The sequence below is a fragment of the Triticum urartu genome, chromosome 3A (genome assembly GCF_056163025.1).
Source record: "Triticum urartu cultivar PI428250 chromosome 3A, HENAU_Tu73, whole genome shotgun sequence".
Taxonomy (NCBI): domain Eukaryota; kingdom Viridiplantae; phylum Streptophyta; class Magnoliopsida; order Poales; family Poaceae; genus Triticum; species Triticum urartu.
The window spans coordinates 690,883,616-690,947,931 of record NC_141875.1 but is presented as its reverse complement, the minus strand read 5'-3'; the positions used below and the strand labels follow the sequence as shown (position 1 = coordinate 690,947,931).

At 42.7% G+C, this 64,316-nt stretch overlaps 1 protein-coding gene and 1 long non-coding RNA gene across 4 annotated transcripts; one reads left to right on the top strand and one right to left on the bottom strand.

Moving 5' to 3' along the window:
* Window positions 1-53,666: 53,666 nt before the first annotated feature.
* LOC125546008 (uncharacterized) lies at window positions 53,667-59,495 on the top strand. The gene is made up of 3 exons (XR_007300417.2): window positions 53,667-54,077; window positions 58,912-59,025; window positions 59,360-59,495. It is a non-coding gene; the product is annotated as an uncharacterized LOC125546008 (long non-coding RNA).
* On the bottom strand, window positions 54,090-61,767 carry LOC125547217 (ABC transporter G family member 53-like). 3 transcript variants are annotated; one of them, XM_087514038.1, is made up of 23 exons: window positions 61,233-61,767; window positions 60,787-60,875; window positions 60,609-60,693; window positions 60,330-60,489; window positions 60,168-60,244; window positions 59,982-60,035; window positions 59,772-59,862; window positions 59,392-59,693; window positions 58,798-59,079; window positions 58,362-58,678; window positions 58,122-58,282; window positions 57,868-57,971; window positions 57,621-57,777; window positions 57,414-57,530; window positions 57,184-57,326; window positions 56,731-57,063; window positions 56,267-56,557; window positions 56,072-56,155; window positions 55,842-55,975; window positions 55,489-55,716; window positions 55,205-55,409; window positions 54,768-55,073; window positions 54,090-54,671 (listed from the first exon to the last, which is right to left on the bottom strand). In XM_087514038.1, the coding sequence occupies exons 1-23, from the start codon at window positions 61,674-61,676 to the stop codon at window positions 54,414-54,416; spliced, it is 4,422 nt and encodes a 1,473-aa protein (XP_087370164.1). In that variant the 5' UTR covers window positions 61,677-61,767; the 3' UTR covers window positions 54,090-54,413. The 3 variants fall into 3 exon arrangements, with proteins under 3 accessions (XP_087370164.1, XP_087370163.1, XP_087370162.1); XM_087514037.1 differs by having other exon boundaries at window positions 54,768-55,022; window positions 55,238-55,409; XM_087514036.1 differs by having other exon boundaries at window positions 54,768-55,022; window positions 55,238-55,409; window positions 56,731-57,326.
* Window positions 61,768-64,316: the final 2,549 nt, after the last annotated feature.

Genomic DNA, 64,316 nt, shown 5'->3' with positions numbered 1-64,316 from the left:
ACGGCGTGGTGACGATCTTGATGTACTACAGCAGCAGGGCTTCGCCTAAACTCCGCTACAGTATTATCAAGGACTATGGTGGCTGGGGGCGCCGCACACGGCTAAGGAATAGATCACGTGGATCAACTTGTGTGTTCTAGGGTGCCTCTGCCTCAGTATATAAAGGACTAGAGGGGGGAGGCTGGCCGGCCAAGTGTGGTGCGCCAGGAGAGTCCTACTCCCTCTGGGAGTAGGATACCCCCCCCCCCCAATCCTAGTTGGAATAGGATTCACGGAGGGGGAAAAGAGAGAGAGGGGGCCGGCTACCTCTCCTAGTCCTAATAGGACTAGGGGAAGGGGGAGGCGCGCAGCCCATGTAGGGCTGCCTCTTCTCTTTTCCACTAAGGCCCATCATGGCCCATTAAGCTCCCGGGGGGTTCCGGTAACCTTCCCGGTACTCCGGTAAAATCCCGATTTCACCCGGAACACTTCCGATATCCAAACATAGGCTTCCAATATATCAATCTTTACGTCTCGACCATTTCGAGACTCCTCGTCATGTCCGTGATCACATCCGGGACTCCGAACAACCTTCGGTACATCAAAATGCATAAACTCATAATATAACTGTCATCGTAACCTTAAGCGTGCGGACCCTACGGGTTCGAGAACAATGTAGACATGACCGAGACACGTCTCCGGTCAATAACCAATAGCGGGACCTGGATGCCCATATTGGCTCCTACATATTCTACGAAGATCTTTATCGGTCAGACCGCATAACAACATACGTTGTTCCCTTTGTCATCGGTATGTTACTTGCCCGAGATTCGATCGTCGGTATCCAATACCTAGTTCAATCTCGTTACCGGCAAGTCTCTTTACTCGTTCTGTAATACATCATCCCGCAACTAACTCATTAGTTGCAATGCTTGCAAGGCTTATGTGATGTGCATTACCGAGAGGGCCCAGAGATACCTCTCCGACAATCGGAGTGACAAAACCTAATCTCGAAATACGCCAACCCAACATGTACCTTTGGAGACACCTGTAGTACTCCTTTACAATCACCCAGTTACGTTGTGACGTTTGGTAGTACCCAAAGTGCTCCTCCGGTAAACGGGAGTTGCATAATCTCATAGTTATAGGAACATGTATAAGTCATGAAGAAAGCAATAGCAACATACTAAACGATCGGGTGCTAAGCTAATGGAATGGGTCATGTCAATCAGATCATTCTCTTAATGATGTGATCCCGTTAATCAAATAACAACTCATTGTTCATGGTTAGGAAACATAACCATCTTTGATTAACGAGCTAGTCAAGTAGAGGCATACTAGTGACACTTTGTTTGTCTATGTATTCACACATGTATTATGTTTCCGGTTAATACAATTCTAGCATGAATAATAAACCTTTATCATGATTATAAGGAAATAAATAATAACTTTATTATTGCCTCTAGGGCATATTTCCTCCAGTCTCCCACTTGCACTAGAGTCAATAATCTAGATTACACTGTAATGATTCTAACACCCATGGAGTCTTGGTGCTGATCATGTTTTGCTCGTGGAAGAGGCTTAGTCAACGGGTCTGCAATATTTAGATTCGTATGTATCTTGCAAATCTCTATGTCTCCCACCTGTACTAGATCCCGGATGGAATTGAAGCGTCTCTTGATGTGCTTGGTCCTTTTGTGAAATCTGGATTCCTTTGCCAAGGCAATTGCACCAGTATTGTCACAAAAGATTTTCATTGGACCCGATGCACTAGGTATGACACCTAGATCGGATATGAACTCCTTCATCTAGACTCCTTCGTTCGCTGCTTCCGAAGCAGCTATGTACTCCGCTTCACATGTAGATCCAGTAAAAAAATGTAAAATCGTGCACTACAGCCAAAGTAAGAGTGTCGAAAAAGGTCTTGATAACCCACAAGTATAGGGGATCAATTGTAGCCTCTTTCGATAAGTAAGAGTGTCAAACCCAACGAGGAGCTAAAGGTAGAACAAATATTCCCTCAAGTTTTATCGACCACCGATACAACTCTACGCACGCTTGATGTTCACTTTACCTAGAACAAGTATAAAACTAGAAATACTTTGTAGGTGTAACAGTATAGGTTTGCAAGAATATAAAGAGCACATGAATAAAAACTAGGGGCTGTTTTAGGTAAAGAAGCAATAAAGTTAGTATAGAGAGTGTGGAAAAGTGGTGGCAGGAGTTGCGAAATTGTCCCTAAGCAATTGACTACGTTACTAGACCAATAGCAAGTTTTATGTGGGAGAGGCCACTGCTAGCATGTCATCCCTGACTTGGAATTCTATGCACTTATGATTGGAACTATTAGCAAGCATCCGCAACTACTAACGTTCATTAAGGTAAAACCCAACCATAGCATTAAGATATATTGGTCCCCCTTCAATCTCGTATGCATCAATTTCTATGCTAGGTTGAAGATTCTGCCACTCTTGCCCTTGAATACATAGTCCTATCAACATACAACTAACCCTATGGTGTGATCCACGCGCGCGCTCATATGATGGGCACCAAAGAACAACAACATAACCACAAGAAAATTAAACCAATCATACCAATTCACCAATTACCGATAGGACAACGAAAATCTACTCAGACATCATAGGATGGCAACACGTCATTGGATAATAATATGAAGCATAAAGCACCATGTTCAAGTACAGGGTACAATGGGTTGCGGGAGAGTGGACCATTGTAGATAGATGGGGGAATGTGATGAAGATTTTGGTGGAGATGACGGAGGTGTTGGTGTAGATTGCGATGACGATGATGGCCCTGGCGGCGTTCCGGCGCCACCGGGAGAGAGGGGGAGAGAGCTCCCCTTCTTCTTCTTCTTCTTCCTTGACCTTCTCCCTAGATGGGAGAAGGGTTTACCCTCTAGTCCTTGGCTTCCATGGCATGGGAGGGGCGAGAGCCCCTCCGAGATTGGATCTGTCTCTCTCTGTTACTGCGTTCCAGATTCTGGCCTTTCACCGTTTTTTATATTCCCGGAGATCCGTAACTCTGGTTGGGCTGAAATTTTAACACGATTTGTATCCGGATATTGGCTTTCTTGCTGCGAAAGAAGGGCACTAACCGCCTTACGGGGTGGCCACGAGGTTTAGGGGCGCGCCCCCTCGGGCATCGTCTCGCGTTGATTCTGCTTCTCCAAAATCACATATATTCCAAAAAAAATCTCCGTAAGTTTTTATCCCATTTGGAATCCGTTTGATATGGATTTTCTATGGAAAAAAAAACATGCAACAAACACGAACTGGCACTGGGCACTGGATCAATATGTTAGTCCCAAAAATAGTATAAAACATTGCCAAAAGTATATGAAAGTTGTATAATATTGGCATGGAACAATCAAAAATTATAGATACCACCGAGACGTATCAGCATATAGAGGATTTTTCTAGAATTTTCCAATATTGAGCATTCTTCTGTTAAGCGAGCAGCTACAATCTTTTTAGCTCATGAGTTCAGATTTGTAATAAAAGAGGCCAACGAAATTTTTGCACATTATAGGGTGGATGTTGGCCTTCCTCCCATAGAAGCAGTCCTTTTTTATCAAGAAGACATAATGCGCTTATGATCTTTAGATCATGTTGCTTTTAATGAAAACCTTAGAAAAAGGCTCCTACCGATGTTCTAGTTGACAGGATTTCTGAACTTAATGATAACTTTGCAATCTAGAACAATGGGTTATAGGTTTTTCCCTTGAACAAAGTCTCATGACTTTTTGCCAAAAGAATGCTTATAATGATGAATTGGTTGTGCAATATGAGGGGCCAAAGGAGGAACCAATACCTCTCGAGCTTGATCTTGGGGACTTTTGTCCCATTAAATTTAGCCCTTTGATTACTTTTGATTGCCAAAAAGAAAACTTGCTGCTGAAGGTAGGGAGTATGAGATGAGTTTTCACGATTTTCCTTATCATTATCATGGCAATACCTAGATCTATTCTTGTTTTTTTGCCTAGCTAGGGGCATTAAACGATAGCGCTTGTTGGGAGGCAACCCAATTTTAGTTTTGTTCTTTACTTTTTGTTCATGTTTAGTAATAAACAATTTATCTAGCCTCTGTTATGATTGTGTTTTTATTTTTTAATTAGTGTTTGTGCCAAGTAAAGCCTTTAGGATCTTCTTGGGTGATTGTTGTTTGATCTTGCTGAAAAAAAACAGAAAGTATGCGCTCACGAGAATAATTTTCGTTTTTTACCAGAGAACGACAAAATACCAATTCCAACTGCAGTAGATAAATATACAAATTATTTAGGTCATCCTAAGTTTTCAGAATTTTTGGAGTTATAGAAGTATTCGAAACCTCCAGATTGCTACAAATTGTTCTGTTTTGACAGATTCTATTTTTCATGTGTTGTTTGCTTATTTTTATGAATCTATGGCTAGTATCGGGGGTATGAAACATAGAGAAGTTGGAATATAGTAGGTTTTACACCAATATAAATAAATAATGAGTTAATTATGGTACATTAAAGTGGTGGTTTGTTTTCTTATACTAACGGAGCTCATGAGATTTTCTGTTGAGTTTTGTATTGTGAAGTTTTCAAGTTTTTGGGTAAAGATTTGATGGATTTTGGAACAAGAGTGGCAAGAGCCTAAGCTTGGGGATGCCGAAGGCACCCCAAGGTAAAATTCAAGGACAACCAAAAGCCTAGGCTTGGGGATGCCCCGGAAGGCATCCTCTCTTTCGTCTTCGTCTATCGATAACTTTACTTGAGGCTATATTTTTATTCACCACATGATATGTGTTTTTCTTGGAGCGTCTTGTATGATTTGAGTCTTTGATTTTTAGTTTACCACAATCATCCTTACTGTACACACCTTTTGGAGAGACACACATGAATTAGAATTTATTAGAATACTCTATTTGCTTCACTTATATCTTTTGAGCTAGATAATTTTGCTCTAGTGCTTCACTTATATCTTTTAGAGCACGGTGGTGGTTTTATTCTATAGAAATTATTGATCTCTCATGCTTCACTTATATTATTTTGAGAGTCCTTTAGAACAGCATGGTAATTTGCTTTGGCTTTAAAATTAGTCCTAATATGATAGGCATCCAAGATGGGTATAATAAAAACTTTCATATGGAGTGCATTAAATACTATGAGAAGTTGGATACTTGATAATTGTTTTGAGATATAAAGATGGTAATATTAGAGTCGTGCTAGTTGAGTAATTGTGAAATTGAGAAATACTTGTGTTGAGGTTTGCAGGTCCCGTAGCATGCACGTATGGTAACCGTTGTGTGACAAATATGAAGCATGAGGTGTTCTTTGATTGCTTTCCTTATGAGTGGCGGTCGGGGACGAGCGATGGTCTTTCCCTAGCAATCTATCCCCCTAGGAGCATGCACGTAGTGCTTTGGATTTGATGACTTGTAGATTTTTGCAATAAGTATGTGAGTTCTTTATGACTAATGTTGAGTCCATGGATTATACGCACTCTCACCCTTCCATCATTGATAGCCTCTTCGGTACCGTGCATTGCCCTTTATCACCTCAAGAATTGGTGCAAACTTCGCCGGTGCATCCAAAACCCATGATATGATACGCTCTATCACACATAAGCCTCCTTATATCTTCCTCAAAACAGCCACCATTCCGATATATATTGCCATGCAACTTTCCACCGTTCCGTTTATTATGACATGCTCCATCATTGTCATATTGCCTTGCATGATCATGTAGTTGACATCGTATTTGTGGCAAGGCCACCATTCATTTTTCATACATGTCACTCTTGATTTATTACATATCCCAGTACACCGCCGGAGGCATTCATATAGAGTCATATTTTGTTCTAAGTATCGAGTTGTAATCCTTGAGTTGTAAGTAAATAAAAGTGTGATGATCTTCATTATTAGAGCATTGTCCCATGTGAGGAAAGGATGATGGAGACTAGGATTCCCCCATAAGTCGGGATGAGACTCCGAACGAAAAAAGAGAGGCCAAAGAAGCCCAAATAAAAAAAGAGGCCAAAGAAGTCCACCAAAAAAATGAGAGAAAAAGAGAGAAGGTACAATGTTACTATCCTTTTTCCACACTTGTGCTTCAAAGTAGCACCATGATCTTCATAATAGAGAGTCTCTTATTTTGTCACTTTCATATACTAGTGGGAATTTTTCACTATAGAACTTGGCTTGTATATTCCAATGGTGGGCTTCCTCAAAATGCCCTAGGTCTTCATGAGAAAGCGAGTTGGATGCACACCCGCTTAGTTTATTTTGTTGAGTTTTCATACATTTATAGTTCTAGTGCATCCGTTGCATGGCAATCCCTACTCCTTGCATTGACATCAATTGATGGGCACCTCCATGGCCCGTTGATTAGCCGCGTCAATGTGAGACTTTCTCCTTTTTTGTCTTCTCCACACAACCTCCATCATCATATTCTATTCCACCCATAGTGTTATGTCCATGGCTCGCGCTCATATATTGCGTGAAAGTTGAAAAAGTTTTAGAATACTAAAGTATGAAACAATTGTTTGGCTTGTCATCGGGTTGTGCATGATGAGAGCATTTTGTGTGACGAAAATGAAGCATGGCCAAACTATATGATTTTGTAGGGATGAGCATTCTTTGACTATGTTATTTTGAGAAGACATAATTCCTTGCTTAGTGTGCTTGAAGTATTATTATTTTTATGTCAATATTAAACTTTTGTCTTGAATCTCTCGGATCTGACCATTCATGCCACAATAAAGAAAATTACATTGAAAATTATGTTAGGTAGCATTCCACATCAAAAATTCTGTTTTTTATCATTTACCTACTCGAGGACGAGCAAGAATTAAGCTTGGTGATGCTGATACGTCTCCAACGTATCTATAATTTTTGATTGTTCCATGCTATTATATTATCTGTTTTGGGTGTTTAATGGGATTTAATATGCACTTTTATATTATTTTTGGGACTAACCTATTAACCGAAGGCCCAGTGCAAATTGTTGTTTTTTGCCTATTTCAGTATTTCGCACAAAAGGAATATCAAACAGAATCCAAACGGAATGAAACCTTCGCGAGGATCTTTCTTGGAACAAACGTCATCCAAGAGACTTGGAGTGGAAGTAAGAGATGCAACGAGGCGGCCATGAGGTAGGAGGGCGCGCCCAGGGGGGTAGGCGCGCCCCCACCCTCGTGGGCCCCTTGTAGCTCCACCGACCTACTTCTTTCGCCTATATATACTCTTATACCCTGAAAACATCCAAGGGAGCCACGAAACCACTTTTGCACGGCCGCAACCTTCTGTACCCGTGAGATCCCATCTTGGGGCCTTTTCCAGCGATCTACCGGAGGGGGATTCGATCACGGAGGGCTTCTAGTCAACAACATAGCCTCTCCGGTGATGTGTGATTAGTTTACCACAGACCTTCGGGTCCATAGTTATTAGCTAGATGGCTTCTTCTCTCTCTTTGGTTCTCAATATAAAGTTCTCCTCGATGTTCTTGGAGATCTATTCAATGTAATACTTTTTGCGGTGTGTTTGTCGAGATCCGATGAATTGTGGGTTTATGATCAAGACTATCTATGAACAATATTTGGTTCTTCTCTGAATTCTTATATGCATGATTTTATATCTTTGCAAGTCTCTTCGAATTATCGATTTAGTTTGGCCTACTAGATTGATCTTTCTTGCAATGGGAGAAGTGCTTAGCTTTGGGTTCAATCTTGTGGTGTCCTTTCCCAGTGACAGCAGGGGCAGCAAGGCACGTACTGTATTGTTGCCATCAAGGATAAAAAGATGCGGTTTTATATCATATTGCTTGAGTTTACCCCTCTACATCATGTCATCTTGCCTAATGCGTTACTATGTTCTTGTGAACTTAATACTCTAGATGCATGCTGGATAGCGGTCGATGTGTGGAGTAATAATAGTAGATGCAGAATCATTTCGGTCTACTTGACACGGTTGTGATGCCTATGTTCATGATCATGCCTAGATATTCTCATAACTATGCGCTTTTTATCAATTGCTCGGCAGTAATCTGTTCACCCACCATAATATATGCTATCATGAGAGAAGCCACTAGTGAAACCTATGGCCCCGGGTCTATTTACATCATATTAGTTTCCCGTCAACTTGCCGCTGCTTATTTTTCAATCTTTACTTTCCAATCTATACAACAAAAATACAAAAAATATTTATCTTATTATCTCTATCAGATCTCACTTTTGCAAGTGGCTGTAAAGGGATTGACAACCCCTTTATCGCGTTGGTTGCAACGTTCTTAATTGTTTGTGCAGGTACTAGGCGATTTGCGTGTAGTCTCCTACTGGATTGATACCTTGATTCTCAAAAACTAAGGGAAATACTTACGTTACTTTGCTGCATCACCCTTTCCTCTACAAGGGAAAACCAACGCATGCTCAAGAGGTAGTGATACGTCCATTTTGCATCATGCTTTTATATCGATATTTATTGCATTATGGGCTGTTATTACACATAATGTCACAATACTTATGCCTATTATCTCTTATTTTACAAGGTTTACATGAAGAGGGAGAATGCCGGCAGCTGGAATTCTGGGCTGGAAAAGGACCAAATATTAGAGACCTATTCTGCACAACTCCAAAAGTCATGAAACTTCATGGGAGCACATTTTGGAATATATAAAAATATTGGTGAAAGAATTAACCAGAGGGGGCCCACACCCTGGCCACAAGGGTGGGGGCGCGCCCTACCCCACTGGGCGCGCCCCCTGTCTCGTGGGCCCCCTGGCAGGCCTCCGGTGCCTATCTTCTGCTATATGAAGTCTTTCGTCCGAGAAAAAAATCATAGGCAAGCTCACGGGACGAAACTCCGCCGCCACGAGGCGGAACCTTGGCAAGACCAATCTAGGGCTCCGGCGGAGCTGTTCTGCCGGGGAAACATCCCTCCGGGAGGGGGAAATCATCACAATCGTCATCACCATCGATCCTCTCATCGGGAGGGGGTCAATCTCCATCAACATCTTCACCAGCACCATCTCATCTCAAACCCTAGTTCATCTCTTGTATCCAATCTTTGTCTCAAAACCTCAGATTGGTACCTGTGGGTTGCTAGTAGTGTTGATTACCCCTTGTAGTTGATGCTAGTTGGTTTATTTGGTGGAAGATCATATGTTCAGATCCTTTATGCATATTAATACCCCTCTGATTATGAACATGAATATGATTTGTGAGTAGTTACGTTTGTTCATGAGGACATGGGAGAAGTCTTGCTATAAGTAGTCATGTGAATTTGGTATTCGTTCAATATTTTGATGAGATGTATGTTGTCTTTCCTAGTAGGCCTTTTCCTAGTAGTGGGTGTCATGTGAACGTCGACTACATGGAACTTCACCATTGTTTGGGCCTAGGGGAAGGCATTGGGAAGTAATAAGTAGATGATGGGTTGCTAGACTGACAGAAGCTTAAGCCCTAGTTTATGAGTTGCTTCGTAAGGGGATGATTTGGATCCATATGTTTCATGCTATGGTTAGGTTTACCTTAATACTTCTTTTGTAGTTGCGGATGCTTGCAAGAGGGGTTAATCATAAGTGAGATGCTTATCCAAGGAAGGGTAGTACCCAAGCACCGGTCCACCCACATATCAAATTATCAAAGTATCGAACACGAATCACTTGAACATGATGAAAACTAGCTTGATGATAATTACCATGTGTCCTCGGGAGCGCTTTCCTTTATATAAGAGTTTGTCCAGGCTTGTCCTTTGCTACAAAAAGGATTGGGCCATCTTGCTGCACCTTATTTACTTTTATTACTTGTTACCGGTTACAAATTACCTTATCACAAAACTATATGTTACCGATAATTTCAATGCTTGCAGAGAATACCTTACTGAAAATTGCTTATCATTTCCTTCTGCTCCTCGTTGGGTTCGATACTCTTACTTATCGAAAGTACTACGATAGATCCCCTATACTTGTGGGTCATTAGGTAGCAGGGAACATATTGTCTAGAAATACAAGGCCCAAAACGACAATCTCGTCGACTAGATGAACTAGGACGTGCGTCATGATATTGAAGAAGGATGGTGGGAACACCAGCTCGAAACTGACAAGACATTGCGCCACATCATTCCTTAACCTTGGTAGGATTCCTGGATCGATCACCTTCTCTGAGAGATTGCATTGAGGAATGCACATAGCTTCACAATGGCTAATCAAACGTTTTCCGATAGAAGCCCTCTCAATGCAACCGGAAGCAGTTGCGTCATAATCACGTGGCAGTCATGAGACTTTAGGTTCTGAAACTTTTTATCTGTCATATTTATTATTCCCTTTATATTCGATGAGAAGCCAGACAGGACCTTCATACTGAGCAGGCATTCAAAGAAGATTTCCTTCTCTTCTTTGGTAAGAGTGTAGCTAGCAGGACCTTCATACAACTTTGGAGGCATGCCGTCTTTTTCGTGCACATGTTGATGGTCCTCCTGTACCTCTAGTGTATCTTTTGTCTTCCCATACACGCCCAAGAAGCCTATCAAGTTCATGCAAAGATTCTTTGTCACGTGCATCACGTCGATTGAAGAGCGGACCTCTGGGAATTTCTAGTAGGGTTGGTCCCAAAATATAGATTTCTTCTTCCACATGGGTGCGCGTCCCTCAGCATCATTTGGAACAGATAGGCCGCCGGGACCATTTCCAAAGATTACTTGTAAATAATTGACCATAGCAATTATGTCATCACCAGTACGGATGGCGGGCTTCTTCCGGTGATCTACCTCGCCTTTAAAATGCTTGCCTTTCTTTCGACATTGATGGTTGGTCGGAAGAAATCAACAATGCCCCAGGTACACATTCTTCCTGCATTTGTCCTGGTATATACTTTCGGTGTCATCTAAACAGTGCGTGCATGCATGATATCCCTTGTTTGTCTGTCCTGAAAGGTTACTGAGAGTAGGCCAATCATTGATGGTTACAAACAGCAACACATGCAGGTCGAATTCCTGTTGTTTGTGCTCATCCCTGATGTCTACTACACAACCTTCTGCTTGTAGACATTGTTGGGCCTCCAAGTGCAGAGGTTTGTAGGACAGTAGCAAATTTCCCTCAAGTGGATGACCTAAGGTTTATCAATCCGTAGGAGGCGTAGGATGAAGATGGTCTCTCTCAAGCAACCCTATAACCAAATAACAAAGAGTCTCTTGTGTCCCCAACACACCCAATACAATGGTAAATTGTATAGGTGCACTAGTTCGGCGAAGAGATGGTGATACAAGTGGTATATGGATAGTAGATAAAGGTTTTTGTAATCTGAAAATATAAAAACAGCAAGGTAACGAATGATAAAAGTGAGCGTAAACGGTATTGCAATGCGTTGAAACAAGGCCTAGGGTTCATACTTTCACTAGTGCAAGTCCTCTCAACAATAATAACATAATTGGATCACATAAGTATCCCTTAACATGCAACAAAGAGTCACTCCAAAGTCACTAATAGCGGAGAACGAACGAAGAGATTATGGTAGGGTACGAAACCACCTCAAAGTTATTCTTTCCAATCAATCCATTAGGCTATTCCTATAAGTGTCACAAACAGCCCTAGAGTTCGTACTAGAATAACACCTTAAGACACAAATCAACCAAAACCCTAATGTCACCTAGATACTCCAATGTCACCTCAAGTATCCGTGGGTATGATTATACGATATGCGTCACACAATCTCAGATTCATCTATTCAACCAACACATAGGACCTCAAAGAGTGCCCCAAAGTTTCTACCGGAGAATCACGACGAAAACGTGTTCCAACCCCTATGCATAGGTTCATGGGCGGAACCCGCAAGTTGATCACCAAAACATACATCAAGTGAATCACGTGATATCCCATTGTCACCACAGATATCCACGGCAAGACATACATCAAGTGTTCTCAAATCTTTAAAGACTCAATCCGATAATATAACTTCAAAGGGGAAACTCAATCCATTACAAGAGAGTAGAGGGGGGAAGAAACATCATAGGATCCAAATATAATAGCAAAGCTCGCGATACATCAAGATCGTATCATCTCAAGAACACAAGAGCGAGAGAGATCAAACACACAGCTACTGGTACATACCCTCAGCCCCGAGGGAGAACTACTCACTCCTCGTCATGGAGAGCACCGGGATGATGAAGATGGCCACCGGAGAAGGATTGCCCCCTCCGGCAGGGTGCCGGAACGGGTCTAGATTGGTTTTCGGTGGCTACGGAGGCTTCTGGCGGCAGAACTCCCGATCTATTGTGCTCACGGATGTTTTTAGGGTATATGGGGATATATAGGTGGAAGAAGTACGTCAGGGGGCCACGAGGGGCTCACGAGGGTGGAGGGCGCGCCCCCCTGCCTCGAGACCTCCTCGCAGATCCCCCGACATGCACTCCAAGTCTTCTGGGCTTCTTTCCTTCCAAAAATGAGTTCCGTGAAGTTTCAGGTCAATTGGACTCCGTTTGGTTTTCCTTTTCTTCGAAACCCTAAAACAGGGTAAAAACAGAAACTGGCACTGGGCTCTGGGTTAATAGGTTAGTCCCAAAAATGATATAAAAGTGTATAATAAAGCCCATAAACATTCAAAACAGTAAATAATATAGCATGGAGCAATCAAAAAATATAGATACGTTGGAGACGTACCAGCATCCCCAAGCTTAATTCCTGCTCGTCCTCAAGTAGGTAAATGATAAAAACAGAATTTTTGATGCGGAGTGTTACGTGGCATAATTTCAATGTAATTCTTCTTCATTGTGGCATGAATATTCAGATCCGAAAGATTCAAGACAAAAGTTCATATTGACATAAAAATGATAATACTTCAAGCATACCAACTAAGCAATTATGTCTTCACAAAATAACATGGCCAAAGAAAGCTATCCCTACAAAATCATATAGTCTGGCTATGCTCTATCTTCACCACACAAAATATTTAAATCATGCACAACCCCGATGACAAGCCAAGCAATTGTTTCATACTTTTGATGTTCTGAAACTTTTTCAATCTTCACGCAATACATGAGCGTGAGCCATGGATATAGCACTGTAGGTGGAATAGAGTGGTGGTTGTGGAGAAGACAAAAAGGAGAAGATAGTCTCACATCAACTAGGCGTATCAACGGGCTATGGAGATGCCCATCAATAGATATCAATGTGAGTGAGTAGGGATTGCTATGCAACGGATGCACTAGAGCTATAAGTGTATGAAAGCTCAAAAAGAAACTAAGTGGGTGTGCATCCAACTTGCTTGCTCACGAAGACCTAGGACATTTTGAGGAAGCCCATCATTGGAATATACAAGCCAAGTTCTATAATGAAAGATTCCCACTAGTATATGAAAGTGACAACATAGGGGACTCTCTATCATGAAGATCATGGTGCTACTTTGAAGCACAAGTGTGGTAAAAAGGATAGTAGCATTGCCCCTTCTCTCTTTTTCTCTCATTTTTTTATTTTTTTAGGCCTTCTCTTTTTTTATGGCCTCTTTTCTATTTTTTTTATTTGGGCTTCTTTGGCCTCTTTTATTTATTTATTTTCGTCCGGAGTCTCATCCCGACTTATGGGGGAATCATCGTCTCCATCATCCTTTCCTCACTGGGACAATGCTCTAAAAATGATGATCATCACACTTTTATTTACTTACAACTCAAGAATTACAACTCGATACTTAGAACAAGATATGACTCTATATGAATGCCTCCGGCGGTGTACCAGGATGTGCAATGATGCATGAGTGACATGTATGAAAGAATTATGAACGGTGGCTTTTCCACAAATACAATGTCAACTACATGATCATGCTAAGCAATATGACAATGATGAAGCGTGTCATAATAAACGGAACGGTGGAAAGTTGCATGGGAATATATCTCAAAATGGCTATGGAAATGCCATAATAGGTAGGTATGGTGGCTGTTTTGAGGAAGGTATATGGTGGGTGTATGATACCGGTGAAAGATGCACGGTATTAGAGAGGCTAGCAATGGTGGAAGGGTGAGAGTGCGTATAATCCATGAACTCAACATTAGTCATAAAGAACTCACATAATTATTGCAAAAATATATTAGTTATCGAAGCTAAGTACTATGCGCATGCTCCTAGGGGGATAGATTGGTAGGAAAAGACCATCGCTCGTCCCTGACCGCCACTCATGAGGAGGACAATAAATAAATAAATCATGCTCCGACTTCATCACATAACGGTTCACCATACGTGCATGCTACAGGAATCACAAACTTCAACACAAGTATTTCTCAAAGTCATAACTACTCAATTAGCATGACTTTAATATCACCATCTCCATATCTCAAAACAATCATCAAGCATCAAACTTCTCTTAGTATTCAATACTCTGTATGAAAGTTTTTACTATTCTTGGATGCCTAGCATATTAGGATTATTTAAGCAAATTACCATGCTATTTAAAACTCTCAAAATGATATAAGTGAATCATGCGAGTTCATCTATTTCTATAATACCACCACCGTGCTCTAAAAAGATATGAGTGAAGCACTAGAGCAAACGACAAACTACTCCGAAAGATATAAGTGAAGATCAATGAGTAGTCGAATAATTATGCAACTATGTAAAGACTCTCTAACATTTAATAATTTCAGATCTTGGTATTCTATTCAAACAGCAAGCAAATCTAAATAAAATGACATCTAAAAATAGCAAACATCATGTGAAGAAGCAAAAACTTAGGATCAACCGAAACTAACCGATAATTGTTGAAAAAGAAAGGTGGGATGCCAACCGGGGCATCCCCAAGCTTAGATGCTTGAGACTTCTTGAAATATTATCTTGGGATGCCTTCGGAATCCCCAAGCTTGAGCTTTTTTGTCTCCTTAATTCCTCTCATATCACGGTCTCCCTAAATATCAAAAGCTTCATCCACACAAAACTCAACAAGGACTCGTGAGATAAGTTAGTATAAACCATTGCAAAAACCTTATCATACTCTACTGTAGCAAATCACTAAAATTATTATCCAACATTTCATACTAAATTCCCCTGCATATTTAATAGTCCTATCCTCAAATAGAATCATTAAAGAAGCAAACATATGCAAACAATGCAAACATAACAGCAATCTTCCTAAACAGGATAGTCTGTAAAGAATGTTGCAACATCCATACTTCCCTAGCTCCAAAAAATATGAAAGAAAATTCCCACTGTAGTAAATTTATCAGAGATTAATATGCAAAATGTTTCAACATTTTATCACATTCTGACTTTTCTAGGGAATTATTGCAACAGCGGTACACTTTCTGTTTTCAAACAGCAACATGTGGGCTTCTAAAATAGGCATAGTAAAGGCTATCAATGCCATTTTTATTGAAATAAAAGATGCAAAACATTGTTCTAAATAACATCAAGCAAATCCTAACAAAATAAATTGACGCTCCAAGCAAAACACATATCATGTGGCGAATAAAAATATAGCTCCAAGTAAAGTTACCGATGAACGAAAACGAAAGAGGGGATGCCTTCCGGGGCATCCCTAAGCTTAGGCTCTTGGTTGTCCTTGAATATTACCTTCGGGTGCCTTAGGCATCCCCAATCTTAGGCTCTTGCCACTCCTTATTCCATAGTCCATCAAATCCTTACCCAAAACTTGAAAACTTCACAACACAAAACTTGAAGTAGAAAACCCGTGAGCTCCTTTAGTATAAGAAAATAAATCACCACTTCAACATACTGTAATGAACTCATTATTTATTTATATTGGTGTTAAACCTATTGTATTCCAACTTCTCTATGGTTTATAAACTCTTTTACTAGCCATAGATTTATCGAAATAAGCAAACAACACACGAAAACAGAATCTATCAAAAACAGAACAATCTGTAGTAATCTGGATCAAACGTATACTTTTGGAACACATAAAATTCTCAAATAAATTTCTGGACGTGAGGAATTTATCTATTAATCATCTTCAAAAAGAATTAACTAAATAGCACTCTCCAAATAAAAATGGCAGCAGTTCTCGTGAGCGCTAAAGTTTCTGTTTTTGACAGCATGATCAACAAGACTTTCCCCAAGTCTTCCCAACGGTTCTACTTGGCACAAACACTAATTAAAAGCATAAAACCACATCTAAACAGAGGCTAGATGAATTATTTATTACTAAATAGGAAAAAAATCAAGGAACAAAAATAAAATTGGGTTGCCTCCCAACAAGCGCTATCGTTTAACGCCCCTAGCTAGGCATGATGATTTCAATGATGCTCACATAAAAGATAAGAATTGTAACATAAAAAGAGCATCATAAAGAATATTACTAGCACATTTAAGTCTAACATACTTCCTATACATAGGAATTTTGTGAGCAAATAACTTGTGGGAACAAGAATCAACTTGCATAGGAAGGTAAAAGAAGCATAACTTTGAAACTTTAAGCACATAGAGAGGAAACTTGATATTATTGCAATTCCTACAAGCATATATTCCTCCCTCATAATAATTTTCAGTAGCATCATGAATGAGTTCAAAAATATAACTATCACATAAAGCATTCTTTTCATGACCTACAAGCATAGAAAATTTACTACTCTCCACACAAGCAAAATTCTTTTCATGAATAATAGTAGGAGCTAACTCAACAAAATAACTATCATGTGATTGAAAATTAAGATCAAGATGACAAGTTTCATGGTTATCATTATTCTTTAAAGCATACGTGTCATCACAATAATCAACATAGATAGGAGGCATGCTTTCATCATAATAAATTTTCTCATCAAAACTTGGGGGACAAAAAATATCATCTTCATCAAACATAGCTTCCCCAAGCTTGTGGCTTTGCATATCATTAGCATCATGGATATTCAAGGAATTCATACTAACAACGTTGCAATCATGCTCATCATTCAAATATTTAGTGCCAAACATTTTATAGATTTCTTCTTCTAGCACTTGAGCACAATTATCCTTTCCATCATACTCACGAAAGATATTAAAAAGGTGAAGAATATGAGGTAACCTTAATTCCATTTTTTTGTAATTTTCTTTTATAAACTAAACTATTGATAAAACAAGAAACTAAAAGACTCGATTGCAAGATCTAAAGATATACCTTCAAGCACTCACCTCCCCGGCAACGGCGCCAGAAAAGAGCTTGATGTCTACTACACAACCTTCTTCTTGTAGACGTTGTTGGGCCTCCAAGTGCAGACGTTTGTAGGACAGTAGCAAATTTCCCTCAAGTGGATGACCTAAGGTTTATCAATCCATAGGAGGCGTAGGATGAAGATGGTCTCTCTCAAGCAACTCTGCAACCAAATAACAAAGAGTCTCTTGTGTCCTCAACACACCCAATACAATGGTAAATTGTATAGGTGCACTAGTTCGGCGAAGAGATGGCGATACAAGTGGTATATGGATAGTAGATAAAGGTTTTTGTAATCTGAAAATATAAAAATAGCAAGGTAACAAATGATAAAAGTGAGCGTAAACGGTATTCCAATGCGTTGAAACAAGGCCTAGGGTTCATACTTTCACTAGTGCAAGTCCTCTCAACAATAATAACATAATTGGATCACAAAACTATCCCTTAACATGCAACAAAGAGTCACTCCAAAGTCACTAATAGCGGAGAACGAACGAAGAGATTATGGTAGGGTACGAAACCACCTCAAAGTTATTCTTTCCAATCAATCCGTTGGGCTATTCCTATAAGTGTCACAAACAGCCCTAGAGTTTGTACTAGAATAACACCTTAAGACACAAATCAACCAAAACCCTAATGTCACCTAGATATTCCAATGTCACCTCAAGTATCCGTGGGTATAATTATACTATATGCATCACACAATCTCATATTCATCTATTCAACCAACACATAGGACCTCAAAGAGTGCCCCAAAGTTTCTACCGGAGAATCACAACGAAAACGTGTGCCAACCCCTATGCACAGGTTCATGGGTGGAACCCGCAAGTTGATCACCCAAACATACATCAAGTGAATCACGTGATATCCCATTGTCACCACAGATATCCACGGCAAGACATACATCAAGTGTTCTCAAATCTTTAAAGACTCAATCCAATAATATAACTTCAAACGGGAAACTCAATCCATTACAACAGAGTAGAGGGGAGAAGGAACATCATAGGATCGAAATATAATAGCAAAGCTCGCGATACATCAAGATCGTATCATCTCAAGAACACGGGAGAGAGAGAGAGAGATCAAACACATAGCTATTGGTACATACCCTCAGCCCCGAGGGAGAACTACTCCCTCCTCGTCATGGAGAGCACCGGGATGATGAAGATGGCCACCGGAGAAGGATTTCCCCCTCTGGCAGGGTGTCGGAACGGGTCTAGATTGGTTTTCGGTGGCTACGGAGGCTTCTGGCGGCGGAACTCCCGATCTATTGTGCTCACGGATGTTTTTAGGGTATATGGGGATATATAGGCGGAAGAAGTACGTCAGGGGGGCCACGAGGGGCTCACGAGGGTGGAGGGCGCGCCCAGGGGGGTGGGCACGCCCCCTTGCCTCGTGACCTCCTCGCAGATCCCCCGACGTGCACTCCAAGTCTTTTGGGCTTCTTTCCTTCCAAAAATGAGTTCCGTGATGTTTCAGGTCAATTGGACTCCGTTTGGTTTTCATTTTCTTCAAAACCCTAAAGCAGGGTAAAAACAGAAACTGGCACCGGGCTCTGGGTTAATAGGTTAGTCCCAAAAATGATATAAAAGTGATAATAAAGCCCATAAACATTCAAAACAGTAAATAATATAGCATGGAGCAATCAAAAATTATAGATACGTTGGAGACGTATCAATCCCACACACATACACCGTTTCCATTCCATAGCTGTAAAAGTTCTTCAACTAATGGCCTTAGGTACACATCAATGTCGTTGTCGGGTGCTACCTCTTGAGCACTGCGTTGGTTTTCCCTTGAAGAGGAAAGGGTGATGCAGTAAAGTAGCATAAGTATTTCCCTCAGTTTTTGAGAACCAAGGTATCAATCCAGTAGGAGATCACGCTCGAGTCCCACACACCTACACAAACAAATAAGAACCTCGCAACCAACGCGATAAAGGGGTTGTCAATCCCTTCACGGTCACTTACGAGAGTGAGATCTGATAGATATGATAAGATAATATTTTTTGTATTTTTATGATAAAGATGCAAAGTAAAATAAACGGCCATAGAAATAGCTAAGTGTTGGAAGATTAATATGATGGAAGATAGACTCGGGGGCCATAGGTTTCACTAGTGGCTTCTCTCAAGAGCATAAGTATTACGGTGGGTAAACGAATTACTGTCAAGCAATTGATAGAAAAGGGAATAATTATGAGAATATCTAGGTATGATCATGTATATAGAGGCATCACGTCCGTGACAAGTAGACCAAAACGATTATGCATCTACTACTATTACTCCACACATCGACCGCTATCTAGCATGCATCTAGAGTATTAAGTTCATAAGAACAGAGTAATGCTTTAAGTAAGATGACATGATGTAGAGAGATAAACTCATGCAATATGATATAAACCCCATCTTTTTATCCTCGATGGCAACAATACAATACGTGTCGTTTCCCTTTCTGTCACTGGGATCAAGCACCACAAGATTGAACCCAAAGCTAAGCACTTCTCCCATTGCAAGAAAGATCAATCTAGTAGGCCAAACCAAACTAATAATTCGAAGAGACTTGCAAAGATAAACCAATCATACATAAAAGAATTCAGAGAAGAATCAAATATTGTTCATAGATAAACTTGATCATAAACCCACAATTCATCGGATCTCGACAAACACACCGCAAAAGAAGATTACATCGAATAGATCTCCAAGAAGATCGAGGAGAACTTTGTATTGAGATCCAAAGAGAGAGAAGAAGCCATCTAGCTAATAACTATGGACCCGAAGGTCTGAAGTAAACTACTCACACGTCATCGGAGAGGCCATGGAGTTGATGTAGAGGCCCTCCGCGATCAATGCCCCATCCGGCGGAGCTCCGGAAAAGGCCCCAAGATGGGATCTCTCGGGTACAGAAGGTTGCGGCGGTGGAATTAGGTTTTCGTGGTGCTCCTGGATGTTTGGGGGGTACGTGGATATATATAGGAGGAAGAAGTACGTTGGTGGAGCAACGAGGGGCCCACGAGGGTGGAGGGCGCGCCCAGGGGGGTAGACGCGCCCCCCTGCCTCGTGGCCTCCTCGATTGTTTCTTGATGCCCACTCCAAGTCTCCTGGATCACCTTCATTGAGAAAATCATGTTCCCGAAGGTTTCATTCCATTTGGACTCCGTTTGATATTCCTTTTCGGCAAAACTCTAAAATAGGCAAAAAAACAACAATTTGGGCTGGGCCTCCAGTTAGTAGGTTAGTCCCAAAAATGATATAAAACTGTAAAATAAAGCCCATTAACATCCAAAATAGATAATATAATAGCATGGAGCAATCAAAAATTATAGATACGTTGGAGACGTATCAAGCATCCCCAAGCTTAATTCCTGCTCGTCCTCGAGTAGGTAAATGATAAAAAAGAATTTTTGATGTGGGATGCTTCCTAACATATTTCTCAATGTAATTTTTCTTTATTGTGGCATGAATGTTCAGATCCGAAAGATTCAAGATAAAAGTTTAATATTGACATAAAAATAATAATACTTCAAGCATACTAACTAAGAAATCATGTCTTCTCAAAATAACATGGCCAAAGAAAGTTCATCCCTACAAAATCATATAGTTTGGTCATGCTCCATTTTCGTCACACAAGAATGCTCTCATCATGCACAACCCCGATGACAAGCCAAGCAATTGTTTCACACTTTAGTAATCTTTCAACTTTCAGGCAATACATGAGCATGAGCCATGGATATAGCACTATGGGTGGAATAGAATATAATGAAGGGGGTAACTCTGGAGGGGGGCACTATCGGAGTCAAAACCGGCAGATCTCGGGTAGGGGGTCCTGAACTTTGCGTCTAGGATTGATGGTAACAGGAGATGGGGGACACAATGTTTACCCAGGTTCGGGCCCTCTCTATGGAGGTAATACCCTACTTCCTGCTTGATTGATCTTGATGAATACGAGTATTACAAGAGTTGATCTACCACGAGATCGTAATGGCTAAACCCTAAAAGTCTAGCCTAGCTATGATTATTCGGGGGTATCTACGGACCTAGCCCTTCGGTTTACATAGACACAGGAGGGATCTAGGGTTACACAAGGTCGGTTACAGAGAAATGAATCTTCATAGTTGATGCCAAGCTTACCTTCCACACAAAGGAGAATCATATCCGTACATGGGTAGAGTCTTCAGTCTTTGTATCCTTACGGCCCATCAGTCCGGCCCATATCCAATAGATCGGACACCCGAGGACCCCTTAGTCCAGGACTCCCTCAGGCTCCGCACACTACTAAGAGAATGCTTGGTGTATCTTTGGGGGTGCCCCTGATGTCTACTACACAACCTTCTTCTTGTAGATGTTGTTGGGCCTCCAAGTGCAGAGGTTTGTAGGACAGTAGCAAATTTCCCTCAAGTGGATGACCTAAGGTTTATCAATTCGTAGGAGGCGTAGAATGAAGATGGTCTCTCTCGAGCAACCCTGCAACCAAATAACAAAAGTCTCTTGTGTCCCCAACACACCCAATACAATGGTAAATTGTATAGGTGCACTAGTTTGGTGAAGAGATGGTGATACAGGTGGTATATGGATAGTAGATAAAGGTTTTTGTAATCTGAAATTATAAAAACAGCAAGGTAACTAATGATAAAAGTGAGCATAAACGGTATTGCAATGCGTTGAAACAAGGCCTAGGGTTCATACTTTCACTAGTGCAAGTTCCCTCAGCAATACTAACATAATTGGATCACATAACTATCCCTCAACATGCAACAAAGAGTCACTCCAAAGTCACTAATAGCGGAGAACAAACGAAGATATTATGGTAGGGTACGAAACCACCTCAAAGTTATTCTTTCCAATCAATCTGTTGGGCTATTCCTATAGGTGTCACAAACAGCCCTGGAGTTCGTACTAGAATAACACCTTAAGACACAAATCAACCAAAACCCTAATGTCACCTAGATACTCCAATGTCACCTCAAGTATCCGTGGGTATGATTATACGATATGCATCACACAATCTCAGATTCATCTACTCAACCAACACATAGAACCTCAAAGAGTGCCCCAAAGTTTCTACCGGAGAATCACGACGAAAACATGTGCCAACCCCTATGCATAGGTTCATGGGCGGAACCCGCAAGTTGATCACCAAAACATACATCAAGTGAATCACGTGATATCCCATTGTCACCACGGATACGCACGGCAAGACATACATCAAGTGTTCTCAAATCTTTAAAGACTCAATCCGATAAGATAACTTCAAAGGGGAAACTTAATTCATTACAAGAGAGTAGAGGGGGGAAGAAACATCATAGGATCCAAATATAATAGCAAAGCTCGCGATTCATCAAGATCGTATCACCTCAAGAACACGAGAGAGGGAGAGATCAAACACATAGCTACTGGTACATACCCTCAGCCCCGAGGGAGAACTACTCCCTCCTTGTCATGCAGAGCACCGGGATGATGAAGATGGCCATCGGAGAGGGATTGCCCCCTCGGGCAGGGTGCCAGAACGGGTCTAGATTGGCTTTCGGTGGCTACGGAGGCTTCTGGTGGTGGAACTCCCGATCTATTGTGCTCCCCGGAAGTTTTAGGGTATATGGAGATATATAGGCGGAAGAAGTACGTCAGGGGGGCCACGAGGGCCCACGAGGATGGAGGGCGCTCCCTAGGGGGGTGGGCGCGCCCCCCTACATCGTGGCCTCCTCGAAGCTTCCCTTACGTGCACTTCAGGTCTTCTGGGCTTCTTTCCTTCCAAAAATGAGTTCCGTGAAGTTTCAGGTCAATTGGACTCCGTTTGATTTTCCTTTTCTTCGAAACCCTAAAACAAGGTAAAAACAGAAACTGGCACTGGGCTCTGGGTTAATAGGTCAGTCCCAAAAATGAAATAAAAGTGTATAATAAAGCCCATAAACATCCAAAACAGATAATATAATAGCATGGAACAATAAAAAATTATAGATACATTGGAGACGTATCAGCATCCCCAAGCTTAATTCCTGCTCGTCCTCGAGTAGGTAAATGATAAAAACAGAATTTTTGATGTGGAATGCTACCTAAAATATTTATCCATGTAGTTCTCTTTATTGTGGCAAGAATATTCAGATCCATAAGATTCAAGACAAAAGTTTAATATTGACATAAAAATAATAATACTTCAAGCATACTAACCAAGCAACCATGTCTTCTCAAAATAACATGGCCAAAGAAAGTTATCCCTACAAAATCATATAGTCTGGCTATGCTCTATCTTCACCACACAAAATATTTAAATCATGCACAACCCCGATGACAAGCCAAGCAATTGTTTCATACTTTTGATGTTCTCAAACTTTTTGAATCTTCACGCAATACATGAGCGTGAGCCATGGATATAGCACTATAGGTGGAATAGAATGGTGGTTGTGGAGAAGACAAAAAGGAGAAGATAGTCTCACATCAACTAGGCGTATCAACGGGCTATGGAGATGCCCATCAATAGATATCAATGTGAGTGAGTAGGGATTGCCATGCAACGGATGCACTAGAGCTATAAATGTATGAAAGCTCAACAAAAGAAACTAGTGGGTGTGCATCCAACTCGCTTGCTCACGAAGACCTAGGGCATTTTGAGGAAGCACATCATTGGAATATACAAGCCAAGTTCTATAATGAAAGATTCCCACTAGTATATGAAAGTGACAACATAGGAGACTCTCTATCATGAAGATCATGGTGCTACTTTGGAGCACAAGTGTGGTAAAAGGATAGTAGCATTGCCCCTTCTCTCTTTTTCTCTCATTTTTTTTATTTGGGCCTTCTCTTTTTTTATGGCCTCTTTTCTCTTTTTTTTGGGCTTCTTTGGCCTCTTTTATTTATTTATTTTCGTCCGGAGTCTCATCCCGACTTGTGGGGGAATCATAGTCTCCATCATCCTTTCCTCACTGGGACAATGCTCTAATAATGATGATCATCACACTTTTATTTTCTTACAAGTCAAGAATTACAACTCGGTACTTAGAACAAGATAAGACTCTATATGAATGCCTTCGGCGGTGTACCGGGATGTGCAATGACTCATGAGTGACATGTATGAAAGAATTATGAATGGTGGCTTTGCCACAAATACAATGTCAACTTCATGATCATGCATAGCAATATGGCAATGATGGAGCGTGTCATAATAAACGGAACGGTGGAAAGTTGCATGGCAATATATCTCGGAATGGCTATGGAAATGCCATAATAGGTAGGTATGGTGGCTGTTTTGAAGAAGATATATGGTGGGTTTATGGTACCGGCGAAAGTTGTGCGGTATTAGAGAGGCTAGCAATGGTGGAAGGGTGAGAGTGTGTATAATCCATGGACTCAACATTAGTCATAAAGAACTCACATACTTATTGCAAAAATTTATTAGTTATCGAAACAAAGTATTACGCGCATTCACCTAGGGGGATAGATTGGTAGTAAAAGACCATCGCTCGTCCCCGACCGCCACTCGGAAGGCAATCAGTAAATAAATCATGCTCCGCCTTCATCACATAACGGTTCACCATACGTGCATGCTACGGGAATCACAAACTTCAACACAAGTATCTCTCAAATTCACAACTACTCGACTAGCATGACTCTAATATCACCATCTTCATATCTCAAAACAATTATCAAGTATCAAATTTCTCATAGTATTCAATGCACCCTATATGAAAGTTTTTATTATATCCCTCTTGGATGCCCATCATATTAGGACTAAATTCATAACCAAAGCAAATTACCATGCTGTTCTAGATACTCTCAAAATGATATAAGTGACGCATGAGAGTTCATCTATTTCTATAAAATAAAACCACCACCGTGCTCTAAAAAGATATAAGTGAAGCACTAGACCAACATCAAACTACTCCGAAAGATATAAGTGAAGATTAATGAGTGGCCGAATAATTATTTAGCTATGTGAAGACTCTATAACATTTAATAATTTCAGATCTTGGTATTTTATTCAAAAAGAAAGCAAAGCAAAATAAAATGACATCTAAGAATAGCAAACATCATGTGAAGAAGCAAAAACTTAGGATCAATAGTTGTTGAAGAAGAAAGGTGGGATGCCAACGGGGGCATCCCCAAGCTTAGACGCTTGAGACTTCTTGAAATATTATCTCGGGGTGCCTTGTGTTGGAAATATGCCCTAGAGGCAATAATAAATTGATTATTATTATATTTCCTTGTTCATGATAATCGTTTATTATCCATGCTATAATTGTATTGATAGGAAACTCAGATACATGTGTGGATACATAGACAACACCATGTCCCTAGTAAGCCTCTAGTTGACTAGCTCGTTGATCAATACATGGTTACGGTTTCCTAACCATGGACATTGGATGTCGTTGATAACGGGATCACATCATTAGGAGAATGATATGATGGACAAGACCCAATCCTAAGCCTAGCACAAAGATCGTGTAGTTCGTATGCTAAAGCTTTTCTAATGTCAAGTATCATTTCCTTAGACCATGAGATTGTGCAACTCCCGGATACCGTAGGAATGCTTTGGGTGTATCAAACGTCACAACGTAACTGGGTGACTATAAAGGTGCATTACAGGTATCTCTGAAAGTGTCTGTTGGGTTGGCACGAATCGAGACTGGGATTTGTCACTCCGTGTAAGCGGAGAGGTATCTCTGGGCCCACTCGGTAGGACATCATCATATGCGCAATGTGACCAAGGAGTTGATCACGGGATGATGTGTTACGGAACCAGTAAAGAGACTTGCCGGTAACGAGATTGAACAAGGTATAAGGATACCGACGATCGAATCTCGGGCAAGTAACATACCGCTAGACAAAGGGAATTGTATACGGGATTGATTAAGTCCTTGACATCGTGGTTCATCCGATGAGATCATCGTGGAACATGTGGGAGCCAACATGGGTATCCAGATCCTGCTGTTGGTTATTGACCGGAGAACGTCTCGGTCATGTCTGCATGTCTCCCGAACCCGTAGGGTCTACACACTTAAGGTTCGGTGACGCTAGGGTTATGAAGATATATGTGTATGCAGTAACCCGAATGTTGTTCGGAGTCCCGGATGAGATCCCGGACGTCACGAGGAGTTCCGGAATGGTCCAGAGGTAAAGAATTATATATAGGAAGTGATGTTTCGGCCATCGGGACAAGTTTCGGGGTCACCGGTATTGTACCGGGACCACCGGAAGGGTCCCGGGGGTCCACCGGGTGGGGCCACCTGCCCCAGGGGGCCACATGGGCTGTAAGGGGTGCGCCTTGGCCTATATGGGCCAAGGGCACCAGCCCCTATAGGCCCATGCGCCTAGGGTTTCCATATGGGAGGAGTCCCACTAGTGGAAGGCACCTCTAGGTGCCTTGGGGGGGAGGGAAACCTCCCTTGGGCAGCCGCACCTAGGAGATTGGATCCCCTAGGCTGGCGCACCACCCCCCTTGGCCCTCCTATATATAGTGGGGGAGAGGAGGAACTTGATACACCAGCCCCTGGCGCCTCCCTCTCTCCCCGTTACGTCTCTCTCTCGTAGTATAGGCGAAGCCCTACTACTGTGACGCCCTGCATCCACCACCACGCCGTCGTGTTGCTGGATCTTCATCAACCTCTCCCTCTCCCCTTGCTGGATCAAGGCATGGGAGACGTCTCCGGGCTGTACGTGTGTTGAACGCGGAGGTGCCGTGCGTTCGGCACTTGATCATCGGTGATTTGAATCACGACGAGTACGACTTCATCAACCCCGTTCACTTGAACGCTTCCGCATAGCGATCTACAAGGGTATGTAGATGCACTCTCCTTCCCTTCGTTGCTAGTTTCTCCATAGATAGATCTTGGTGACACGTAGGAAATTTTTGAATTTCTGCTACGTTCCCCAACAGTGGCATCATGAGCTAGGTCTATGCGTAGTTTCTATGCACGAGTAGAACACAAAGTAGTTGTGGGCGTTGATTTTGTTCAATATGCTTGCCGTTACTAGTCTTATCTTGATTCGGCGGCATCGTGGGATGAAGCGGCCCAGGCCAACCTTACACGTACTCTTACGTGAGACCGGTTCCACCGACAAACATGCACTAGTTGCATAAGGTGGCTAGCGGGTGTCTGTCTCTCCCACTTTAGTTGGATCGGATTCGATGAAAAGGGTCCTTATGAAGGGTAAATAGCAATTGGCATATCACGTTGTGATTTTGCGTAGGTAAGAAACGTTCTTGCTAGAAACCCATAGCAGCCACGTAAAACATGCAAACAACAATTAGAGGACGTCTAACTTGTTTTTGCAGGGTATGCTATGTGATGTGATATGGCCAAAAGGATGTGATGAATGATATATGTAATGTATGAGATTAATCATGTTCTTGTAATAGATGATCATGGAGCCCCAAGATGGAGACCAAAGGAGCTACATGATATTGGCCATATCATGTCACTATTTGATTGCATATGATGTTTATCATGTTATTCATCTTGTTTACTTAGTACGACGGTAGTAAATAAGATGATCCCTCATTAAAATTTCAAGAAGTGTTCTCCCCTAACTGTGCACCGTTGCTACAGTTCGTCGCTTCGAAGCATCACGTGTTAATCGGGTGTGATAGATCCTTTCGTTCACATACAACGGGTGTAAGCAAGATTTACACATGCAAAAACACTTAGGGTTAACTTGACGAGCCTAGCATGTGAAGACATGGCCTCGGAACACAGAGACCGAAAGGTCGAACACGAGTCGTATAGAAGATACGATCAACATGAAGATGTTCACCGACGTTGACTAGTCCGTCTCACGTGTTAATCGGACATGGGCTAGTCGACTCAGATCGTGTAATACTTAGATGACTAGAGGGATGTCTAATCTAAGTGGGAGTTCATAAGATGAACTTAATTATTCTGAACATAGTCAAAAGGATTTTGCAAATTATGTCGTAGCTCACGCTATAGTTCTACTGTTTAGTTATGTTCCTAGAGAAAAAATTAGTTGAAAGTTGATAGTAGCAATTATGCGGACTAGGTCCGTAAACTGAGGATTGTCCTCATTGCTTCATAGAAGGCTTATGTCCTTAATGCACCGCTCGGTGTGTTGAACGTCGAACGTCGTCTATGGATGTTGCGAACATCTGACATACACGTTTTGATAACTACATGATAGTTCAGTTAAATGGTTTAGAATTGAGGCACCAAAGATGTTTTGAAACTTCACGAAACATATGAGATGTTTCGAGGGCTGAAATTGGGATTTCATGCTCGTGCCCACGTCAAGAGGTATAAGACCTCCGACGATTTTCTTAACCTGTAAACTAAGGAGAAAAGCTCAATTGTTGAGCTTGTGCTCGGATTGTCTGAGTACAACAATCATTTGAATCAAGTGGGAGTTGATCTTCCAGATAAGATAGTGATGTTTCTCCAAAGTCATTACCACCAAGCTGCTAGAGCTTCGTGATGAACTATGATATATCAGGGACATATATGATGATCCTTGAGATATTCGCGATGTTTGACACCGCGAAAGTAGAAATCAAGAAGGAGCATCAATTGTTGATGGTTGGTGAAACCACTAGTTTCAAGAAGGGCAAGGGAACAAAGGGATACTTCATAAAACGGCAATTTAGCTGCTGCTCTAGTGAAGAAACCCAAGGTTGAACCCAAACCCGAGACTGAGTGCTTCTGTAATAAAGGGAACAGCCACTGGAGCAGAATTACCCTAGGTACTTGGTAGATGAGAAGGCTGGCAAGGTCGATAGAAGTATATTGGATATACATTATGTTAATGTGTACTTTACTAGTGCTCCTAGTAGCACCAGGGTATTAGATACCGGTTCGGTTGCTAAGTGTTAGTAACTCGAAATAAAAGCTACGGAATAAACGGAGACTAGCTAAAGGTGAGCTGACGATATGTGTTGGAAGTGTTTCCAATGTTGATATGATCAAGCATCGCATGCTCCCTCTACCATCGAGATTGGTGTTTTGCGTTGAGCATAGACATGATTGGATTATGTCTATCGCAATACGGTTATTCATTTAAGGAGAATAATCGTTACTCTGTTTATTTGAATAATACCTTCAAATGGTCTTACACCTAAAATGAATGGTTTATTGAATCTCGATCATAGTGATACACATGTTCATGCCAAAAGATAGCAATGATAGTACCACCTACTTGTGGCACTGCCACGTAAGTCATATCGGTATAAAACGCATGAAGAAGCTCCATATTGATGGATCTTTGGGCTCACTCATTTTTGAAAAGTTTGAGACATGCGAACCATGTCTATTGGTGTATATGCATGAAGAAACTCCATGCAAATGGACCGTTAGAACTCGCTTGATTTTGAATCACTTGAGACATGCAAATCATACCACATGGGCAAGATGACTGAAAGCCTCGGTTTCAGTAAAGTGGAACTAGAAAGCAACTTGTTGGAAGTAATACATTTTTTATGTGTGCAGTCCAATGAGTGCTGAGGCATGTAGTGGATATCGTTATGTTCTTACTTCACAGATGATTTGAGTAGATGTTGAGTACATTTACTTGATGAATCACGAGTCTGAATTATTGAAAGGTTCAAGTAATTTCAGTGTGAAGTTGAAAGATCGTCGTGACAAGAGGGTAAAAGATCTATGATATGATCATAGAGATGAATATCTGAATTACGAGTTTGGCACAGAATTAAGACATTGTGGAAATTGTTTCACAACTGATACAGCCTGGAACACCATAGTGTGATGGTGTGTCCGAACATCATAACTGCACCCTATTGGATATGATGCATACCATGATGTCTCTTATCGAATTACCACGATAGTTTATGGGTTAGGCATTAGAGACAACCGCATTCACTTTAAAAGGGGGCACCACGTAATTCCGATGAGGTGACACCGTATGAACTATGGTTTAGAGAAACCTAAGCTGTCATTTCTTAAAAGTTTGGGACTGCGACGCTTATATGAAAAAGTTTTAGGCTGATAAGCTCGAACCCAAAGCGGATAAATGCATCTTCATAGGACACCCAAAACAGTTGGGTATACCTCCTGTCTCAGATCCGAAAGCAATAAGGGATTGTCTCTAGAATCGGGTCCTTTCTCGAGGAAAAGTTTCTCTCGAAAGAATTGAGTGGGAGGATGGTGGAGACTTGATGAGGTTATTGAACCGTCTCTTCAACTAGTGTGTGGCAGGGCATAGGAAGTTGTTCCTGTGGCACCTACACCAATTGAAGTGGAAGCTTATGATGGTGATCATGAAACTTCAGATCAAGTCACTATCAAACCTCATAGGATGACAAGGATGCGTACTACTTCAGAGTGGTACATAATCCTGTCTTAGAAGTCATGTTGCTAGACAACAATGAACCTACGAGCTATGGAGAAGCGATGGTGGGCCTGGATTCCGATAAATGGCTCAAGGCCATAAAATCTGAGAGAGGATCCATGTATGAAAACAAAGTGTAGACTTTGGCAGAACGGCTCGATGGTCGTAAGGCTATTGAGCACAGATGGATTTTAAAAGGAAGACGGACAATGATGGTAAATGTCACCATTAAGAAAGCTTGACTTGTCGTTAAGATGTTTTCTGACAAGTTCAAGGAGTTGGCTACGGTGAGATTTTCTCACTCATAGCGATGCTAAGAGTCTGTTGGAATTATGTTAGCGATCACTGCATTATTTATGAAATCTTGCAGATAGGATGTCAAAACATTGTTTCCTCGACGATTTTTGAGGAAAGGTTGTATGTGATACAACCGGAAGGTTTTGTCAATCCTGAAAGATGCTAATAAGTATGCAAAGCTCCAGCAATCCTTCTGAGGACTGGAGTAAGCATCTCGGAGTTGGAATGTACGCTTTGATGAGATGATCAAAGATTTTGGGTTTATATAAAGTTTATGAGAAACTTGTATTTCCAAAGAAGTGAGTGGGAGCACTATAGAATTTCTGATGAGTATATGTTTTAACATATTGTTGATCAGAAATGACGTAGAATTTCTGGAAAGCATATAGGGTTATTTGGAAAGTGTTTTTCAATGGAAAGCCTGGATTAAGCTACTTGAGCATTGAGCATCAAGATCTATAAGGATAGATCAAAACGCTTAATAGTACTTTCAAATGAGCACATGCCTTGACATGATCTTGAAGGTGTTCAAGATGGATCAGTCAAAGAAGGAGTTCTTGCCTGAGTTATAAGGTATGAAGTTAAGACTTAAAGCTCGACCGCGGCAGAATAGAGAGAAAGGACGAAGGTCGTCCCCTATGCTTAAGACATAGGCTCTACAGTATGCTATGCTGTGTACCACACCTGAAGTGTGCCTTGCCATGAGTCAGTCAAGGGGTACAAGTGTGATCCAAGAATGGATCACAGGACAGCGGTCAAAGTTATCCTTAGTAACTAGTGGACTAAGGAAGTTTCTCGGTTATGGAGATGGTAAAAAGGAGTTCGTCGTAAAGGGTTACGTCGATGCAAGCTTAACACCTATCCGGATAGCTCTGAGTAGAGATACCGGATGCATATAATGGAGCAACAATTTGGAATAGCTCCAAGTAGAACAGTTATTTGGAATAGCTCCAAATAGAGCGTGATAGCTGCATCTAGGAGATGACATAGAGATTTGTAAAGCGCACACGGATCTGAAAGGTTCAGACCCATTGACTAAAACCTCTCTCACAAGCAACATGATCAAACCTAGAACTCATTGAGTGTTAATCACATAGTGATGTGAGCTAGACTACTGACTCTAGTAAACTCTTGGGTGTTAATCACATGGCGATGTGACCTGTGAATGTTAATCACATGGCGATGTGAACTAGATTATTGACTCTAGTGCAAGTGGGAGACTATTGGAAATATGCCCTAGAGGCAATAATAAATTGATTATTATTATATTTCCTTGTTCATGATAATCGTTTATTATCCATGCTATAATTGTATTGATAGGAAACTCAGATACATGTGTGGATACATAGACAACACCATGTCCCTAGTAAGCCTCTAGTTGACTAGCTCGTTGATCAATAGATGGTTACGGTTTCCTAACCATGGACATTGGATGTCGTTGATAATGGGATCACATCATTAGGAGAATGATGTGATGGACAAGACCCAATCCTAAGCCTAGCACAAAGATCGTGTAGTTCGTATGCTAAAGCTTTTCTAATGTCAAGTATCATTTCCTTAGACCATGAGATTGTGCAACTCCCGGATACCGTAGGAATGCTTTGGGTGTATCAAACGTCACAACGTAACTGGGTGACTATAAAGGTGCATTACAGGTATCTCTGAAAGTGTCTGTTGGGTTGGCACGAATCGAGACTGGGATTTGTCACTCCGTGTAAGCGGAGAGGTATCTCTGGGCCCACTCGGTAGGACATCATCATATGCGCAATGTGACCAAGGAGTTGATCACGGGATGATGTGTTACGGAACCAGTAAAGAGACTTGCCGGTAACGAGATTGAACAAGGTATAAGGATACCGACGATCGAATCTCGGGCAAGTAACATACCGCTAGACAAAGGGAATTGTATACGGGATTGATTAAGTCCTTGACATCGTGGTTCATCCGATGAGATCATCGTGGAACATGTGGGGGCCAACATGGGTATCCAGATCCCGCTGTTGGTTATTGACCGGAGAATGTCTCGGTCATGTCTGCATGTCTCCCGAACCCGTAGGGTCTACACACTTAAGGTTCGGTGACGCTAGGGTTATGAAGATATATGTGTATGCAGTAACCCGAATGTTGTTCGGAGTCCCGGATGAGATCCCGGACGTCACGAGGAGTTCCGGAATGGTCCGGAGGTAAAGAATTATATATAGGAAGTGCTGTTTCGGCCATCGGGACAAGTTTCGGGGTCACCGGTATTGTACCGGGACCACCGGAAGGGTCCCGGGGGTCCACCGGGTGGGGCCACCTGCCCCGGGGGGCCACATGGGCTGTAAGGGGTGCGCCTTGGCCTATATGGGCCAAGGGCACCAGCCCCTATAGGCCCATGCGCCTAGGGTTTCCATATGGGAGGAGTCCCACTAGTGGAAGGCACCTCTAGGTGCCTTGGGGGGGAGGGAAACCTCCCTTGGGCAGCCGCACCTAGGAGATTGGATCTCCTAGGCTGGCACACCACCCTCCTTGGCCCTCCTATATATAGTGGGGGAGAGGAGGAACTTGATACACCAGCCCCTGGCGCCTCCCTCTCTCCCCGTTACGTCTCTCTCGTAGTATAGGCGAAGCCCTGCTACTGTGACGCCCTGCATCCACCACCACGCCGTCGTGTTGCTGGATCTTCATCAACCTCTCCCTCTCCCCTTGCTGGATCAAGGCATGGGAGACGTCTCCGGGCTGTACGTGTGTTGAACGCGGAGGTGCCGTGCATTCGGCACTTGATCATCGGTGATTTGAATCACGACGAGTACGACTTCATCAACCCCGTTCACTTGAACGCTTCCGCATAGCGATCTATAAGGGTATGTAGATGCACTCTCCTTCCATTCGTTGCTAGTTTCTCCATAGATAGATCTTGGTGACACGTAGGAAATTTTTGAATTTCTGCTACGTTCCCCAACACCTTGGGCATCCCCAAGCTTGAGCTTTTGTGTCTCCTTAATTCCTCTCATATCACGGTCTCCCTAAATCTCAAAAGCTTCATCCGCACAAAACTCAACAAGGACTCATGAGATAAGTTAGTATAAACCATTGCCAAAACCTTAGCATACACTACTGTAGAAAATCACTAAAATTATTATTCAACATTGCATACTAAATGCCTCTGCATATTTAATAGTCCTATCCTCAAATAGAATCATTAAAGAAGCAAACATATGCAAACAATGCAAACATAACAGCAATCTGCCTAAACAGGACAGCCTGTAAAGAGTGAAGCAAGGTCCATACTTCCCTAACTCCAAAAATTATGAAATAAAATTCCCACTGTATTAAATTTATCAGAGCTTAATATGCAAAAGGTTTCAACATTTTATCACATTCTGAATTTTCTAGGGAATTATTGCAACAGCGGTAAACTTTCTGTTTTCAAACAGCAACATGTGGACTTCTAAAATAGGCATAGTAAAGGCTATCAATGCCACTTTTATTGAAATAAAAGATGCAAAACATTGTTCTAAATAACAGCAAGAAAATCTTAACAAAATAAATTGACGCTCCAAGCAAAACACATACAATGTGGTGAATAAAAATATAGCTCCAAGTGAAGTTACCGATGAACGAAGACGAAAGAGGGGATGCCTTCCGGGGCATCCCCAAGCTTAGGCTCTTCGCTATCCTTTAATATTACCTTGGGGTGCCTTGGTCATCCCCAAGCTTAGGCTCTTGCCACTCCTTATTCCATAGTCCATCGAATCCTTACCCAAAACTTGAAAACTTCACAACACAAAACTTAACAGAAAACTCGTAAGCTCCGCTAGTATAAGAAAATAAATCACCACTTCAAGGTACTGTAATTAACTCATTCTTTATTTATATTGGTGTTAAACTTGCTGTATTACAACTTCTCTATGGTTTATAAACTATTTTACTAGCCATAGATTCATCAAAATAAGTAAACAACACATGAAAAACAGAATCTGTCAAAAACAGAACAGTCTGTAGTAATCTGGATCAAACGTATACTTATGGAACTCATAAAATTCTCAAATAAATTTCTGGACCTGCGGAATTTATCTATTAATCATATTTAAAACGAATTAACTAAATAGCACTCTCCAAATAAAAATGGCAGCAATTCTTGTGAGTGCTAAAGTTTCTGTTTTTTACAGCATGATCAACAAGACTTTCCCCAAGTCTTCCCAAAGGTTCTACTTGGCACAAACACTAATTAAAAGCATAAAACCACATCTAAACAGAGGATAGATGAATTATTTATTACTAAACAGGAACAAAAAAAAGTTGGGTTGCCTCCCAACAAGCGCTATCGTTTAACGCCCCTAGCTAGGCATGATGATTTCAATGATGCTCACATAAAAGATAAGAATTGAAACATAAAGAGACCATCATGAAGAATATGACTAGCACATTTAAGTCTAACCCTCTTCCTATGCATAGGGATTTTGTGAGCAAACAACTTGTGGGAACAATAATCAACTAGCATAGGAGGGCAAAACAAGCATAACTTCAAAACTTTAAGCACATAGGGAGGAAACTTGATATTATTGCAATTCCTACAAGCATATATTCCTCCCTCATAATAATTTTCAGTATATCATGAATGAATTCAACAATATAACCAGCACCTAAAGCATTCTTTTCATGATCTACAAGCATAGAATTTTTATTACTCTCCACACAAGCAAAATTCTTCTCATGAATAATAGTGGGAGCAAACTCAACAAAGTAACTATCATGGGATTGAAAATTGAAATCAAGATGACAAGTTTCATCATTATTATTTAAAGCATACGTGTCATCACAATAATCATCATAGATAGGAGGCATGCTTTCATCATAATAAATTTGCTCATCAAAACTTGGGGGACAAAAAATATCATCTTCATCAAACATAGCTTCCCCAAGCTTGTGGCTTTGCATATCATTAGCATCATGGATATTCAAGGAATTCATACTAACAACATTGCAATCATGCTCATCATTCAAACATTTAGTGCCAAACATTTTATATATTTCTTCTTCTAGCACTTGAGCACAATTATCCTTTCCATCATACTTACGAAAGATATTAAAAAGGTGAAGCGTATGAGACAAACTCAATTCCATTTTTTTATAATTTTCTTTTATAAACTAAACTAGTGATAAAACAAGAAACTAAAAGACTCGATTGCAGGATCTAAAGATCTACCTTCAAGCACTCACCTCCCCGGCAACGGCGCCAAAAAAGAGCTTGATGTCTACTACACAAACTTCTTCTTGTAGACGTTGTTGGGCCTCCAAGTGCATAGGTTTGTAGGACAGTAAAAAATTTCCCTCAAGTGGATGACCTAAGGTTTATCAATCCGTAGGACGCGTAGGATGAAGATGGTCTCTCTCGAGCAACCCTGCAACCAAATAACAAAGAGTCTCTTGTGTCCCCAACACACCCAATACAATGGTAAATTGTGTAGGTGCACTAGTTTGGCGAAGAGATGGTGATACAAGTGGTATATGCATAGTAGATAAAGGTTTTTGTAATCTGAAATTATAAAAACAGCAAGGTAACTAATGATAAAAGTGAGCGTAAACGGTATTGCAATGTGTTGAAACAAGGCCTAGGGTTCATACTTTCACTAGTGCAAGTTCCCTCAACAATACTAACATAATTGGATCACATAACTATCCCTCAACATGCAACAAAGAGTCACTCCAAAGTCACTAATAGCGGAGAACAAACAAAGAGATTATGGTAGGGTACGAAACCACCTCAAAGTTATTCTTTCCAATCAATCCGTTGGGCTATTCCTATAGGTGTCACAAACAGCCCTGGAGTTCGTACTAGAATAACACCTTAAGACACAAATCAACCAAAACCCTAATGTCACCTAGATACTCCAATGTCACCTCAAGTATCCGTGGGTATGATTATACGATATGCATCACACAATCTCAGATTCATCTATTCAACCAACACATAGAACCTCAAAGAGTGCCCCAAAGTTTCTACCAGAGAATCACGACGAAAGTGTGTGCCAACCCCTATGCATAGGTTCATGGGAGGAACTCGCAAGTTGATCACCAAAACATACATCAAGTGAATCACGTGATGTCCCATTGTCACCACAGATACGCACGGCAAGACATACATCAAGTGTTCTCAAATCTTTAAAGACTCAATCCGGTAAGATAACTTCAAAGGGGAAAATTAATTCATTACAGGAGAGTAGAGGGGGAAGAAACATCATAGGATCCAAATATAATAGCAAAGCTCGCGATACATCAAGATCGTATCACCTCAAGAACACGAGATGGAGAGAGAGAGAGAGATCAAGCACATAGCTACTGGTACATACCCTCAGCCCCGAGGGAGAACTACTCCCTCCTCGTCATGGAGAGCACCGGCATGATGAAGATGGCCACCGGAGAGGGATTGCCCCCTCCGGCAGGGTGCCGGAACGGGTCTAGATTGGCTTTCGGTGGCTACGGAGGCTTCTGTCGGCGGAACTCCCGATCTATTGTGCTCGCCGGAAGTTTTAGGGTATATGGAGATATATAGGTGGAAGAAGTACGTCAGGGGGGGCACGAGGGGCCCACGAGGGTGGAGGGCGCGCCCTAGGGGGGTGGGCGCGCCCCCTACCTCGTGGCCTCCTCGAAGCTTCCCTTACGTGCACTTCAAGTCTTCTGGGCTTCTTTCCTTCCAAAAATGAGTTCTGTGAAGTTTCAGGTCAATTGGACTCCGTTTGATTTTGCTTTTCTTCGAAACCCTAAAACAAGGTAAAAACAGAAACTGGCACTGGGCTCTGGGTTAATAGGTTAGTCCCAAAAATGAAATAAAAGTGTATAATAAAGCCCATAAACATCCAAAATAGATAACATAATAGCATGGAACAATCAAAAATTATAGATATGTTGGAGACGTATCAGCCCCCCTCCCACGTATATAAAAGGGGGAGGAGAGGTGGCTGGCCCAAGGGGGGCGCGCCATGGAGGGTCCGACTTGGACTCTCGGTCCAAGTAGGATTCGCCCCCCTTCCTATTCCCACTAGGAGAAGGAGGGAAGGAGGAGGAGGAGAGAAGGAAAGGGGGACGGCCCCCCCAACCCTAGTCCAATTCGGTTTGGGCTTTGGGGGGGGGGGCGCCACCACCTGGCCGCCGCCTCCTCTCTCCACTAGGGCCCATGAAGACCCATTAACTCACCGGGGGTTTCCGGTAACCCCCGGTACTCCGAGAAATGCACGAACCTTTTCGAAACCATTCTGGTGTCCAAACATAACCTTCCAATATATTAATCTTTATGTCTCAACCATTTTGAGACTCCTCGTCATGTCTGTGATCTCATCCGGGACTCCGAACAAACTTCGGTTCATCAAATCACATAACTCATAATACAAATCGTCATCGAACATTAAGCGTGTGGACCCTACGGGTTCGAGAACTATGTAGACATGACCGAGACACATCTCCGATTAATAACCAATAGCGGAACCTGGATGCTCATATTGGCTCATACATATTCTACGAAGATCTTTATCGGCTAAACCGCATAACAACATAGGATGTTCCCTTTTTAATCGGTATGTTACTTGCCTGAGATTCGATCGTCGGTATCCTCATACCTAGTTCAATCTCGTAATCGGCAAGTCTCTTTACTCGTTCTGTAATGCATCATCCTGTGACTAACACTTTAGACACTTTGCTTGCAAGGCTCAGAGTGATGTGCATTACCGAGAGGGCCCAGAGATACCTCTCCAATACACGGAGTGACAAATCCTAATCTCGATTTATGCTAACTCAACAAACACCATCGGAGACACCTGTAGAGCATCATTATAATCACCCAGTTATGTTGTGACGTTTGATAGCACACAAGGTGTTCCTCCGGTATTCGGGAGTTGCATAATCTCACGGTCAGAGGAACATGAATAAGTCATGATGAAAGAAATAGCAATAAAACTAAACGATCATTATGCTAAGCTAACGAATGAGTCTTGTCCATCACATCATTCTCTAATGATGTGACCCCGTGAAAGTGCAACTATCCCTGGGTGGTTTGGTAATTCCTAACAACATATAGCTCATTGAGCTAACATTATTCCAAGATTAATTTTCAGGAAAAGCTCAATGAATGGCATGGCATGGATGAGGAAAGTGGATCCCTCAAAATTCTAAGGACAAAAAGTTTGGCTCAAGCTTCAAGATCAAGACTCTACATTTTATATTTTAGTGATCCAAGATCACATTGAGTCTATAGGAAAAGCCAATACTATCAAGGAGGGATGAGGTGTTGCTTAATGGCTTGCTTGCTCAAAGTGCTTAGTGATATGCTCCAAAATCCTCAACTACCTTCCCACATCCACATGTGACCTAAACCAAAAGTCAAACTCGGCCCCACCGATTCTTTCTATCCGGCGCCACCGAGTTTCAAATGTCATAGCCACTGCCACAAACCCTAGGCAAATCGGTCTCACCGATAGGGATCTCGGTCTCACAGAGATGGGGTTGTAATCTCTCTGTTTCCCTTCGTAACGTTTCGGTCTTACCGAGATGAGCGATCGGTCTCACCGAGATTGCAATGTAAACTCTCTGTTTCCCTTTTGTAACACTTCGGTCTCACCGAGATGAGCGAATCGGTCCCACCGAGTTTACCTGACCAACTCTCTGGTTAGCTTATTACCAAAATCGGTCCCACCGAGTTTGTGTAATCGGTCACACCAAGATTACGTTATGCCCTAACCCTAACCATATCGGTCCTACCGAGTTGCATCTCAGTCCCACCGAAAATCCTAACGGTCACTAGGTTTGCTGAATCGGTCCGACCGAGTTTAACCATTCGGTCCCATCGAGTTTGGCAAATTGTGTGTGACGGTTAGATTTTGTGTGGAGGCTATATATACCCCTCCACCCACTCTTCATTCGTGGAGAGAGCCATCAGAACATACCTACACTTCCAATACACATTTTCTGAGAGAGAACCACCTACACTTGTGTTGAGGTCAAGATATTCCATTCCAACCATATGAATCTTGATCTCTATCCTTCCCCAAGTTGCTTTCCACTCAAATCTTCTTTCCACCAAATCCAAATCCTGTGAGAGAGAGTTGAGTGTTAGGGAGACTATCATTTGAAGCACAAGAGCAAGGAGTTCATCATCAACACACCATTTGTTACTTCTTGGAGAGTGGTGTCTCCTAGATTGGCTAGGTGTCACTTGGGAGCCTCCGACAAGATTGTGGAGTTGAACCAAGGAGTTTGTAAGGGCAAGGAGATCGCCTACTTCGTGAAGATCTACCGCTAGTGAGGCAAGTCCTTCGTGGGCGACGGCCATGATGGAATAGACAAGGTTGCTTCTTCGTGGACCCTTCGTGGGTGGAGCCCTCCGTGGACTCGCGCAACCGTTACCCTCCGTGGGTTGAAGTCTCCATCAACGTGGATGTACGATAGCACCACCTATCGGAACCACGACAAAAACATCCGTGTCTCCAATTGCGTTTGAATCCTCCAAACCCTTCCCTTTACATTCTTGCAAGTTGCATGCTTTATTTTCCGCTACTCATATACTCTTTTGCATGCTTGCTTGAATTGTGTGGAGATTGCTTGACTTGTGCTAAGATAGCTAAAATCTGCCAAGAACTAAAATTGGGAAAAGGCTAGATTTTTATTTGGTCAAGTAGTCTAATCACCCCCCTCTAGACATACTTTCGATCCTACAAGTGGTATCAGAGCTTTGTCTCCATTTGCTTTGATTTCCATAGCTTTTGGCGGTCATAGCCTTGGTTTCACAACCTAGGAGAGTATGGCGTCTAGCGAGGGAAATTATCACCGTAGAGGTCCTTACTTTGATGGTACTAATTTTGCTAGTTGGAAGCATAAGATGAAAATGCATATTATTGGACATAACCCCGCCGTTTGGGCTATTGTGTGTATTGGCTTGCAAGGTGAATTCTTTGACGGGAAAGAACCGAACCGTGAAGCCACCGCGGAAGAGTTGAAAATGCTGCAATACAACGCTCAAGCTTGTGATATCCTCTTCAACGGATTGTGCCTCGAAGAATTCAACAAAATCAGCCGTCTTGAGAATGCAAAGGAAATTTGGGATACTTTGATTGATATGCACGAAGGTACCGACTCCGTCAAGGAATCCAAATTGGATGTGCTTCAAAGTCAACTTGACAAGTTCAAAATGAAGGATGGTGAAGGTGTTGCTGAAATGTACTCTAGGCTTGCTCTTATCACAAATGAGATTGCCGGCTTAGGAAGTGAAGAGATGATCGATAGATTCATCATCAAGAAGATCCTAAGAGCCTTGGATGGAAAATATGATACCGTGTGCACATTGATCCAAATGATGCCCAATTACAAAGATCTCAAGCCAACGGAAGTCATCGGAAGAATTGTTGCTCATGAGATGTCACTCAAGGATAAAGAGAAATTTCACAACAAATCAAGTGGTGCTTACAAGCCTCATGTGAAGCCCCCACAGCTTAGGTTCCAACAGCTGCTTCGGTATCACCGAGTTTACAAATCGGTTGATCCGAAATGCTTTGTGGAAAACTAAAACTAAGTTCTTGACTCATTCTTTTGCAAAAACCTCTGCATTTTGTGATGCTCATCCACTCTATCTCATCTATATCTATTCACAGGGTCTGCTGTCAGTGTTTGCAATATGTCTGATCAGAGTGACAGCCAGAACATGTCAGAGGAGCAGGTTCACCTGAGTGAGGGCACTAGTCCCTCTAGCAGTTCAGATGATGGTAGCAGGAGCACTCCCAGCAACTTGCCCAAAGCTGCCACCAGAACAAGGAAGAAGAAAACTTCAGAGTCTGAGGATGAAGAATATGTGGCAGTTGAGGATGAGGCCACTTCCAAGAAGAAAGTGGTTAAGAAGGAATATAGCACTGCTGCTGCCACCAAGCCAGGCATGAAGCAAAAGGTTCCTGCAAAGAGAATTCCAATGTCTAAGGCCAGAGCATCTACTCAAGTCCCTTTGGGATCTGAACCCAAAGAGGCTGCTGCAGAAGGGAAGAAGAGGAAGGAGAGGATCAAAAAGACCACTGCTAGAGTACTTGGGAGATCCTCAATCATGAGAGATTCTAAAGAGGAAGAGGAAGAAGAGGTTGCTGCTCCAGCACCCAAGGCACAAAAGCTGATGGGTGATGCTATAAATTCAGGGGCTGCAACATCAAAGCCCAAAGAAGCACCCAAAGCAGCCTCCAAGCCCAAGAGTGCACCTAAGAGGAATACCAGGAGTATACCAGCTGCTGAGAAGAATAAGGCCCCAGTGCCTGAAGTTGCTGCTGATGAAGATGATGAAGGACAAGTCCTGAGGAAGCTCAAACCCAAGATTCCAGACCACAATGATGCTCATCCTATGGCTGAGAACATGAAGATCAGGAGAGACTCAGGACTGAGGAAATGGAGAGAGACAGACCCATATGCTACAAGAAGAAGAACTGCTGTTGATTACAGGTTCCGCACAAAGGAACAACAAGATTTCTATGAGACAGTGCTGTTGGACAAGAAGCCTATAGTGTGTGAAATGAGGTGGGTCGACTGGAAGTATATCAAGGAAAATGAGGAACACTATCCTGGTGTGTTTGACAGCTTCAGTGCTTGTGAAGTTGCAGACTTTGTTGGGCAGAAGCTCACAAAGTGGAATGAGGAGCTCATAATGCAATTCTACTCCACAGCACACTTCTATCCAGATGGCAGGATAGTATGGATGTCTGAAGGTACAAGGTACCACTCAACTATTGAGGAATGGGCAAATCTGATCAATGCTCCTAAGGAAGAAGAAGATGACTTGGATGTCTATGCCAAGAAGAAGATGGATCACAACTCTATGGCAAACATGTACAAGGAGATTCCTGAAGATGATCTTGAGACTCACCAGTTTGGGTCAGTAAAACACTTGCTGTCAGGGCTACCTACAATCAATTGGATCCTTAGGCACACTCTCTTGCCCAAGTCTGGTGATCACAGAATGATCATAGGCCATGCAATTAACTTGCTACATATATTTGATGTGCCACAAAAGTTCAAGGTCATGAGCCATATAGTTAATACTATCAAGAGGACTGCAGCAGACCAGAAAAGAAGTTGTGGATATGCCCCAAAAATCCAGGAGTTGATAAACTCAAAGATGGGCACAGGCACATACCTGTTGGATAAGGAACACTTGCCTATCTACCCAGACTTGGAGGACAATCAAGTTGTGATGAATGAGAATGAACCATCATCAGTACAAGCTCAAGAGAAGAAGGAGAAAGCAAAGAAAGAGAAGGCTGCCAAGATGCCAACTCAAGAGGAGGCATCTGAGTACTTTTTGAAAAGCAAGCAGGACCAGCTTGGTTATTTGATAGCATCAACTCTGAGGATTGAGAAGGGGTTGGCCACCCTAACTCAAAACCAGGAGAGCTTGGAAAGAATCATGGAACAAAAATTCTATGATTTAGATGTCAAATTAACTGAGATTCAGTCAGTTGTGGAGAAGCTATAGGATGACATGCAGGAGAGGAAGGGCAGAACAACCACTGATGCATTTGCCAGAGTGCCTAGAGCTCAGAGGTCAACTTCAGTACCAGTACCAGACACCAGAGCCACTTCATCTGCACCAGCTACAGCTTCAGTGCCACCAGCTCCAGCACCTACCCCAGCAGCTCCATCTACTTCTACTGAAGCCTTCGTTCTTGGAGTTCTCCAGACACCACCACCTGAAGACCAAGCCTGAGAGATGTTTTAGTGCTATGCATTTTCTATGAAATTTTTGGTAACTTGTTGCCAAAGGGGGATAAAAATGTATAGATCATAGGCTTCGAGAGAGAGAGAGAGTTTGCTTTTGTTCTCTCGTGTCTTCTTGGTTGAACTTTGTTTACTTTTGATTTCTTGAGATACTATGCTATTATCTGTGAGACATTGATGATCATGTGGTTGATCATAAGCTGCACTTATGCTTGTTAGATGATATTATCTTACTTATCCTTATTTGATCATTCACTTTGCTTGGTGATGAGTGCATGTATTCAATCTTTATCATTTTGAGCGCTCCACCAAGATGTATGTGACATGGAAGAGTAACCCATGATCCTAACTCATTGTGCATTTGCAGTCCAAAGCAAATCTTAAGATATGCACAAATTTAGGGGAAGCTCTTGCTTTTCACATACTTCTCAAAGCGACAATATCTTTCACTCTTATTATCATTTGTCGAAGCTTTGATCTATATGTTGTCATCAATTACCAAAAAGGGGGAGATTGAAAGTGCAACTATCCCTGGGTGGTTTTGGTAATTCCTAACAACATATAGCTCATTGAGCTAACATTATTCCACGATTAATATTTCAGAAAAAGCTCAATGAATGGCATGGCATGGATGAGGAAAGTGGATCCCTCAAAATTCTAAGGACAAAAAGTTTGGCTCAAGCTTCAAGATCAAGACTCTACATTTTATATTTTAGTGATCCAAGATCACATTGAGTCTATAGGAAAAGCCAATACTATCAAGGAGGGATGAGGTGTTGCTTAATGGCTTGCTTGCTCAAAGTGCTTAGTGATATGCTCCAAAATCCTCAACTACCTTCCCACATCCACATGTGACCTAAACCAAAAGTCAAACTCGGCCCCACCGATTCTTTCTATCCGGCGCCACCGAGTTTCAAATGTCATAGCCACTGCCACAAACCCTAGGCAAATCGGTCTCACCGATAGGGATCTCGGTCTCACCGAGATGGGATTGTAATCTCTCTGTTTCCCTTCGTAACGTTTTGGTCTTACCGAGATGAGTGATCGGTCCCACCGAGATTGCAATGCAAACTCTCTGTTTCCCTTTTGTAACACTTCGGTCTCACCGAGATGAGCGAATCGGTCCCACCGAGTTTACCCGACCAACTCTCTGGTTAGCTTATTACCAAAATCGGTCCCACCGAGTTTGTGTAATCGGTCACACCAAGATTACGTTATGCCCTAACCCTAACCATATCGGTCCTACCGAGTTGCATCTCAGTCCCACCGAAAATCCTAACGGTCACTAGGTTTGCTGAATCGGTCCGACCGAGTTTAACCATTCGGTCCCATCGAGTTTGGCAAATTGTGTGTGACGGTTAGATTTTGTGTGGAGGCTATATATACCCCTCCACCCACTCTTCATTCGTGGAGAGAGCCATCAGAACATACCTACACTTCCAATACACATTTTCTGAGAGAGAACCACCTACACTTGTGTTGAGGTCAAGATATTCCATTCCAACCATATGAATCTTGATCTCTATCCTTCCCCAAGTTGCTTTCCACTCAAATCTTCTTTCCACCAAATCCAAATCCTGTGAGAGAGAGTTGAGTGTTAGGGAGACTATCATTTGAAGCACAAGAGCAAGGAGTTCATCATCAACACACCATTTGTTACTTCTTGGAGAGTGGTGTCTCCTAGATTGGCTAGGTGTCACTTGGGAGCCTCCGACAAGATTGTGGAGTTGAACCAAGGAGTTTGTAAGGGCAAGGAGATCGCCTACTTCGTGAAGATCTACCGCTAGTGAGGCAAGTCCTTCGTGGGCGACGGCCATGATGGAATAGACAAGGTTGCTTCTTCGTGGACCCTTCGTGGGTGGAGCCCTCCGTGGACTCGCGCAACCGTTACCCTCCGTGGGTTGAAGTCTCCATCAACGTGGATGTACGATAGCACCACCTATCGGAACCACGACAAAAACATCTGTGTCTCCAATTGCGTTTGAATCCTCCAAACCCTTCCCTTTACATTCTTGCAAGTTGCATGCTTTACTTTCCGCTACTCATATACTCTTTTGCATGCTTGCTTGAATTGTGTGGAGATTGCTTGACTTGTGCTAAGATAGCTAAAATCTGCCAAGAACTAAAATTGGGAAAAGGCTAGATTTTTATTTGGTCAAGTAGTCTAATCACCCCCCCCTCTAGACATACTTTCGATCCTACACCCCGTTCATCAAATGACAACACATGTCTATGGTCTGGAAACTTAACCATCTTTGATTAATGAGCTAGTCTAGTAGAGGCATACTAGGGACACTCTGTTTATCTATGTATCGACACATGTACTAAGTTTCCGCTTAATACAATTCTAGCATGAATAATAAACATTTATCATGATATAAAGAAATATAAATAACAACTTTATTATTGCCTCTAGGCATATTTCCTTCAGAAGGTTATAGATACATAGAGTCACGGGCCAGGTGTTGTGACTGTTGTTCTGCTCCCCAAAAGGATTAATGCCATCCACGCTTAAACCAAACCATACGTTCCTTGCGTCACCTGCAAAGTCCTTCCAGTAACTTCTCTCGATTTTTCTCCATTGCGACCCATCAACGGGTGCTTTCAACTTCCGGTCTTTCTTACGGTCCTCTCTGTGCCATCGTATCAACTTGGCATGCTCTTTGTTTCTGAACACACGTTTCAACCATGGTATTATAGGAGCATACCACATCACCTTGGCAGGAACCCTCTTCCTGGGGCGCTCGCCGTCAACATCACCAGGGTCATCTCGTCTGATCTTATACCACAATGCACTGCATACCGGGCATGCATTCAAATCCTCGTACGCACCGCGGTAGAGGATGCAGTCATTAGGGCATGCATGTATCTTCTGCACCTCCAATCCTAGAGGGCATAAACCTTCTTTGTTGCGTACGTACTGTCGGGCAATTCGTTATCCTTTGGAAGCTTCTTCTTCAATATTTTCAGTATCTTCTCAAATCCTTTGTCAGGTACACCATTCTCTACCTTCCACTGCAGCAATTCCAGTACGGTACCGAGCTTTGTGTTGCCATCTTCGCAATTGGGGTACAACCCGTTTTTGTGATCCTCTAACATGCGATCGAATTTCAGCTTCTCATTTTCACTTTTGCACTGTCTCTTTTCGTCAACAATGACCCGGCGAAGATCATCATCGGGCACATCGTCTGGTTCCTCTTGATCTTCAGCTTCACTCGTTGCAGCATCACCGTATTCATGGGGCACATAGTTGTCATCATCCTCTTCTTCTTCGATGTCTTCCATCATAACCCCTCTTTCTCCATGCTTGGTCCAAACATTATAGTATGGCATGAAACCCTTATAAAGCAGGTGGCTGTGAAGGGTTTTTTAGTCAGAGTAAGACATCGTATTCCCACAACTAGGGCATGGACAACACATAAAACCATTCTGCTTGTTTGCCTCAGCCACTGTGAGAAAATTATGCACGCCCTCAATGTACTCGGAGGTGGGTCTATTACCCTACATCCATTGCCGGTTCATCTGCGCGCATTATATATAATTAAGTGTGTCAAAAACCATTACAGGACATCATGAATAGACAAGTGACCAAATTAATAGAAGTTCATCATCACATTAAAACCAAAGTACATACATAGTTCTCATTTAACAACATATAGCTCTCCAAAGCATCTAATTAAAGCATACATTGAAACTATGTAAAACATTTCAATGCAACAACAAATGCGATCATAATCGCAACCAAGGTAACAATTGATCCAACGGCATAATGATACCAAGCCTCGGTATGAAAGGCATATTTTCTAATCTTTCTAATCTTCAAGCGCATTGTATCCATCTTGATCTTGTGATCATCGACGACATCCGCAACATGCAACTCCAATATCATCTTCTCCTCCTCAATTTTTTTCAATTTTTCCTTCAAGTAATTGTTTTCTTCTTCAACTAAATTTAACCTCTCGACAATAGGGTCGGTTGGAATTTCCGGTTCACATACCTCCTAGATAAAAAAATCTATGTCACGTTGGTCGGCATAATTGTCATAAACACTAAATGAACCAAATAGTTATAAAAGATAATATATATACCACATCCAAATCAGAAAAGATGAGGGCCGACGGAGGCGGATACCAAAACCATCGCACTATATAATAACAAACAATAATAAAAGTAAGAAAATTACACAAGTATTTGTCTAAATCATACAAGTAAGAACGTTTTTTTATTTTAGAAAGAAGATAAAATCATGAGGCTCACCACGGTGGTGCCGGCGACGAGATCGGCGTGGGCAATCGACGGCGGTGAGGATGGGGACGGGACAGGACGGACCGCCAAACCTAGACAAATCTCGAGAAAAATGGAGCATGGACAAGGAGCTTCGAGAGGAGAAAGCTTAAGTGTGGCTCGGGCATTTCATCAAACACCTCATGTGCATAGGAGGTGAGCTAGAGTACCACGAAGCTCTCCAATGGCCGGCCGGAAAAACAGAGCACTCCACTGCTCTGCTTGCGGGCGAGGGGCTATATATAGGCATCCCATTGGTCTCAATTCTTGTCTGGAACCGGGACTAAAGGACCCCCTTTGGCCCCAGTTCCAGCCACGAACCGGGACCAATGGTTGTGGGCCAGGAGCTAGGACCATTGGTCCCGGTTCGTGTCTGGAATCAGGATCAAAGGGGCCAGACGAACCGGGACCAATGCCCCACGAGGCCCGGCCGGCCTCCTGGCCTCACGAACCGGGACCTATGCCCCCATGGGTCCCGATTCGTGATTGAACCAGGACTAATAGGCTGGCCCGGCCTAGACCAAAGCCCTGTTTTTTATTAGTGACCTTTAGGAATTCAGACTTGTGTTACCATGCAAGCATCTATGTTATCTGAGTGCCCCTTCACATAATATCTTGTTATGTGGTAGCCGTGCTATCTTTCCTCTAGAACTGTTGCAGTTAGGATGTTCTCTGAATCTTGGGTATTGCCTCAACTGTAGTAGTCTAGGATGTTCCCCATACACCAGCCTCCCCTGTCCAATACCATGTTGAGGGTGAAGGGAAGTATTGGGAAGCCAAACATTGCAGGCTTCAGAAATGAACTCGTAAACAGATTTAAGCGGAGGATTTAGCACCAACATACCATATTACACGGGAGCACCAGTTTCACTATCAGCCTTCCTGCCAGTAGCTGAAGCAAAAACCACTGCAGAAGTAGTAGCTATCTATCTTTTGGATTTGAATCATCTCTGAAATTTTTAAAAAAACATTCCATCTGCAAATTCACTTCCTGGAATGAATAAACAAACGAACTCGCCTATCCCCAGGTGTAGTCCCGTCATTATGAATTGCTGCACCCCTCTTTGCAGATAAACTACCTTATCATTATGAACTACCTGATATAGCATTATTAGATCACATCTATCCCTGGTTGGCGTCAAATGAGTTTGATAAACAGAGGAACATTATTTAATCTCATCTTCTCTCTGTCAGCCAAAGAATTGTTCAGAACTGATGAAACAAATGCTGATAATCTCAACTGCTTGATAAACCTTTATTTCCTTTATACGAATATAACTGGTAATTTTAAATGAGTCTTACAAAACACAGTTTTCATCAGCGGTGTTAATATCCATTAGTCAACCTCTTGACACCATTGAACTAAGATGGAAACGTATCACTTTCAAATAAGATATAACAGTTAGGAAGAGCAGAATCGTTGGAGAAAGCAGAAGACATACATCTCCAATAATACAACCAATCTTACATCAGAATCATACAATTTGTCCGATAAATGTGTAGATAACACACCAATTTCAAATTAAACCTGAGCTTCCACATCACAGCCCTACTCGGAAACAAACGCCGATATTAGAAATTCACACTAAGCCTATGCTCCGACCAACCCAATGGAAAAGGAACGCAAATACAGTACTTATTGCCTAACGCCATACACGCTGGAGTGATGAATACATGGCCAGCGAGATGACGCGACCGGGCAAAGCATGAAATCAGGGCAAGCAGGGAGACATCACACGAACGCTTAGCGCCCACTGGATTTGTTCGCCGGTTGACACGTATCCAAAATTCAGAATTAATAAATTACTACAGATGTGGAAGGGGGGAATCTTGTGTGCCTACAGATGAACTGTAGCTCGCTAGGCTGGATGTCCACGACGCCTTATCCCATGGACATCAAATGCTCCAATTCGAGGCCACGTCACTCCGGGCGTTCCTCTGAGGCTCTAGCCACCGCTGGTGGAACTGTGGAAGAACTCGATCGACATCTCGGAGGCTGCCATGGGAAGAGATGTGGTAGCCGTGGCAGTCTTCTTAGATGGCCTGGGAGTGGAAGAGGACGTCGGCGGACGGGATGGTGGCCGCTGCCGCCGCCGCTCCAGGAACTCAATTGTGCTTTCGTGGCTCGAGGTAACCACCTCGCCGTGCTTCCTGTACGCCATCTCTGATGGCTCCTGCCACCAGCTCGGCCATGGGGAGAGGAGATGCGGTGGGGGGCTCAACCAGGAGGGAAGATAGGAGCTCGGTGGTGGGATGGGGAGGGCCGCGAGGCAGTGGCGGCGCCAGGAAATGAAGGCTGGGTATTCATTCAATTTTTTTTCTGACTCTAAATGTAGTATATGAATCAAATAACACAACACTAGCAATATATGAACAAAACAACACTAGCATAACGGCAATAGCAATATTTCAATGTATCAGACGATAACAACATAAATACATAAGTACCTTTTGATTAATAAAGTGATGATATCCTTCTTACAATATATTAAATCCCTTCTTCACAAAAGCATCTCCACCGGGACATCTTGTTTTATCCTTGAACACATAGCAAACGAAGCAGAAAGCGGCTTCTTTGTCCACACTATACTCAAGCCACTTGTAATCCTTAAACCAAGAAGGAGAAAAGCAACGCTGTAATCCACTTATATCTCTATACTCAAAATTATGATTCTTTGGTTGACATACCCCCAACTCGATGTATCTCCTTCTAACTTTATTCTGGTCATTGACATTGTACCTAGAGATGGGGATCCGTTTCCCAAGATCAGACTCAAGTGCTTCCAAATCTACTTCAAACTGAACTTCATCATTTGCTTCATCATCTTCTACAATTGGGGTTGGGGAGCCAGCTGCACTCTCAGATTCTGGATGGCCATCATCAGGTTCATGTGCCAGTTGCAGATTGCTCTCAATAGTAGGAGGAATGATACTACTGTTGTCAACTTCAACATCAGGAGGATTTGGTGTAGATGTCGAAGTTCTTTTATTTGCCTTGGAAGCTCTTTCCCACAATGCAAAAATACTAACATCCTTCTTCTTCATCTGTGATACAAGATCAGAAAAAAAAATACATCAGCAATCTAGTAATCTACTAAGTTAGTCGTGTAGCAAACTAGTGTTCGGATCATTCTAAACAAATGAATATGAATGCATTTTACAGCACAAGAATTTGTCCTGACACAAAAAAATCATTCTACAACATCATGAATAGCAGAGGAGTTGTACCGAATTATTCAACCAATAATATTTTCGCGCACTCAGCAGGCAGTAGCAGAGTGATGTGCATATTTGACAGCAACACAAGCAGCAATTTGTCCCCAAAACTTTAACCCGGAATACCCATCTTAGGCAGTAGCTCGTTGCATTCAAATCCAGCACTAGCAGCAATTTGTCCAATTTGACTGCACTACCAATCCACCTACAGATAATAGAACTAGGAATTAGGAATTAGGAGCATGTGATTTGACTAGGAACCGGGAATTAAGAATTGGGAACTAGGACAAATCTAGCACTAGCTCGCTCTGTGATGCTCCAGGCGCTGCTACAATTTGACCAGGCGCTGTCGCATAAGCCTATAGGAATTAGAACTAGGAGAAGAGGAGAATAGAACCTGGTCCGCTGCCGGCCTGCCGCTGGTCGCCCGTTCAGCGGCTCCGCTTGCCGTTGCCTGCAATCAGTACTGGCCGTCGCCGCTGGCCGCTACTCGCCGCCGCCACCGCCGCTGGCCGCAGTCGCTAGGTTAGGTTGGGGACTTGAGAAACGGCCGAGTGGGGGTTGGATCGAGTGAATGGGGCGAGTATAGCCGATATCCTGTGTGGGCTATGGGCCGTTAAATAAGACATGTATTAATTTTTTGGGGCCAAATCTTGAGTATTCATATGAATACACGTGAATATCCCTGGCGCCGCCGATGCCGCGAGGAGGCGAGATAGTGACGGCAGAGAAGATTAGGCAGAGCCTCGCTGCCGCATGCCGCAGGTCGCAGCGTCAGCACCATCTGCTCCCTCTGTTCCTAAATATTTGTCTTTCTAGATATTTCAATAAGTGACTTCATACGGAGTAAAATGAGTGAATCTACACTCTAAAATACGTCTATATACATCCGTATGTGGTATTCCATTTGAAATCTCTAAAAAGACGAATATTTAGGAACGAAGGAAGTAGATGAAACGACCGAAGCGGCACCGCTCTCTCAGAAGGGAACACGACATCGCGTAACGAAGGAACACCGGCTGGACCAACAGCGGCACGCACGCAACCCGATGACCAATGGAAAGCCACAGAACAATTGAGCCAACAGCGGCAGGAACAGAATGCCACAGAAACGATTGGGCCAACAGCGGCAGGAACACAACCCGTTGACCAATAGAAATCCAGAGAAGCATCGAGGCAGAAGGAACGTGTCAGGGCACGGACTCCACCGTACAAACTGGCCCACGCACAGCAAAAAATGCTAAACCAACCAACGCAACCCGCACACATGTTCAAAAAAATTGAAACGAAAACCTGGACACACCACGCATTCGTACACAGTCATTTCCCAAGAAAATACACGTGCCCTGTACCAGTTTACCCAGGGGTCATTTTCATACAAGTGGTGAAACCTCAAAGCGAAAACGTCCCCGAAAATAGGGGCTTGGGTATATGGATGATGGGTTAAATTTCATAAGCAATGTGAGAAATGAACAGAAGATTCATTGTATTAGTTGTACCATATGCAGATACAAAAGCATCATGTTGTGTCCACTTTGATCCTGAATTTGTGATCCAAAATCCAAATTGAAATCTTCTACTATATGGCAGGGACCATCTGAACGCCTTGGAGACGGTCGTAATTTTTGACTCAAAGCAAAAAATCCTGCTCATGTGGACTATAATTTTTTCAGCGGAGAGCAAAAAAGGGCAGAAATCTCAAAATCTATACGAATTGACGAGATTCAATCCAAAAAAGAGCAAAGGGATCCCTACCTAGTACCTACCAGGGTGTGAAGATGAGCCTACAGATTTATCCTTCATCGTGGCCGCGGCGGCGGCATCGGCAGCGATGGCCTTCCCGCGATCGGGGGACTGGAGATTGACGTGATCGTTTGGGTGGAAAAAACGATACGTGGGTTATGCGCCGTATGTGAACGATGGTTAGGCCGTCGGCCATGCGCGGCCAGACTCCACATCTCGTTGAGGGCCCCCTGTCCTCTGTCCCGATGGTGCACCTAGCATTGTTGGAAAGTGTGTCGAATCTCACAGGATTCGGTGGGTGTTGATTTCGGAGGATCTATTTGGATCTGGTATTTGTTCATCTTCGTTTAAGTGTTTACAAGTTTGATCCTTTTGATGTACGTACATTTTTTTCATCAGCGATGGTTGTTGCTCTGTTGCGTTGGTCTTACGATGCCTTAGCAAAACGACTTACTACAATAAGGTTTGACCAGCTCCGGTGAGGGAGGGGTGATGACAGTGTCGCGTCTTCAGCTCGCTCTAGTATTTGTAGTCGTTGCTAGATGGTCCACAGACATGTGGTTGTAAATTTTGTTACCTCTATTGTTTTTTGTATTGTCATCGAATAGATTAGAAGTTTCTCAAAAAAAAAAATTGTACCCCCATGTTTATCTGAGCTTCTGAATGGGCCGCTTGCGCTGTCTATTCTATTCTTCAGTTCAGAAAATGCCAACTTGCCAAGCCTTCAGACATCCTAACATGTCGCGAACCAACCTATGATTGAATGGTTAGAGGGACAGTGGTATCCCCAGCCCATCAGGGTTCAAGTCATGGTGCTCATATTATTCTTTGATTTATTTCAGAATTTCCGGCAACACACTTTCAATAGGAGGAGACGTTCTCATCGACGACAAGGCGTGTGACTTCGTAAATTTTAAGATGATATGTCGGCTCAGTCTTTCGGAGGTGCTCATAGGGATAAGATATGTATATGTGTGTTCATAGGGGTGAATGTATGCGCGTATGTATGAGCGCTTGTCATCTGTACTAATGTTAAAAAAAAAAAAGACGTCCTGACATGTCCACCGAGAAGTGGAGGGGGAAGGGTGGAAGACGGCAACCATCGCGGCGAGGTCGACTCGTTCCAGCCCGCGCCGTACGGGCGGTCGCTGCCCAGCATCTCCACCACCTCCCGAGGTGCCGCGGCGACGCCGCCGCGGGTTTCCTCGCCCGGCTCCGCATCTATCCTGAATCGCGGTTTCGGCGGAGGGTGGGGGATCGACCCAGGATGAGGGAGTACCTCGGCATTAACTCCGAATCGGGGGAGGGAGAGAGGTTGGGTCGCCGGCGGGCGGCGGCTGCCTAAGCTATGATGCGTTCGAGGAGGGCAGCGGTGAGGGGATGCCTGGGGTTGGGCGGGCGCTTGTTTAGAACAAGGAGGGAGACCAAGTAGAAGATTTTCGACAATTACTTGGTTAGTGCTGCAAATCAAATTCTCCCTTTATATTCCCAAATGATTAAGAAGCAGATGCTAGTTGAGATTTGATGATATTGTGTTAAACAGTTCTGTGAGATATTCATAGCTTCTTGACCAAATAGTTGTCTGCCAAAAACACAATTCATTCAGTTTCAACTATAGCAAAACCTGAACTTGCTGTTGCGTTTCTAGGAATTGTTGCCTCGGCTGTACAATTGAACTTCCACGTCCTCAGATCTATCCGCTAGTATTAATTTTCACATCACTACTATACAAACAACTACAATGACCTCTGTGCAAGCTCAGATGTATCTTCTTTGATTAGTTGGTTACTCATCTCTTCTGCCAGTTGAATAGCTTGATTGAGAGTCCGAAGAGGAAAGCGAAGAGAACTGCAAAGGACGCAACCACCAGACCGACTGCCCACAGGAAGTCGTGATGGTAACCAAAGTAGCCCTCGACAAACTCGGACACGAGCATGCCATTGTCGAACTTCTCCGTAACGTCCCCAAACTGTGAAGCTACCAGACCATAGAGTGTCCACGAAACAGGGCAGAGCCAGTAATACCACCTCCACCATATTGGGATTCTCTGTAGAAAGAGTTAAAGTAGCCAATTAGAATGTATGTTAGGGAAAACAAGGAGCAAAGTCCATTCACTGTTGATAACAGATACTAGTATACTTACTGTTCTTGGTATTATAAATCCCGAGAAAAGGTTCCACATGGTGTAGAAAGCCGAGGAAACAACGGAAGCGATGTTGTAGTTTGGTGTCAGGCCCACCGTCATCATCCCGTAAAATGTGTAGTATGATAGGGTGAAGAACATGAAGAACAGGTACCAGAACAACTTCACAGCTGTCCATTCGAACCCAATCATGGCATACACTATCACGCCATATATTAAGGACTGAACAAATATGTATGGAAGTTCTATTGCAACCTGCAAATGGAAATAGATGTTAAGCGATTTGTGTTCTTTTATTTCATTCCACTTTATATGGAAATTGGTTCAACCATCTTTTCTGTGAATTCAATCTGATCTTAAACATTTTAGCAAGGCCTCCTATGTGCATTCTTGCATCTTATTCGTAGTCTTGTTTTTTAGCATATAAATAAAGTGACCAAATAATAAAGCTTAGGCCAAGTAAACTCTACCTGCCCCAATGCATATGGCAAAGGCGAATACATGTGAGCCGCTCTTTCCCTATAAAAGACAGTGCGCTCAACAGCCACAACTGGCTGAACTGTCGCGGAATTCTGTACCCCCATGTACAAAACTGAGGCGTACATGGAACCCATGGCATTGAATAAGTCCTGTTGACTCTGCCTGCAAGAGTGAAAAATCCCTGGTTAATTTCGATAAGTAGGAACTGGAGTCCCGTTTATTCTTTTGTATATATTATTACCTTTTCCTGCCAATGCCCCAGAACATTGTTCCAAACAAGAGTGCCATTACTACGGTGTAGAAGTACTTGACAGCAGTATATGGGGGATTTCTCCAATATGACTGACTTTGCTTCCACAGGCAAGCGAAACATTGTGTGAGGAAGGTGTGCGAGTACTGCGTTGGAAAGGATAGGTCATTTGAACCTTCGGGGGGTGTGCTTAGCTCCTTTATTAAATTTTTGTTCATCCTGAAACACAACCAAAATTGAAAAAATATTAAGATAAGGTCTTAAATCGAAAATAGAAATGTCTGCATTTTTTGAGTAATTGATTAGATTTTAAACTACGGACAATAATGCCACCAGAAACCTACCCATATAGTTCAGAATTCTTGTATACTTGGCTGAAGTTGATCCCAGTTATCTGTTCTTGTACTGCACTAGTCACTTCCAGCATCCATGTTGAAGGATTATAGCTGTCTTTAATCTTGCTCACACCTTCAATAGCCTTGGTAGAATCAAAGCGAAGCAGTTAAATGACATGTTTGTTCAGTATAAAACTGCATATGGAAACATACAATACGTTTTCTCTCTCTCAACTCACCTCAAAATATTTAATCAATTCACACGAATGGCGTCCCAGTGGACCTACATAAATCTCTTCACCTCCTCGTTTCATCAGGAAGAGCTGCATAGACACGTATGAACATATATGATATAGTTGTTAAAAGTGTCTGCAGACATAGTTAACTGCCAATGTGTTGTTCTGCCTTATCTTCTATAAAAAAGGTTTTAGTACCTCATCAAAAGATTCAAATATGTCGATGCTTGGTTGGTGAATTGTGCAAACTACTGTCCTTCCTGTATCCACTGTATTCCTTATTGTCCTCATGACAATGGCTGCAGCTCTTGCATCAAGTCCAGATGTCGGTTCATCCATGAAAATGATAGAAGGGTTAGCTACCAGCTCCACTGCAATTGTTAATCTTTTCCTTTGCTCAGTTGATAATCCAGTCACACCAGGTAGTCCAACCAATGAATCTTTTAAGGGGGAAAGCTCCACAAGCTCCATGACCTCATCGATGAACATCTGTGTACCAGGTGGTGCGATGAATTAGTTAGTACAGAACACAATTAAATAATAAACTGTATAAAAAGGAGAAAAGACTGACTAAATAATCTCATCGCGTTCTTTTATGATATATGCTTATTATGTGATGTATTACTATTCAAATTATAGTAGAGTCTTTGTTCTTTGCAAACCTTTCTTGTTGAGGAATCAACATCAACTGGTAATCGTAGCCATGCAGAGAATGCAAGGGACTCGTAGACGGTCACATTTGGTGAATGGATATCATTCTGCTCACAGTATCCTGACACACGAGCAAAAGTTTCTTGCTTCTTTGGGTAGCCAGATATTGTAATGTTGCCTTCTACGTATCCACTGGTCTTCCTCCCAGCCAGCACATCCATCAGTGTGGTCTTACCGGCACCACTGACACCCATGAGAGCTGTAAGCACACCTGGCCTAAATGAACCACTGATACCCTTCAATAGTTCCAATCGGTCCTCTTTCACACCTTGTGCTTTGACTTCCTGCATTTTATCGGATAAGCCATTAGGTATGATGGTATATACATAGGTCAATTTGCACAGTGAGCATGCATATGTAGGAAATATTGTAATTTTAATAGTATTTCCATTAAAAAAGAATACCTCTGGCATGTCTACACTGTATCTTATATCTTCGAATGTGAGGGAGAGAGGTGTAAAAGGGAGGATCATTCCTTTCTTGCTGGGACAAGAATTCACTGTTGTGTTGTTTGAAGTTGATTCACCGTTGCTCTCATCTGCAGTATCTGATGGACATAATCATGGGATTAATTTTAAATCCATTATATTGCATATCATATTTTGATTGATGAATGTAAAAACAAGTGCTTTACCGAGTGTTGTTGTATTTTTATGCTCTCCTGATGTTTCTTCCAGGATTTCACCAGTTAAATTAGCCTGTTTTATCTTCATCGTTTCCTCAGATATTGTTTGCTGACTGCTGTCAAATGCTGCAGAGCAAAATGTATAAGATTAAAAATAGACCTCCAATTGTAAGGACCCTTTCTATTGGGACCTAAATACAAGTTATTGTAACTCACGTTTGAGAAATGTTAGGCAGATGGTGTAGAGGGCATTGAATAGCAGCACATATCCGAGCAATGCACCAACACCAATCCAATACCATTTTGCCTCAGTAAACATTCCACGAGATTCCAGAACTAGTCTTCCAAGTGATTCTTTGAAACCGGGGATTGTCTGTAATATAGCAGTAATAATATGATTTAGTCTACCATTTTCAGTTAGATGATTATTTATTCATTTCTGAATAATTTATGAAGTCCTTACCTTGTTCCAGCTGTCACCTAGGAATTCATTTACTGATATGGCATTTTGTGCATACATCAGCGGTGATATCCAGTACCCCCATATCCACCATTTCTTCACATTCTCTGTTAAAACAAAGCAACAGTTTAATTTCCAATTCTCATACAAAGCATCACATTTAATGTGCCAATAGCAACTGCACTTAGGCAATTTGATCGAAGCATTCTTTGCTTGCTATCTCAAACATGGTGTTTTAGGCTGGTATTATTGCATACCTCTTGACAGGACGAATCCGCCTGTAAGCATACAGATTAGTAAGAAGAATGAACCAATGGTGTTTGCAACAATTTGATTCCTTGCAAGACCAGCAATGAAGCGGAAGAGGCCAGACGCTGTCTCGCTCATTACTAACAGGAGCAGGAACTGCCTAAAAAGTCTGCAGTAATTCATTACTTTTGTTAGCTTCTGCAAAACATTCATAAAAAAAAGTATGGTAGCAATATTAGTTTCCTTACCTCTCTACATTGGGATCAAATCCGATGACGTAGTATGTTATGAAGACCCATATTGATGCATTCAGCAAGGAGAGGGGTGTTTTAATGATCCATGAGGGCAAGGAGTACGTCCATGCTGGAAAGAAAAGGAGATCCCTTTGTTTGAAGAAAACAGGGAGCTTTGCAACAGTTAGGCCCACTTCTGCCAACCCATTGAACATGATCATCACGATCCCAAAGAACAGTGCACCCATGTATATCCCTCCGTTTGTTATCGAGTCATGATGCATATTTGTCCAAAGAAAGACCGTCATTGTAATGATTGCCATAAGCGTCAACTGAACAATAAAGAGATATAACATGATGAGATACTTTTAACTTCAAACTTCTATAGACTATAATTATACAGTGCGTGATCAGTATGTACTGAAAATAAAATTTAGTTTTCTGGAATCACCTGAGTCGCCTTGAATATATACACAAAGGAGTTTCTTCTCATGAGCAACATCTCTCTGTTGATGTTAGCTTTAAGCAGTTCTTTCATGCTGGCACCATATTTTGATGTTTTCAGGGCAGCAGGATGGCTCCTGCTCTTATCAAATGGGACAGCCAACTCACTTCTTATAGCCTGACCAACATGGAAAGATTGAAATGCCTCTGCAAAGTTCTTAACAGGAACATATCGGTATGTCTCGTCACTGTGTATCCAGTATTGTCTCTGATCTTTCCTTGATGTAACCTGCATACCACATTTCAATTACAGTCAGTCTACTTCAGCATTGTAGTCAATTATGATCCTAGCATTAGAAAATCGCTGACTTTGGGACAGAGGTTTGTACAAATATGGTTTTTTTTATTTCCTCAAGCATACCATTACAAAATACTAAAATATGTTGATGCTCTATCTGTTGCACTTGTCAACAAACTTTGCATCAAAACATTCCTAGATATTTCTAGTTTTGTATTTCAAAGGTATTTGAACATTTCAGGGTTTTATAGTAGCAAATGCATAATTGCAGAAAGCTTGATAGAACATAACAATGAAACTCACCTCCTGCAAGAAGTCTGCCACGCCTTTTCTCTCAGGACATCTGAAACCTGCTGATTCAAAGAACTCGAGCACTTGTTCACGGGGGCCATTGTAGACAACCTGACCGTCTGAGAGGAGAATTATATCGTCAAACAATTCATATGTCTCAGGTGCTGGTTGCAGCAAGGAAATAACTGCTGTTCCACCAAGAGTGTGAATAGTTTGCCGGATGGAGTTCACAATCTGGAAGGTAGTCGAACTGTCAAGTCCAGTTGATATCTCGTCCATGAAAAGGGCTCGTCCTGGCGTGACGAGCATCTCCGCTGCAGATGGGATGGGTGCGTTAGATACTTGGATCGTACAGGACACATGGTATTTTACTTACTCCCTTGATGAATCACCTGTGGTCACTCTCTTTTTTTGCCCTCCTGATATTCCTCTCAACATGTTATTTCCTACGATTGTGTCGGCACACATATCCAATCCCAGGATCTTCAGTGGTTGAAAAGGAAAAAAATAAAGAATCAGTAACATAAACACATTTTTGTATTCTATCTGTCCCTTTGAACTTAGGTGGGGAGTTTGTATATATGTTGCTAGTTTGCACGCACCTTTAGTATGTGGTTCGTGACCACCTCAGCTTTCTGTTCTCCTGTTGCAGCAGCCTATATAAACAAAATGAGAGATTAATTAGACATGTGTCAAAACTTTTTGAGACATCCAGATGGTCAAAACAGCTAGAGCTTATATAGCTCAAGGCTTAATGAATGACTTGTGATTTAAGAACTGCACCGAACCTTCAAGTAGACGTCTATTTCTGGATCTGGTTTGATATTTGCTTCCTTTTCTCTCCTCGATAGCTCCATTAGAAGATCTAGTCATTTTGCAGAAAATGTAAGTTTCTCAGCGTGTACTGCTACTTATTTTTAAGTACTACTACTTGTTTTTCCCGTTCTTACCAAAGCGGTGACCACTTCCTTGACATTTTGCAGAGAAATTGACTGTCTCACGAACCGTCAGTTCGCCGATATGCAGGTCGTTTTGGCTCACATAAGCTGCTGACCTCCGGGGCACAAACTCGTCCATCGTGTGCCCGTTGTATGTTATTTTGCCTGACATCTTTTGGGTTTCTTCATATAAGTATATATACTTGGCAGGTGTAATCATGATATACCGAAGGGTGAAACGATCAACCTACTTATTTGTAATGAGAAGAAGAAGAACAAAGAATTAGTTACCTCGAGGCTTGAAGGGAGTGTTCCCGCCAACGCCAGGAGTAGCGTGGTTTTTCCGGCACCAGGAGGACCCAAAAGCAAGGTCATCCTAGCAAGAGCAGGGATGAGGTAAACGTAAATAATACACCCAATGAAGATGATTTGCAAACTCGTAGTAATATATGCTGGGAATTTAATTTACCTGTGAGGCTTGATGGTCCCGCTGACATTGTGAAGGACTGATATCTTCTGCTTCCTATTTGGTGTAATGTGCAGAGAATTTGCCATTCCCTGTTTGAAGTCGATTAGGCCATGTCAATCGGCCGGTGTGCATACCACATAATAGAGAAACGAAAATCTAAGGTCATGTGAGCATCCTCGACGTCTATCGACTAGCTCCTGACATTGTGTTGTTCCAGTGGTCGTTGGGTGTACTTGTATCATCTTGATATTAATACTTTTTGTGAGAAAAGATATTAATATATATATTTTTATCAAAAAAGTAGGCGTGGCCTGATTTGGCATACAGACCATTATTTCTCATGTCAAAGATAAGTCAATTATTCTATGTTGATGTCGGGGGTTTAGGGTTTTATGAGGAAAACATAGAGAAGAAAGCATATGGTAGAATTTTCAGTATATACGTACCTCGAGTACATTGGCGTAGGTATGCAGGATGGTGGGCAGGCCCCGGCTCCCCACGTACGCCTCGGCCTCCACGCAGAGGTTCTCGTACCTGACCTCGATTGTCGGCAGCTCGATCCCGACCCGGTCGACGCGCTCCTTGAACCGGGCGAGGAACCGGCCGTGGTCGTCGGCGACGCTGGCGACGCGCCGGAGCAGCGCGGCCCGCTCGCCGGCGCCGAGCCTGCCGACGTCGACGGCCCTGACGCCGTCGTCCCGCCCCGGGAAGTGGTCGAGCACCGCCGTCCGGGCGCGGTCGCGGGTGGGGAGCCGCTCCAGCGTCGCCCACCGCAGCGCCTCCTCGTCGTCGTGCTCGTCCGCGCGGTGGGACGACCGGGAGAAGGCGTTCGAGCTCCCGCCCCGCCGCAGGCCCCCGAACCCGCGGTGGATCTCGCCGGCGTCGTCCATGGTCTAGTTCCGCCGCCGCCGCCGTAGGTTGGCACGTAACTGGGAGTTCGATCACGGCGGCATGCAGAGGGTTATATGGGAAGCGGTTTGGGTGGCCAGCTGGGCGCGACGACTTGTAGTAATCTGGAAAGGAAACCGGCACGGGCTGTGTTGGGTCTGTAGTAGTAGGAGTATCCGCGAACGGTTTCCATGACTTTCCTTTTTCCAGCTCGGTCGTTGTGGTCGACCCCGAGAGGAGCGCGTCGGTAGCACAAATCAACTCCAGGTAACTACGTAGGCGTCAAGCAACTCGCAGATTGGGTGAACAGCCACCGGCCAGGCTTACAACCAACGTGCATGCCAAAATAAGCTAAGAACCGCAGCACTCGCAGCAGAAACCTCACACGGCTGTGCAGATACATTCAGGCGAGGCAAACAGCCTGCAGTCTGGGAGCATGTAGCTCAAGTTTTATTTCCATTAGGTAGGTATTGGATATGATGCACTTGAATGCTGGTCGTGGTTTCGTATTCTTTTTCATTTTTTTTCAAGAAAACTTCCGATCCGCGTCATCATCCCTCTTTCACCGGAGTCAGGACCTTGTTGTAGTAGACATTCGGAAAGTCGCCGTGTTATGCAACCTCCATACAGCTGCCTCCTCTCCAAAATAATACTATTAGGGCTCCTCTGCCTCCCACCTGCGCCGTCGCCAGTACGCCTCGTCTCCTATGGCCTTAGAGCCATGAGTACACGGTGGATCCCTGCCTTTGTCGGTCGGAGGGCTCCATTCTTAGATGTTTCTTCGAGTTTTGTTACGATTTTGTATCTTGCTCAGAAAGACGAGGCGGTGGCGGCTCCCTGGAGATGGAATAACGTTCTCCCCTCGTAGCCCACGTTCCGGTGGTGCGTCTAGCATCGCCGACGGAGGTGTGAAGGTGTGTCTCCGGCGGATCTTTCTTCGTTGGATTTGCTCGGATCTGGTTGTCGTTCTTCGTTTGTGTATCTTTAGGTTGGATCCTTCCAATCTATGCTACTCTTCATCGGTGCCAGTTGTTGTTCTGATGCGCTGGTCCTATGGGGCCTTAGCACAACGGCTTCCTGATTGCATCTAAAACAAGTATTGCCGGGCTCCGGCAAGGAAGGGGCAATGACAACGGCGCGCCTTCAGCTCACTTCAGTGCTTGTAGTCGTCGCTAGGTGGTCTACGAATTTGGATATAATTTTTATTATTTCTCGTGTTTGTTGTACGGCCATGATTGAAAATAAATAGATCGGTAATTTTCTAAAAAAAGGGGGGAAGTCTTCATGCTAAGACCCTATAGGACCAGCACACCAAAACAACAACTGTCACTGATGAAGAGTAGCGTAGATCGGAAGGATCAAACCAAACGACAACCAGATCCGAGCAAATCCACCAAAGACAAATCCGCCGGAGACACACCTCCACACATGCACCGGCGATGCGAGATGCACCACCGAAACCGGGCTGGGCGGGGAGAAGCTTATTCTATCTTCAAAGAGCCGTCGCCGTTTAACCTTCCTGAGCAAGACACAAACCCAGGCACAAAAAGACACCTAAAAACAGAGTTGGAGCCCTCCAACCAGTAAGGACCGAGATTCACCATGCCTCCATGACCTAAGACCACAGTAGATCTGTAGACCTACGGTGGTGTCGACAGGACACGAGCAACCCAGCCGCCTTCGAGTTGCTAGGGAAGGAGTTTTGTCGTGGTTTCGTTTTCAATGAAAAGGAACCGGGGGTGTGCTTCTTGCGTGGCGCCATGTCTAAAAGGCTTTACTCCCCACTGCAACACTTTTTAATTGCCAATTTTCTCCGCAAAAGCGACCACTAATGAATCCAATACCCAATCATTTGCATTGCAACAGAAGTTTCTCTGTCTAAAACACGCCTCATCATGCGTGTTCCAAAGCAAATTTCAAAACACTCCAGATGAAGCATCCCAATGGGAAGGATAAAAACACATGATCAATCGCGTCTCCTGCACACGGTATTAGCACAATGCATTCCCAATTCATCCTCTTTTAACTAAACATTATCTTGTCGGGATACTTCTATGTACCACCAGCCAAGCAAAAGTCTTAATTTTAAGAGGGTCTTGATTCTACACAAAAACATATCACATATGTGGAAAATGCACGTCACAACATATCAGCCAATTATAAAGGAATCCAACCCAAAACACCCCATTTGCAGTTAGGTTCGACCTAACAAAATAATTACCTGGCAAAATGTGGATACTACCACACTTTTGCATCAATTTTTGCCATTGTTCCAAGCGCCCCCCCCCCCCCCCCCCCCCCCACCACCACACACACGCACAGAGAAATACAAAAAGTCCTTCTAAACAACACAGACCTATCTCCATAATCAAATACATCTGTCACCAAAATCTCTTGATCAAAGCAAATATTGAACAAAAGAAAGATAGGTATCATTTAAAGGTGTTGTCTCTATCCATACATCACGTGAAAACCTAGTCATACGCCCATTGCCAGTAATTCTAGTGCAATTGGCATAATATTTATCCCTAATTTTGAGCAAGCGAGCAAGGCAGACCAAAACTAAGAATCTCATGTTCTATGCTTTAGTCCAGTCACACACTTGTACCTCAAATATCTAGCAAGAAGCAAGCTTTGCCAAA

What these genes read in the sequence shown, in the direction of transcription:
- LOC125547217 (XM_087514036.1), bottom strand. Translation starts at nt 61,676, where the DNA reads ATGGACGACGCCGGCGAGATCCACCGCGGGTTCGGGGGCCTGCGGCGG. An exon ending in TTTGATCCCAATGTAGAGAG is followed by an intron (nt 58,283 to 58,361) that starts GTAAGGAAACTA and finishes GAATTACTGCAG; the next exon opens with ACTTTTTAGGCAGTTCCTGC. An exon ending in CTGCCTAACATTTCTCAAAC is followed by an intron (nt 57,531 to 57,620) that starts GTGAGTTACAAT and finishes TTTGCTCTGCAG; the next exon opens with CATTTGACAGCAGTCAGCAA.